The 72,089-nt window shown below is 37.9% G+C and overlaps 3 protein-coding genes and 1 pseudogene across 6 annotated transcripts; 3 read left to right on the top strand and 1 right to left on the bottom strand.

The window, feature by feature from the left end:
• The first annotated feature begins 23,296 nt into the window (after window positions 1-23,296).
• LOC138882629 (uncharacterized) lies at window positions 23,297-23,686 on the top strand. The gene has a single exon (XM_070163233.1). The coding sequence runs from the start codon at window positions 23,297-23,299 to the stop codon at window positions 23,684-23,686; it is 390 nt and encodes a 129-aa protein (XP_070019334.1).
• Window positions 23,687-34,239: 10,553 nt separating this feature from the next.
• On the top strand, window positions 34,240-39,591 carry LOC104211185 (uncharacterized). The gene is made up of 10 exons (XM_009760193.2): window positions 34,240-34,584; window positions 35,591-35,650; window positions 35,744-35,783; window positions 36,646-36,824; window positions 37,124-37,162; window positions 37,308-37,394; window positions 37,508-37,568; window positions 37,844-37,968; window positions 39,028-39,119; window positions 39,238-39,591. The coding sequence occupies exons 1-10, from the start codon at window positions 34,537-34,539 to the stop codon at window positions 39,350-39,352; spliced, it is 846 nt and encodes a 281-aa protein (XP_009758495.1). The 5' UTR covers window positions 34,240-34,536; the 3' UTR covers window positions 39,353-39,591.
• Window positions 39,592-40,535: 944 nt separating this feature from the next.
• LOC104238786 (DNA mismatch repair protein MSH4) lies at window positions 40,536-59,598 on the bottom strand. 4 transcript variants are annotated; one of them, XM_070165551.1, is made up of 24 exons: window positions 59,479-59,598; window positions 56,413-56,616; window positions 56,280-56,315; window positions 56,081-56,193; window positions 55,268-55,313; window positions 54,366-54,412; window positions 54,053-54,160; window positions 53,460-53,535; window positions 52,858-52,930; window positions 52,624-52,769; window positions 52,463-52,548; window positions 51,982-52,121; window positions 51,766-51,905; window positions 51,636-51,686; window positions 45,175-45,238; window positions 43,674-43,817; window positions 43,524-43,591; window positions 43,336-43,394; window positions 43,057-43,213; window positions 42,754-42,806; window positions 42,574-42,672; window positions 41,494-41,608; window positions 41,294-41,416; window positions 40,536-40,879 (listed from the first exon to the last, which is right to left on the bottom strand). In XM_070165551.1, the coding sequence occupies exons 1-24, from the start codon at window positions 59,542-59,544 to the stop codon at window positions 40,706-40,708; spliced, it is 2,388 nt and encodes a 795-aa protein (XP_070021652.1). In that variant the 5' UTR covers window positions 59,545-59,598; the 3' UTR covers window positions 40,536-40,705. The 4 variants fall into 4 exon arrangements, with proteins under 4 accessions (XP_070021652.1, XP_070021653.1, XP_070021655.1 ...); XM_070165552.1 differs by having other exon boundaries at window positions 55,286-55,313; XM_070165554.1 differs by having other exon boundaries at window positions 59,436-59,510.
• A 1,738-nt stretch (window positions 59,599-61,336) lies between these two features.
• Window positions 61,337-66,350, top strand: LOC104238785 (WAT1-related protein At5g47470-like; annotated as a pseudogene).
• Window positions 66,351-72,089: the final 5,739 nt, after the last annotated feature.

Below are 72,089 nucleotides of genomic sequence, written 5' to 3'. Positions count from 1 at the left end.
CATCAACCGATTTCTGTTGATCATAACCACACTCTCCTGAACATGGATCTACTATCCATTTGCCTCGAATCACTCTCGTTCGTCTCGAATCTTCATTTGAAGATTTGAGTCGAACCCGGAACTATGCCAAACCACCCCATCTTCATACCAGACACTCCCCTGACCTTCCTCGTGACCAAACCAAGCTTGGTTTGGTCCGAATCTACCCACAACTCCTAAAAATCCAGATCTGAAAATCCAGAACTTGAAACACATGCACCTGGGAAATCCGGCCTTGTCAAGACCGGCCAAGGAAACGGATGGGGTGCCGTTTGACATTACTTGGTTTAAATTTAGGGCCCAGAATTTTGTTAGATGTTCTTTAATTCAATTTCCAGAAGAATGGAGGAGAAAACATGTTGCGCCCTATACCGATCAAAGGTCCTCGAATCTTTGGGACCGGTGACCCCTTGGCACTTGCTTTGACAAAAGACCTTGAGAGGCGTGGCACTGGTTTAGGCAGAAACCAGACCCTCTTCTTCATTGTTCGCGCTTGCTTCCTATCTGCTGCAGTTGGTTTGAACCCCCAATCCGAAAGTTTCCAGATTTTTAGGAAGGGAGACAGGTTGGACTATCCCCTGAAGCTCGACTCCCAGGCCTTTTCCTGGCACAAATCCATTACCCAGCATTTCCGAGACCATCATGACTGTAGCGGCAGCTATCTTCAGGTGTGGGATGATTTCTCCTTCAGAAATTTTGTTGGCCGACCCTGTATTGAAAATCTGGTAGACCCAAGGACCTTTGTCATCGGCGGTCTCTATGAATGGCACAATGGTTCCGCCCATGGTGCATGTTGTATCCTCGCCGTGCAACACGACCTCTTGTCTTTCCCACTCGAACTTCACTGTCTGATGTAGGGTGGAAGGTACCGCTTTGGCTGCGTGAATCCAGGGTCGTCCTAACAGCAGGTTATAAGAAACTGTGGCATCTAACACTTGGAATTCCATGGTAAACAGGACTGGCCCAATGGTCAGTTCAAGTACAACATCCCCCACAGTGGCTGTTCCGTTTCCGTCAAACCCCCGGACACAGATGCTATTCTTCCGGATTCTCCCGCGGTCGATCTTTAACTGGTCCAGAGTGGATAATGGACAAATATTGGCGCTTGAGCCGTTATCCACCAATACTCGAGTTACCACCGAGTCTTCACATTTGACAGCTAGGTATAGAGCTTTGTTATGCTCCGTACCTTCCACTGGCAGGTCATCATCTGAGAATGTTACCCTGTTCACCTCGAAAATCTTGCTGGCAATGGTTTCCAGGTGGTTTACAGAAATCTCACTGGGTACATGAGCCTCGTTCAATATCTTCAACAGGACCCGACGATGTTCCTCAGAATGGAGGAGTAATGACAATAGTGAGATCTGGGCCGGACTAACAACACATGTCACGAAAACTCGAACAATTGTATAGCGAAACCATTTGTCACTATTTTTATTTTCTTTTGGAGCGATGGCTCGTAAAGCAAAAATCACGTGCTTACAGTTGCCCCTCTTTGCCCCATCCTGAGGTATTCCTTGATATCATGAAACCAGGGTTCGCCATCTGCTTCTTCTTCTATGGCATTGCAGTAGGCGTGCTGATCACGGACCTGGATGTGTAGAGGATCAACATACATTTTGTCAGGGTGGTGCAGCATTGATGCTAAGGTGGCTAAGGCATCCGCAACCTCATTGTGAACTCTCGGGATGTGTTTGAACTTTACCGATCGAAATTGCTTGCTCAGATCATGCAAGCATTGTCGGTATGGTACGAGTTTTAGATCTCGTGTTTCCCATTCTCCCTGAATTTGATGTACCAAGAGGTCCGAGTCTCCCAAGACCAAAACGTCTTGGACATCCATGTCAGCAGCCAGGCGCAGACCCAGAATGCAAGCCTCATACTCGGCCATATTGTTGGTGCAATAGAAGCGTAGTTGAGCCTGTTACGGATCAAAGTTTATTACGCCATGGGGAACCTACTGCTATCGGGTAATGCCGTTCGGTTTAAAGAACGCTGGGGCAACGTACATGCGAGCAATGACTGCTGTGTTTCATGACATGATACACAAAGAAATAGAGGTGTACGTCGATGATGTGATCATCAAATCTTGGCGTCAGGAGGACCATGTGGCAGACCTAAGGAGATTTTTCCAAAGACTCCGGAGGTATGATATCAAGCTTAACCCGGCCAAATGCGCATTCGGGGTTCCATCAGGAAAGTTGCTAGGATTCATCGTCAGTCGACGGGGGATTGAGTTAGACCCATCCAAAATTGAATCCATCCGAGATTTGCCACCGCCAAGGAACAAAACAGAGGTAATGAGTTTGCTGGGTAGACTCAATTACATCAGCAGGTTCATCGCTCAACTCACAGCAACTTGTGAGCCCATATTTCGGCTGCTGAGAAAGGATGCTGCAGTAGGTTGGACGGCAGAGTGTCAGGAGGCTTTCGACCAAATCAAAGGGTATCTGTCTAATCCACCCGTATTGGTCCCGGCCAACATCTCCAAGATTTCAGGGCACAGATCCACGACCTGGCGGTCTACACCTCTCAAAGTTATGTAAACTGCCAAGGAATGGATTATGAAAGGTTTACCGAGCATGCACCCACCTTTGCCCGTCATCTAGCAGTGGAGTTGGAAAGGATGTATCGAACATTGGGAGGACATCCGGGTCAAGCCCCGCCTTGAGCAAATGATCTAATAATTTACAACACAAGTGGAAATTGGGGCACGTTATGAGATGTTAAGAATTGTATTTCAATTTGAATGTGTGTGTTTCAAGACATTGTTTTTACAAAGTTTTCAAATGTAATGTTGTTCATTTTCTTTGGTGTGTATTTCAAGACATTGTTTTTACAAAGTTTTCAAATGTAATGTTTGTTCATTTTCTTTTTTTAAATGTTAGCCTCATGGCAGAACTACGCCTGGTCTGATCCACGCGGGGACGTGATACGTAGGCAATCCCCATAAGATTCGACCGCTTTTAATAATAAAGAAAAGAAAATGTAAATATGGGTTCAAGATGCCCAAGTTTGATTTATATGAAGGGCACGGTGATCCCATGGCACATTTGCGGGGATTCTGTAGCAAAATGAGAGGGGCAGGAGGCAAGGACGAGCTTTTGTTATTTTTCATTCGGATTTCTTCCATCTCTGTTAAAGGCCTTTTTATTTGGTCAATTGTCTTCTGTTTGTGTTCTGAATATACCCTGTGATATACATGCTCATCAATTTTTGAGTCTGGAGAGATCTTGGGAGTAAGAAAACTGAAAAGGAAAAACAGAAATAAATTTCAGAACATTGTGAATGAGTATGGTCTAGAAGAAACTGTGCAAGAGTCCAGTTTGATCAAGTTTTCTGTGGGGTTTTGCTTTTCCTGTTGTTTGCCAAGCTTTCTTGTGGTCTTTGGATTTCTGTTGCTGTTAGCAAGGCTCAATGAGAAAGTTACCTAACATAAATGGAAATTTGAGGTTAGGTTACCTGCCTGGGGTCGAATTAAAAGAGGACCTTTGAGGTAGCCAATATGAAAGTTACCTAACATAAAATTAACCAAGGCACTTCTTCTTCTGTTTCTGAAACAGGACGACATTATCTTGTTACGGCTCAACTACGCTTCTATTGCACCAACAATATGGCCGAGTATGAGGCTTGCATTCTGGGTCTGCACCTGGCTGCTGACATGGATGTCCAAGACGTTTTGGTCTTGGGAGACTCGGACCTCTTGGTACATCAAATTCAGGGAGAATGGGAAACACGAGATCTAAAACTCGTACCATACCGACAATGCTTGCATGATCTGAGCAAGCAATTTCGATCGGTAAAGTTCAAACACATCCCGAGAGTTCACAATGAGGTTGCGGATGCCTTAGCCACCTTAGCATCAATGCTGCACCACCCTGACAAAATGTATGTTGATCCTCTGCACATCCAAATCTGCCATTATAACCTTTCCCCTAGATGTTCTTTAATTCAATTTGAACAAAATCAATAGGCAATACAATTCAGTTCCTAATGGGACTCAAATACGATCACAGCAGAAATAAGCAATACGAATCAAGTTGTTACCATTAACGATTGAAACTAATTGACGACATATATCGACTCGACTATATTAATCGTAACACATAACAATCAATCGTTCATATGAACAACACGTATAGAGTCCCGAATGACTTCAGACCAATTTGTTCAAACACTGGGAACTTATGTGAATTAAACTCGTTTGACGACTAATCTATATCACAGGGTATATTCAGAACACAAACAGAAGACAATTGGCCAAATAAAAAGGCCTTTAACAGAGTTTTAATTTCGTTATTTTATTATTTGTTATTTTTATTTTTGTTTTAAAAGAAAAATGAAATTAGAAATGAAAATTATCATACAATACATGATATCTAATATAACAATATATGTATGAAAAACAACTTCAAGTCTTTTCCTTTTTTGCATTCATGCTCAATGTTCCAATTACATTTGATAGTGCCTTGGTTGTGTACCTGATGTAGAGGAACAGAAGAAGAAGGAAAAGATCAGCTGAGTAGCACACAGCAAACAACAGCAACAGCAGATTCACAGCAACAACACAGCAACAAACAACCAGCCAATAATGGTGAAGCTCAGCAAGGAGTCGAGCAACAAATGAACAATCCCAGAAAAAGAACAAAGTAGGAAACAACAGCCCAGAATGTTGAATGTAACAGCAACAGAAATCCAAAGACCACAAGAAAGCTTGGCAAACAACAGGAAAAGCAAAACCCCACAGAAAACTTGATCAAACTGGACTCTTGCACAGTTTCTTCTGACACTCTGCCGTCCAACCTACTGCAGCATCCTTTCTCAGTAGCCGAAATATGGGCTCACAAGTTGCTGTGAGTTGAGCGATGAACCTGCTGATGTAATTGAGTCTACCCAGCAAACTCATTACCTCTGTTTTGTTCCTTGGCGGTGGCAAATCTCGGATGGATTCAATTTTGGATGGGTCTAACTCAATCCCCCGTCGACTGACGATGAATCCTAGCAACTTTCCTGATGGAACCCCGAATGCGCATTTGGCCGGGTTAAGCTTGATATCATACCTCCGGAGTCTTTGGAAAAATCTCCTTAGGTCTGCCACATGGTTGATCTGGGGAGAAAAAGAGAAGGGGTACAAAGCAACTATCCACGCCCTAAAGGAAAATCTAAGGAACCTCAGTCTGGAGAAGGATTTGCAAGCACAAGAAGCTGAAGGCGAGAAGAAGAGTCTAGCCTGTGAGAATGAAAGTCTTCATGCTCGATTTCTGAAAATGAAAAAGGCTTCTGAAACGCCAATGAGGAATTGGAAGGATCAAAAAACCATCGCCAATCTTTTTGAAAGAATGCAGGATTATGATTCCATTCTTGCTGCAAAAGAAAGGGCGTTGAGCAAAGCAAAAGAAAGGATCCAACAATTAAACGAAGAAGCCAGATCTGATAAGGAACGCCAAAATAGGCAATCCGAGAAAGACAGGGCACAATTCAAGAAGGAAAAAGACCATTGGATACGATCAGAAGACCAACTTCGTGCACAACTAGAAGAGGCAAGAAGGTACAGAGAGCATCAACAAGCGGACACTGATAGAGAAAGAGCGCAGATGAGATTAGAGCAGGCCAGACTCCGAGCTCTATTAGAGTCAGCCCTAGATCGTGAAGGCCGTATCCGAGATATAGCCACCACTCGCCAGCAGCAGTTGCAGAATCAAGGCCAACATCTCCAAGATTTCAGGGCACAGATCCACGACCTGGCGGTCTACACCTCTCAAAGTTATGTAAACTGCCAAGGAATGGATTATGAAAGGTTTACCGAGCATGCACCCACCTTTGCCCGTCATCTAGCAGTGGAGTTGGAAAGGATGTATCGAACATTGGGAGGACATCCGGGTCAAGCCCCGCCTTGAGCAAATGATCTAATAATTTACAACACAAGTGGAAATTGGGGCACGTTATGAGATGTTAAGAATTGTATTTCAATTTGAATGTGTGTGTTTCAAGACATTGTTTTTACAAAGTTTTCAAATGTAATGTTGTTCATTTTCTTTGGTGTGTATTTCAAGACATTGTTTTTACAAAGTTTTCAAATGTAATGTTTGTTCATTTTCTTTTTTTAAATGTTAGCCTCATGGCAGAACTACGCCTGGTCTGATTCACGCGGGGACGTGATACGTAGGCAATCCCCATAAGATTCGACCGCTTTTAATAAATAAAGAAAAGAAAATGTAAATAAAATAAAACGCAGGGTTTCGCAAAATACTTTAAAGAGACGAATGAGCAAACCGGGATGACGCATGTTGTTTGAAGCAAAGCATGTAGAAACGGTTAACTGCCTAGGTGCATTGCATCCTCTATGTGTTATGATCAAATCTGTTAAGCTCTAACGCTAACAAAGTTTGTTGTTGTCTGATATCAGACAGTTAGTGGTTAAAGAATTCTGGCAACACATTCATACCAAACCAGATCCAAAGGACCGGTAGCAACAAGCATGACTACTTCGGAGAATAGCAACGAGGAAGAAAGGCCGATGAGCCAGTTGTTAAAAGAAGCAATGGAAAAGATTGAAAGGATGGGACTAGAAATGAATGCAATGCAACTAGCCCTAGCCAAAACCCAAAAAACCCCGTTTAACTACCAAACGACCCCGTCTCATCTCTCACCCTCAGATCCAAGCCGTTGAGATCATCTGATCTAACGGCTCAGATCCAATCCCATAGACCATATATAAACCTTCCCTTACACCCCACGCCCCCTATACCAGCACCCCATCCCTTCGTCCCCAAGATCAAACCTAAAACTATTTTTTGGGAATTTTTTCAGACTATTTTCAAGATTAAATACCTTTCGAGATTAAATACCCTTATTTCAAGATTTGAAAACTATATTTTTTTTATTTTATGTATATTTTTTAATTATAAAAAACCCATTTTACTCCTCGGCTCCTACCATGATTTCATTTAAGCCGATCAGCAAGCATGTTCGAGGCAAATGAATGCACATATAGCAAGTAGGATGCATCAGGATGGCCGAGAATAACACACCAATCCCCAGCAAAGAAGCGAATCGTAAGACTGGGAAGGGATTGATGGTCAAAGGAATCTCCAGAAGAGAGGGTCGTATCTACAACACCCCGATTCCTCGAAAGAAATAAAATGAGAGAGTCTTATTGGTGAAAACCTTCACAGGCACCATAAAAGTATTCCCGCATTATACTGGTGGGCGACCTAGAACTTAAAAGTATTCCCGCATTATACTGGTGGGCGACCTGGGCGACCTAGAACTTAAAAATATTCCCGCATTATACTGGTGGGCGACCTAGAACTTAAAAATATTCCCGCATTATACTGGTGGGTGACCTAGAACTTAAAAGTATTCCCGCATTATACTGGTGGGCGACCTAGAACTTAAAAGTATTCCCGCATTATACTGGTGGGCGACCTTCTCTTTTTACTGGTTCTAATGACATGGCATGCATAGAGGATCTTCGACCTAGTCTAATAAATCAATCTGAAACCGACTCAATGATGCGACCATACTCATTCACAATGTTCTGAAATTTATTTCTGTTTTTCCTTTTCTAGCTGTTATTTCTCTTCCTAAAATTTGTCTTGAAAAGAATTTTTCAAAGCTTACTACCAGAAACCGGAGGGGAATTCATCCAATGCAGGATAATACAAACAGTCTTAGAAGCCGATCCCAGGCAGTGATCCAATGTCTGCAAAAAATAGTCCACCATCTCTCCCTCTCTCATGGGAGGATCGACTCTAGCTGCTTGTTCTCTCTTCCATTGCTTCTTTTAACAACTGGCTCATCGGCCTTTCTTCCTCGTTGCTATTCTCCGAAGCAGTCATGCTTGTTGTTACCGGTCCTTTGGATCTGGTTTGGTATGAATGTGTTGCCAGAATTCTTTAACCACTAACTGTCTGATATCAGACAACAACAAACTTTGTTAGCGTTAGAGCTTAACAGATTTGATCATAACACATAGAGGATGCAATGCACCTAGGCAGTTAACCGTTTCTACATGCTTTGCTTCAAACAACATGCGTCATCCCGGTTTGCTCATTCGTCTCTTTAAAGTATTTTGCGAAACCCTGCGTTTTATTTTATTTACATTTTCTTTTCTTTATTTATTAAAAGCGGTCGAATCTTATGGGGATTGCCTACGTATCACGTCCCCGCGTGAATCAGACCAGGCGTAGTTCTGCCTTAAAGTAAAGACACATAGAAATTGAGATTGCAAGTTTGGTGTTCTTTGTCTTAACAGGTGGTTTACTAGTTATATGAGACCATCAATCTAAAAGGGAAGAACTTAATCCATGATGTACAGTTTGCATACATTACCACATATACTGCAAAGTGAACTAAAATCTGAGATGCAACCTATCTTATTGAGCATATTATCACCTATCAGCATACATATGTAAACTACCATTTAGCTAACTTATATTGATATACACTAGGCATACAAGCTGCTTCGATTGTCAACACAAGAATGAAAATTATCATACAATACATGATATCTAATATAACAATATATGTATGAAAAACAACTTCAAGTCTTTTCCTTTTTTGCATTCATGCTCAATGTTCCAATTACATTTGATAGTGCCTTGGTTGTGTACCTGATGTAGAGGAACAGAAGAAGAAGGAAAAAGATCAGCTGAGTAGAACACAGCAAACAACAGCAACAGCAGATTCACAGCAACAACACAGCAACAAACAACCAGCCAATAATGGTGAAGCTCAGCAAGGAGTCGAGCAACAAATGAACAATCCCAGAAAAAGAACAGAGTAGGAAACAACAGCCCAGAATGTTGAATGTAACAGCAACAGAAATCCAAAGACCACAAGAAAGCTTGGCAAACAACAGGAAAAGCAAAACCCCACAGAAAACTTGATCAAACTGGACTCTTGCACAGTTTCTTCTAGACCATACTCATTCACAATGTTTTGAAATTTATTTCTGCTCTTCCTTTTCAGTTTTCTTACTCCCAAGATCTCTCCAGACTCAAAAAAATCCACCCCCCTTCTAATGGAAGGTTTACCTCTTTTATAGCCTAACCTTAACACTTTACAGTCTGTTTTTCAACTCAAAATTGCCCCCCCTCTTTGTTTTTCCACTCACTTCTTTTAAATAAACAAAACTCCCATCAAATCCCTAACAGCCCTCTCTCTTTTGTTGTTAAAATGTACTAATCACTTGTTTATTTAACCAAAGTATGGGCAGTAGGAACATAATCTGACAGCACATGCTATCCAATTATTTTAATTCCTTAAAGCTAACCATACACATGCTGCCCACGGTCTAAACCAAATGGCATCGTGTTTTAAAATCAAAGTCTGAATCTGCCATTATAACCTTTCCCCTAGATGTTCTTTAATTCAATTTGAACAAAATCAATAGGCAATACAATTCAGTTCCTAATGGGACTCAAATACGATCACAGCAGAAATAAGCAATACGAATCAAGTTGTTACCATTAACGATTGAAACTAATTGACGACATATATCGACTCGACTATATTAATCGTAACACATAACAATCAATCGTTCATACAAACAACACGTATAGAGTCCCGAATGACTTCAGACAAATTTGTTCAAACACTGGGAACTTATATGAATTAAACTCGTTTGACGACTAATCTAATTGATGAGCATGTATATCACAGGGTATATTCAGAACACAAACAGAAGACAATTGACCAAATAAAAAGGCCTTTAACAGAGATGGAAGAAATCCGAATGAAAAATAACAAAATAACAAACAAACACAACGAAACATGCTGACAACTTAATTAGAACTAAAACAAAAGAAAGGAAAACTTACCAAAAGAGTTTGAAATCAAAATGACCCAAATCTGACTCAACTTCGAACTCTTGAGGCCGAACAAACTTTAATCAGGGTGTTCTCACATGAGAACACCTTGATTAAGGTCTATTAGACCTCAAACCCTTGTCAAGACCGGCCGGATTCCCCAGGTGCATGTGTTCTAAAGTTCTGGATTTTTAGATCTGGATTTTTAGGAGTTGTGGGTAGATTCGGACCAAACCAAGCTTGGTTTGGTCACGAGGAAGGTCAGGGGAGTGTCTGGTATGAAGATGGGGTGGTTTGGCATAGTTCCGGGTTCGACTCAAATCTTCAAATGAAGATTCGAGACGAACGAGAGTGATTCGAGGCAAATGGATAGTAGATCCATGTTCAGGAGAGTGCGGTGGTCCTAGGGTGTTCAGGAGGTGGCCACCGGCGTTCGTGCCGCCGGCTTTAATGGCGAGGGAGACTAGGGCGGCTTGCTAGGGTTTGGGGTTTCAGGTTTGATCTTGGGGACGAAGGGATGGGGTGCTGGTATAGGGGGCGTGGGGTGTAAGGGAAGGTTTATATATGGTCTATGGGATTGGATCTGAGCCGTTAGATCAGATGATCTCAACGGCTTGGATCTGAGGGTGAGAAATGAGACGGGGTCGTTTGGTAGTTAAACGGGGTCGTTTGGTTTAAGTGAGGGGTTGGGTCGGATTGGTTCCTGGGTCGGGTTTGAACACGGGTTGCTGAAAGGGGTCCTGAGCCGTTGGATTGGCCTGGACGAATGGCTCAGATCGAACGCCTTTATACGGCGTCGTTTGAACTGGTGCTTGGGCAGCCGGATTTGGACTGGGTCTGAGTGCTGGTTGGGCCTGTTTTTGTTTCATTTCTTTTGGGCCCAAACCGATTTCCTTCACTCTTTGTTTTCTAATTTCATTTTTCTTTTAAAACAAAAATAAAAATAACAAATAATAAAATAACGAAATTAAAACTAAACAACAATGCAACATTTTAACACAATTATCACAAAATATTTAAGTAAGTTAACTAAAAGCCTAGAACGAACGATGCACATATATATATTTTTTGAATTTTCTTTTACTGACCGAATTATGGTTTAATCATCCTAACATACATATTTTTGTATTTTGTTTGTTAATGATTAAATGCATAAATGGACAGATCCACAAATGACTAACAACACATGTCACGAAAACTCGAACAATTGTACAGCGAAATCATTTGTCACTATTTTTATTTTCTTTTGGAGCGATGGCTCGTAAAGCAAAAATCACGTGCTTACAATACCGATTTGAGGTCAAGGGCCTGAGATATGTACACCACGAGGTGGCTTGATTGATATGAGGCAGAGGGCCTAGTTTTGATGCCACGAGATGACTTGTTATTGTGTTTGGGCCGTAAGGGGCCCCTCCCGGAGTCTATACACCCCCAGTGAGTGCGGGTACCCATTGTAATGTGAGATTGAGTCCGAGAGGCTGGTATTGTTCTGAGCTATTGCTCGAGGGGCGAATTTGTTGATATTTTGCCCGAGGGCCGAACTTCTATTTATTTACTTTACCTTAACTACCTGGCAATTACTTGTTTACTTGTTGAAAGAGGATTTTACTTGACTTTCACTGTTTTACTGTTTTCAAATGATTTTATTGCTTCATTATAGAATGCCTTGTGCCTTACGTGTTTTCTTACTTTCAGTCATTATTTACATTTGTTACTCACTGAGTTGGAGTACTCATTTTACTCCCTGCACCCTTTGTGCAGATTCAGGCATAGCTGATACCGCTCCCAAGTGTTGATCCCTCCAGTATCAGGCGAGCTTTCGGAGATTACGAGGTAGTTGTTGACGTCCGCAGCCCCGTGTCTCTACTCCTCTATCATTTCTATATCTGTTCAAACATTTGTACTAGTTTATGGTTTAGCAGACTTGTATTATGGCCTATAGACGCTCATGACTTGTGACACCCCAGTTAGGGCTGTGTCGGGTGGCATTTCCGCATTGTTATCGATATTTTCCGCTGTTTAGTATTATTAAATCATGTTTAGACTATTTTTATGTTGATTAACTTTTTTTTTGAAAAGTGAACTGGGTATAATTGGTTGGCTTTGTCTTCACGAGAGGGGCCATCACGATCGGGTTCGGGGTTAGGGTTGTGACACTCGCAAAGTGAAGGATAAACAAGAAATAAAGAAAGGAGGAAAGTTTGTGCTTAAGTATGAGAGCAAGTAATCAATGAATGCTAATATTTTTCCATTTAAGGTCACCACGAAAGTGAGTAAGAAGCAAAGTATGAAGACAGCGTCCTCACAGGATAAAGCTGGCCGAAAATTAACTCTAAAGGAAATACAAGCGAAAGAATATACATTCTTAGACTTTGACGTTCCAACAATTTTAGATGAACTCCTTGAGTTAAAAATCATTGAGTTTCCTGAAAAGAAGTGGCTATACGAAGCTGGAAGGACTAATGATCCATTTCAAGTACTATCGGTTGATTGTCCACCCTATATAAAAGTGCTTTATCTTCAAGGAGAAAGTCATGGACTTGGCCGTTGAAGGAAAAATCTTGCTTGAGAATGAAAAGGAAAGTTCGAATCAAGTCTATGTCACTTTTGCTTCACTTGATCCCATTGTACTTTGCAATTTTGTTGAAGTACATGAATATGACGACATTTAAACTACATCACCACCAAATATGATTAAATTTGGTGACTTTGAACCCATCGATATGAGCAAACCATTGCTTCTCCCTATAGTGAATAATGTAATAGTGGGGGAAAGATCTCAAGAGGAAAGTGAATCATATGATGGTCAAATTGAGGATGGAGGTTTGATTCTTGTGACTCGGCGGAGACGTTGCAAGACAAATTTACAAAGGGAGTCAAGTAAGCAATTGACTAGGGAAAAAATGGTAAAAAGACCCAAGAAGAAAATGATAAATAAGAATTGGAAGAAAACAAAAATGGAGAAGAATCACTATCAAGGGTTACGTCATTCAGTGACATTGGATAAATTCCTGCTAACCTGGTTACGCTTGCAAACTTCATGTGAAGATATCAAGGACTCATGTTGTAAGGTAGATGAAGAAGAGATAGAGAAGGAAGATATGTCATTGCTGCAACTTCTCTTTCCTGAAAAACTCATTGAGCATCTCTCTGAAGAAATGGACACTTGTGATACAAAAATCACATTCACTAATGATGATCTTTTGCTAGGTGAAGCACATCATAATCGTCGCCTATTATGGTTGGCTTTGTGAGGCAACATGGAATAAGTAAAATTTGATTGATGATGGATATGGTGTCAATATTCTCCCAATTCGTACAGTCAAAGAGCTTGGCATACCGATGGATGAACTTTGTGAAAGTCATTTGATGATTCAAAGATTCAATCAATGGGGGCAAAGAGCTATAAGAGCTATATGTATCCTACAGGGATTTCAAGCATCATCCCTGTAAGAAAGAAGAATGGCCAAATCCAAGTTTGTGTTGACTTTAGGGATCTAAATAAAGCTAGTCATATGGATGAATTTCCCCTTCACATCCTAGAGCTCATGATTGCTGCCACAACTAGATATGAGGTGATGTCTTTCATGGAAGGTTCATCTCGATATAATCAAATTCGTATGGCAACAAAGGATGAAGAACTTACCGTCTTTCGAACCCCTAAAGGTATATACGGCTATAAGGTAATGCCTTTTGGTTTGAAAAATGATGGTGCCACATATCAACGTGCCATGCAAAATATTTTTAACGACATGCTTCACAAAAATGTGGAGTGTTATGTTGACGACTTGGTGGCAAAGTCAAGGAAAAGAGATAATCACTTACAAGATTTGAGGGTGGTATTCGAATGGCTTCAGAGATGCCAACTCAAAATGAATCCATTGAAATGGGCCTCTAGGGTTACTTCTGAAAAGTTTCTCAATTTTATTGTTCGGCATCGAGTATCGAAATTTATCAAGCTAAGGTGGTTTCTATCTTGAAAATTCCCGAGCCTAAATATATTCATAGGGGTGGTCATAATACCGGCCGAACCGAAAAAACCATCTAAACCAAAAAATATGGTTTATTCGGTTTTGCTTTTTGGTTTATTCGGTCGGTTTGTAGTTTATAGTTTTAAAAATTTTGGTGGTCGGTTCAGCGTTATATAGGTCCCTAAAGTCAACACAAACTTGGATTTGGCCATTCTTCTTTCTTACAGGGATAATGCTTGAAATTCGTGTAGGATACTTATCTTTTCAAACGAAACCAGCCTCAATAAGTTTGTTAACTTTGGTTTCAATCAAAGGAACCAATTCAGGTCTAAAGCGACGTTGTGCTTGCTTCGCGGGACGAGCACCTCGTTTGACAGCAAGATGATGAACAACCACCTTGAGATCTAAACCTAGCATCTCTTTGTAGTTGTTATTGTTTTCTTTCTTGCACATATATTGTTATCTGTACAGGTTTATTGTATGGGTGTCTTGTCTTAGCCTCGTCACTACTTTGTCGAGGTTAGGCTCGACACTTACGAGTACATGGGTTCGGTTGTATTCATACTACACTCGGCACTTCTTGTGCAAATTTTGGTACCGGCCCTAGCTGATCGTGAGGTTAGCAACTAGACTTGCTTGTTCGGAGACCCAAGGTAGATATGTTGGTATCCGCAGACCCTGGAGTCTCTTCCTAGTCTATTATTTTACTGTTTATTTTCTTTAGAATAGTGCATTTCCTTTTCAGACTCTATTTGTAGTAAATCATAGTAGCTCGTGAATTGTGACTCCATATCCTAAATATATCAGATATTATGGATTTTATGTTATTACGCAAATCCGTTTTAGTTTCTTTTAAGCCTAATTGATCTTGTTATTGAAATTGGCTAAATTTGGCATTAAAATCCTCTAACATTGGCTTGCCTAGCAAATAAAATGTTAGGCGCCATCACGGGTCGTGACAAAAAAGAATCCCAAAGAAATAGTAAATGTTGTGACCTTGAGAAGAAGAGAATTATTGAAGGATACCACTCCAATACAAAAAGAAGTTGTGCCTGAAAAAGAAAGTGGGAAGGAGTTGGAAATTGAACATGATAAAAAGAGTGAGAAGAAGAAAGGCAAGAACGGAGCTGAAAAAAATGAGGAGGAAATTTCAAGAAAGGAGGAATCTGAAGATATGAGCAAGCACATGCCTGCTCTACCTTTTCTCCAAAAGCTCTATAGAGAAAAGCAGGACAAGCAGTTTGAGAGGTTCCTAGATACGTTGAGATAGGTTAATGTAAATCTGTCATTCACGGAAGTTCTCTCACAAACGCCAGCTTATGCTAAGTTCTTGAAGGAGATCCTGACAAAGAAGAGAAAGATAGAAGAGACATCGGTAGTGAAGCTCATAGAGCATTGCAGTGCAATATTGCGAAATAAACTCCCACAAAACTGTGGAGATCCAAGGAGTTTTACTATACCTTGCTCTTTAGGCTCTATTAATTTTGATAAATCCTCATGTGATTCTGGGGCCTCAATTAATTTAATGCCATTGTCCATTTACATGAAACTGGATAAGGATATTGGAGAAATAACGTCGGTGCCAATATCTTTGCAACTGGTAGACCAAACGACTATAACACCTGAGGGGATAGTACAAGATGTTTTGGTATGGGTGGATAAGTTCATATTTCCTACGGCTTTTATAGTTGTGAATATGGAGGAGAACAAGAAGAACCCCCTCATCCTAGGAAGACCATTTTTAGCAATGTGTAGAGCTATACTGAATGTACATGATAGGAAATTCATGCTTAGAGTGTGTGAGAAGACCGTAACTTTTGAGATGAATGTGGAGACAGGGGTGAAAAGGAAAAGCCAGCTGTGAGTGTGGAGTGGAAGGTGAAGGGTGTGAAAGAGAAGGTTGATATTAGCGAAAAAGATAAGTGTGGGGTGTACCCCAAGAAGGCTGAGAAAAAGATTTCTGCGTGGATGTGTGCACTAAGTCGGGCGGGTGGAAAGGAGACCAACTTTGATTCAGACCCCAACTAGAGATTCAGGGAAGTTTCTCTACCTTATACTATTTAATTGTGTGTCATGGGGACATGCCACAACTTAAGGTTTGGGGTGGGGGATAATTGTATGTTGTATATATATTAGTCTTAGTTTTTGCTTTAGTTAGCTTGATTGTTTTTTTGCTTTTGTTAGTTTGAGTAGTAGAAAAAAATTGAAAAAAATCATAAAAATTTTAAAATTTTCGATTTTTTCCAACAACGAATATGATTCGACAGGCTTCTTGAGGTAATTAAGTCAAAAGAAAAAGACAAAAAAAGATTTTCTTTTGCAGTTACTGTATTAATTCCCTTTTAGTTTTTCTTTGTGTCGTGGTTCTTTTCCAAAGATTTTGTTTGAACCGAGTGTAGTTAGTTTTTATTTTTGTTAGGAGTATGGAACCTTGTGCTATGATTTGAATTAAAAGCAATATCTCTTGCCTTTGTTATGCTTTGAGAATAGTAAGTGCATTAGTTGTGACGCGTAGGCTCAGTTTTTGACTCTTGTATAAGTGTCTTAAATTGTATGTTCTTAACTTTGCTTAACTACTTTGACTAAAGTGTCTTGAGAGTCCAATCCTAAGTGAGTTATGTGCCATGTGTGTGAGAGATTCTTTTTGTTATTCTGTGCATTGCATTTGATGACTAGAACTTGTCCCGTGTGTTTGCAAAGCGAAATAGTAGTTTTATTCACTCTTGGAAGTGATATAGGCATTTCTTTGTTGAGCCAGTTATATGTTATTACCCACCTAATTGTTATGTATCTTAGTTAACTCTTTTGAGCATGTAATCCTGTTTTATTTGGCAACCACATTAAAAGCCTTACATATTTGTTTGAATTGACTATCTATTTTAGCCTTGTACCTTCCAAAAGCACTTGAAATCGTTATGAACTTTGTAAAAGTTGAAGTGTGGGGTGGTTGGGTTGTCTTTTGAGTGCTAATGAAATAAGAAGAAAAAGGTACATTGTTTAGAAAAAGTAAGAGCCATTTGAGGTGAATAAGAAAAGAAAAAAATATAGTTGTATTGTTGTGCAAAATATTCTTTGATAGTGGTGACTCTTGATGTAATTATGCTTAAAGAAAAAGGGAGTTAATGCATATTGATGTGAAGGTGGAGTTATGGTTTAACATAAGTGTGGGGTTTCAACTATTAAAGTGTATGTATTAAAGTGCTTAGGGAGGTGCAGTCACTCTTATATATAAATGTACCCACCCATCCCGTAGCCTACATTACAACCAGTTTACAGTCCTAATTGATCCTTGACTGAATGAACTCAATTAGTAGAGTAGTACACTACGAGCAAGCCTATAGTTCACCTTTTATGGAACATGAATGTCGTTTCGAGGGTGAGTGAATTCTTTCTATCTTGAGTTCCTAATTATTCTGGAATTTTGTGTGTGTGGAACTACTCTCTTTTGTTGTGTGAGGGCACTTGATTCATGAAGAAAAGGAAATGTCGATGACCTCTATGTTAGGGTAAGTGAGTAAGTTGTGAATGATGTGTGGTACTTGCGAGTCAAATCTTGAGGCAAGGATGTTACACTATTGTGCTTAGTCTATTTTAAATATTCTTAGTGTGTTGAGTCTTCAGTGTTGTTTATAAGGTTGTGTTTATATAAAGTGTGGTTTGATTGCTTGAGGACAAGCAATGTTTTAAGTGTGAGGTGTTGATGGTAGGCGATAATCTCATGTTTTAGTCGATTATCACATTCCAGTTTACTGCACTTCAGTTGAGTTTGAGCTTTAATCGCTAGTGTTTTATACTAGTTGTGTATTTTACACCTTGTAGGAGTGATTCCGAGCTATGTAGATGTTATGGAATGAGTTCAAGTGATTTGCAGCTTTGAAGTTTGAGTAAAAGACCAAGTAATTAAGCCGGGATCGTGTTCGGGGATCAACGGATGATTGTTTAGAATGAAGGAAGAATTGAGCAGGCATATTGTGCATTTTCTAGTAAAATATACATAACTCTTTGCTCGGAATTCCATTTGGGCTCCACAATATTGTGTTGGAAATATAATTCAAAGGGCTACAACTTTCATGCTTTACAGTTTTTCAAATTCCCAACAGAACAGGTTGAAAAGTGTGCAGCTGCGCACTTACTGCAGATATAGGGCAGAATAATGTGTCAAGTGCACGGGCACACTTCCGGGTGCGCGGCCGCACACGTCCTGGGAAAAGTGTCCTTTTTGCGTAGGAGAAAGTGTATGTGTTATATATATATATATATATATATATATATATGAAACAATGGTAATTTTGGGACTTTTGACATAATTTAGACCTAAGGAGGCTAAGGAGAAGTTGGAGAAGGAAGAGCACAAGGAATCCATCATTCAATCCCAATTCAAGACAAGGGTTTGGATTGTTTTATAATTTTCTGTACTTTACACTTAATTGTAATAAATTACTCCATATTTATGGAGTAGTTCTCTTTAGGGTTTGATGGATTTGGTGTATTGATCTTTGTTTGTGGATAATTAACTCTAGTTTTATGTATTGAATCATTTTGGATGTTTCAATTGTTGCCTCTTGATTCACTTGTTAATGTAATCGAGAGAGGCATAACTTATGATATTGTTGTTTTATATTTAGTTGGTTGAAGTCATTAATTCTTCTTAGTAATCGAAAGAGGCTAGTTGAATTTTTGACTAAACTATGTTAGGAGGATAATCGAAAGAGGTTCACTTAAAGATCAATCCACTACGAATTCTTGCATATCTTCTCGCACTTAAAATTGGTTCATATTGTGAGGTTGAGACTTAATCGAGATAGGAGTTTCTACTAAATAATTGAACTAATAACCAAGTGAATTCGAGAGACTCACTTGAACATTAGAAGTGAATTACCCAGAATTAAATCCCAAACATTTATCTTGCACCTGTTCTATCAACTCTATCTTTTCCCAATTGATAACTTCCTTTGCTTAATACTTGCGTTGATTATCATTAGTCAATAGTTTAGACTCTTAGTTAATTTTAGTTTTAATTGCATAAACCTCACTTGTTTATCATCTTGGATAGCAATCTAGCTACAAGCTACGAAAATACTGTTTAACTCCAATCCTTATGGATACGATAATTTTCTATACTATCTTTGACTAGCGAGCATATTTAGGTGTGTGTTTTGAGCTCGTCAGCCCCATCATAGGAAAATTCATGAAGAGATGCTATCCTTGAAGGAAAAAAATATTCTCCTCGATACACGAGCATAAATTGCATGTTACTCCTAGCCCGCAAGAGTATAAACTGTGCATGGCCCAAAAGAAAAGTCCGCTAGGTTGAAAACCTCGAAAAAGGCGGTCTAGACAAAAGTTAGGACATCAAAATAAAAAATAAAAACTCTCACCCATTTCGAACTATGGTATAACTTGATCCTCTTTACCGAAGTACATAGGCAGCTTAGAATTTCATTCTAAGTTCAATCATATGAGTTCAAAAATACATATTTTCCAAGTCATTATTCAAACGGAATACAAGTCACTTGATTGACATTTAAAAATTAGGTGTACGTGTATTCATTCGATGAACTCTCCATCTTATAAGATATTGATGGCTCAATGAGGGAAAACCCTCTATGTCAAATTGACGTCTCTGATAGGATAATTATAATCTTTTAGCAGGAGGCCAAATCTTCAAGTTTATTTCGTCAAGTCCGCTAGATCGTCAATTTGAAATATTCAAGCCCGCTTAAGTCTTCAATTATCCAAGTCCGCCACGTCTTCAAGTTGAATTCTTAAAGGTGACTATATCTTCAAGTTTAACCTTCAAGTTGAATTATCAAACTCAAATCTTCGAGTTGAAGTCTTCAAGTACACCAAGTCTTCAAGTTGAATTCTCCAAATCTGCTAAGTGACATTTAGACCTTCGAATTTGCCAAATATTCAAGTTGAAATCTTCAATTCTGAGAAAAAGTTTTCAAATTCGCTAATTCAAGTTAAGGCCTTCAAATTTGCCAAAAGTCATAGTCTTCAATTCTGCAAAATATTTAAGTTGAATCATCAAGTTAAAGTCTTCAAATCGAAGTCTTTACATAGAAGCCTTCAACTCTGCAATGTCTTCAAGTTAAAATCTGCAAGTTAAATTCTTCCAAGCACCAGTCTTCAATTGAAAGCCAATCAGAAGCCATCATAATAGTCTTGAAGTCAGCCTTCAATTCTTTAGTTGGAAGTTTCATCATTTCTCTAAGTGTATGGTAGAAGCATTTGATATAGTGTGCACCATCTTTAAATATTTTATCTTGAATTATCTGAAGGCAGGTTTTAATATATCTTCAAATCAACTGGAAGTATTTAAAATGTTCGCATGCATGACTTGATTTATATTGCAGAAAGAGAAATCTTCGACTATGAGATTTTCTTTACTAATGTGGTATCTTTGGAATTGATTTCTTCTTCTACCTGAAAAAAAAAGGAGAAACATATATATAAAGGAGATCATAAAATTACATGTGAAGATTGAAACTGAAGAAATATTCTGGTCGGCTTTTTGAAAAAAAAAACACGCTTCATACAATCTCTGATTCGTGCATCTCGAAATGATGGGGACGAGTTTTCGTTCCTTTGCACCAAAAGGTCAAATCTTTTGGCGGTAAAGTAAAATCTGCAAGTTAGACTATATAATAGTCTTTACTGGTCTTCCTTCGTCTTGGACAAAATATAATCTTCAGCTTAGACGGTGTAATGGCCTGAGCCTCGGACAAAGTAAAGTTTTTAGCTTAGATAGTTGTCTTCGCCTTGGACAAAATATAGTCATCAGCTTAGACGGTGTAGTAATCTTTGCCTCAGACAAAATAAAGTCTTTAGCTTAGAAGGTGCAATGGCCTTCGCATTAGACAAAATAAAATCTTTGGCTCAGACGTAGTAATGGTCCTCGTTTCTAACAAGGTAAAATCTTTGGCTCAGATGGTCTTCGCTTTAGATAAAGTAAAGTCAAATTTTTAAATAAACTAAAATCTTTGGCTTAGACGTTGTATTGGTATTTGACTTAGACAAAGTAAACTCTTTTGTTTGACGGTGTAGTGGTATTCACCTCAGACAAAGTAAATTTTTTAGCTCAGACAGTGTAGTGATCTTCACCTCAGACAAAGTAAAATCTTTGGCTCAGATGGTCTTCGCCTTAGATAAAGCAAAGTCAATTCTTTAAATAAACTAAAATATTTGGCTTAGACGATGTAGTGGTCTTCACTTCAGACAAAATAAATTTTTTGGCTTAGGCGATAGTAAAGTCAAATCTTCATAAATAAAAAAGGATCTTTGCCTTAGACGATATTATGATATTGTGGGCGTAGACGGTGTAATCGTCTTTCGCCTAAAAGGGGGGGGCGGGATAAGCTTAAAGCAAGTCTGAAGGCAACAAATTCAAGAACACATTCTTTTCTTTTGCCTAGAAAAAAGGACAACAAATAAAATACAGGCAAATAGAAGGAGTCCGGAACCTAAATAATGTGTGTTAGGACTCAAAACACACAAATAAGTGTATTAAAAAAATGACATTTCTATATATAGCGCGCAACAACAACACACTATATATTAACGGTAATGTCGGCCGTTAAGTATAGCGTGTTGTTGTTACACGCTATATGTATAGCACACAAACAAAAAATAATATCCTCTGATTTTGGCCCCACCAATAAGTGAACTGACAATCACAATTATTTCAATGTATAGCGTGTGTTTAGAAAACGCTATATATCCAAAATTTTCTACCTCCCGGACTAGCCATTTCCTATATAAAGTGGTCAGAGTATTTGGAAAAATCGTTCACATACAATTCTAATTCTCTTCAATATTTTATTATTGTTAAACTCTGAAGCATTTTTTTGCAATGTCTGAAGAGCGTAGAATAAGAGTTTCATTATATTGGGGGTTTGAGGTTATGACGGAGAATAACTCTGTGAGGTATAGTTTATCTCCACAGGGTCGTGTTAAATTACCACTTACACTAAAGTACGATAAATTGATATCGTTGTTATGCAAAAAAATGGGAAAGAAGAAACGTTCAGTGATACTTAAAGTAACTGGAAGATATCCGTATTCCGTCACTCCGCAAGGAGCTGCTTTTTACTCGGAGTTAAACATCTACGATGATGAAACTTTGAGGGATTTTCTGGGGACTCCGGATGAATACCGGGAATATCTTGTAATAAATTTGTTGGATATGTACGTCAAGGTCGAAGATGTTCCAAACAATGAGGCGGTCGGACATGTTCCGGATAACCCCTAGTTATCGGCTGGCTATTCTGGAGGAGTTTTTGCCGGACATATTCCTGATGAAAGAGTTTTCCTTGATTTAAACTTATCCCCGCCTACATTACATAATTCACAAGACGAGTGGTAAGCTTCAATTTTCCTTTGTGGTACGATGTACAATTTTGTTGTATTCAATTTGTATTAACGCTCATATATTTAACAAAGGGTACAGGCCGGATATGAGTTTTATAAATAATGAACCCGAGTATAGTTTTGGTGTGTTGGATCAAAGTGGTCCATCTGGGAGCTATCACCTACATGAAAATGTCCATCATGGAATTTCATCACATTACGACTTGTAAGTGAAGTGATACGGCTATATGAAAAGTATTTTGTAAATTTAGCATCTTATTAATTTGTTGATTGTGCAGTGAAAACGAGCAAGTTGAAGCAAATGTACTCACTCAATTGCCCGAAGACAGAGTATTAAATTGGGATCTGGTAGATGCACAGAGTGAGGAAGAGAACAATGATTACGACAACAATGCTGATGAATCTGGAGACGATACACCCTTTCATCGTGAGGATGGTGATGAGGAGGATGGGAAGGAAGACATGATTTGATGAGAGAGTATGCTCCACCCCCCTAGACGAAGAGTGAATGAGTCCCAAGTGCCGTTTCATACAAGGGAGGTTCCTTACCTTGATAACTTGCCAAACATGCCGGATGTGGAAGCTCTAACAAGGGATTTTGATGAAATTCGGACAACAATGTGGGATGAGTCTAGGTCAACGGTGCTGGCAAAGGGCATGCTTTTTCCTGATAAAGCACGCCTAAGTAGGGCTTGTAAAATGCATAACGTAAAAGAGTGTCGTGAGATGACGGTATGGGAGTCAAGTCCGATTGTATACAAGGTTGTTTGTCGCAGGTGGTTTTGGCCATGTCATTGGATGTTTCATGCGATGAAGAAGAAGACAGGTCTGTGGAAAGTGGGTAAATACATTCCCACCCACACATGCGAAATGGACACATTCAACGGGAATCATTTCAACTTGGATATTGACTTGATTTCTCTTATTCTTATTCCACACATCGAAGAAACCATAAGGTATAAAATCAAAGAATGTATTACAGCAGTCCACCAGGAACATGGCCATACAATTACTAAAAGAAAGGCATATCTCGGGCGGAAAAGAGCGTTTGAAATAGTCTATGGTAACTAGGATAAGTCATTTGCAGATCTACCTAGGTACATGGCTGCACTGCAGCCGTTTAACCCCGGGACGGTTGTTGAATGGAAGCTTGAGCATATTCCAAGTAAACCAGAATATATGCTCAATTATGTTTTCTGGGCGTTTAAACCAGCAGTTGATGGTTTTTCGCATTGTCGGCCCTTAATATCCATAGACGGCACTCATGTCTATGGAAAGTACGATAGCAAACTGTTGATAGCCATGGCAGCAGATGCTAATGGACAGATATTTCCTCTAGCTTTTGCTATTTGTGCCAATGAAAGCCAAGAGACGTGGACGCTGTTTTTGAACCACTTGAAAGAGCACGTTGTGAAACAGCGTTCCGGTATTTGTCTAATATCCGATCGGCACAGTGGTATCTTAAGTTCTGTGGAGAACTTGCCTGCATAGCAAGAACCTTATGCCTTTCATCGTTACTGTGTTAGGCACTTTAAAGCTAATTTTCAGAAGGCATATCCCAACAAGGATCTCCATGATTTGATGTGGATGGCAGCAACAGACCACCAACAGCATAAATTCTGGATGCACATGGAATATATCAGGCAAGAAGACGAGGCAACCTATCGTTGGTTAATGCGACATGAACCTGAAAAGTAGATTGCCTGTCACAGCCATGGTGCGGTTGTCGTTCAAGCAGATGGCGGAGAGGTTTGTTGAAAGGTCTGCAGCTGCAACATCATTGATAGAAAAGGGTGTTGAATTTAAGCCAGTGCCTATGAAAAGATTTGAGAAATATAGACGGCGAGCGCATTGGCATTCATTTTTGCAGTATGATAACGAAAGAAATGTTTTTGAAGTTCGCACCACTATCCATCAAAATCGAGGTAATAATGTACATACCGTAAATGAATCTAGAAGGTTATGCTCTTGTGGAAAATGGTTCATCTACCACATGCCTTGCTCACATGCCATCAAGTGCTTTCAACAAGTTGGTTTGGGTGTAACCAACTATGTTGATCAACAATATAGTGTTGCGAAGTACCTAAACACATATAGTGGGCAGTTACAGCCAGTGGGTGCCGAGCATTATTGGCCGCCTGAACCATTTAAAATGGTGTGTAACAAGTCCTATTTGCGTCGAATACAGGTGAAGAAGAGAATGCATATACGAAACCAAATGGATGTTAGTGAAACCGTGTATGCGCGCAGATGTGGTATATGCTCGCAAATAGGACACGACCATAGAAAATGTTCTTTGGGTGGCAACAATAATCAAGTCGGGGTAGGTGTTCTTCTAGTGTACCTAACTATCCATGAGTTGATGTTGTAATATTTAGTTATTATGCCTATGTTGCAAGATTTATGAAATAAAATTATGCTTGTTAATTATGATTTGTATTTTTCCATTTTACCTATTTAAATAATAATTTAATTTAAAATTGTCTTGTCAACATCATAACATAAAGTTGACAAGACATAAAGTTGTCTGAAATAAAGTTGACGAGACATAAAGTTGTCTGAAATAAAGTTGACGAGACATAAAGTTGTCTGAAATAAAGTTGACAAGACATAAAGTTGTCTTGTCAATATTATGATATTTAACACGCAAAATATAGCGCTATTACATTGTATGTTATGTATTTAGTGCGGTTGAACACTACGTTATGTGTGTATTGTCTCACCTATAAATAACGGGTTCATTGTAGTTATTTTGTGTGCTCAAAATTTACTAAAAGCAAAAACTTCATTAAAAGTAAGGTTTTTTTTTACTAAAAGCAAATATTTCCCAAATGGCTCAACCTCTTCGTCCACCAAAGTGCAATTGTGGAAAAGCATGCTTGATGCAAAACTGTTGGGACGGTGGTGAGGTTGGACGCCGTTGCTAGCATTGTATGAATTAGTTTTACAAGGTCCCCGGCGAACCTATTTGTGATTTTGAGGAATGGGTTGATGAACCATGTTATCAGGATTGTTACAGAGAACAACTGCAATTTCTTTATAATATGTGTTTAAGACAACATGAAGTACAAAAAGAAAGAGATAGAATTATTGCAGACTTGAGGGCGAAACTGAAGGAGGTGGGAGAAGAAAAATGGAAAACACAATGGAATTGTGATGCACAAAAAGAGCGTAAAGAAAAATATAAACGAGAATTTGCGGAGGTGAAGGCGAAACTAAAAGAGGTAGAAGAAGAAAAAGAACAACTGGAAGAACGATTTAAGTGGTTGGAGCGGAGAATAAATGGCAACCAGGGCTAAACATTGGCATGTATGTGTTTAGTGTAATTTTTATATTTCATGTATTTTTATTATGTTGGCCTGCTATGTTTGTGTTTGTGCTAGTATTTGTGCTATGTGTTTAGAAATGAACTTTTCTTTCAGTCATTGTATTGGAATTTTACTTCTTTACGACTTGTGTTTTTATTGCAGTACGAAACTAGCTACTTAACGGAGAAATCAAAAATCAATTCACATATTATATAAAAGTTGTTTTAAATGTACATATAATGCCAAATAAAAATGAATAAAATCAGTGTGTCCCGCATCCAGTATGCCTCAACGCAGCCGCTGGCCTGAGGCGCATCGCATCCCGCCTGGGGATGCTATCAGGATCGTCATCATCAAATCACTGCCTTATAGCCGGATGCGCCGCTGCATGATCATCAGTGGTGCTGACAGAATCAGTAGAAGAGGCCGTCAGTCCAGTAGAAACCTACATAAGAGTCAAAATCTCAGAATAGCAAAGTATATAATTCGTCAGAACAATTTGAATTGTCGTACCACTCTTTCCTCGGGCTCCTGAATGTAATCATCAGTGGCAACCATGTCAACATCGCGTTCAGCCTTAAAAAGGAAATTAACAAAGTTATGAAAAAAAAGACAAATTATAATTCAATACGCTATGAAAACCATACCTGCGAACGTGATGATGAACCATAACTCAGCCGACGCCCACCACTTAAATCTCAGGTCGGTCGGTTCTCAGCAATGGTAGACGGGCCTGGAAAGTATGTATCCCAATCCACTCCAGAAAGTTGCATGCCCGTGATCAATAATTGACCTGACGGGGTCACCTGCGAAGTCCCTAGAGTGAGATCTGTCCCAAGGGCACCCGGCATATCGGCAGGAACATAATGTAGGGGCCTCAACTCCCCCTTGCTGGGGACCACCTCCTCTCCGCCCACCACCACGTCGTCCGGCACTCCCGCCTCGTCGGGAACCACCACCTCGTCGGGCACCCAAACCTCATCGGGCACCACCACCTCATGCCACACCAGGACCTCGCTCGTACTGATCTGGCTCCACATAATCAGGTATGTGAGCCAAACGCTGATCCTCATGGGCTCGCTGCAGTGTTCGGGCAGCCAACTCTACAAATCGATGGCTATAATCCTGCAAGGCATCCGCAGGATCTCCGATATAATCCTGCATCTGCAGTCCCATCTGGTAGACTGTGTGTAGTCCAATAGCATGCACAACGTATAAAATATAAACTACGTATATTGCACTAAAATACTGTTATATGATGAATAATAATAGAAAACATACCAGGGCCTCGTGTCGCCCGGCGTATGGAACGTACCGACCGCCAGCCTGATGAATAGGGTTCCCGATAAAAAGTCGGGTGACGTGCCGGTACCAGGACATATACCTCTGAATATCCACCTCCTGGTCCCAAGTATGTGGGGGCGGAATCATCTCCTCTCGATGGTCCCAAATCTGGATCTACCCGGCTAACCATGCCATAAATGCGTCGTCCGCCCGGCTACGATCATCCCTCTGATAATGCATAGGCTCCCATATAGGCCCCCTCAATATATACTGTGGGCGACCAAACTGCCGAAGTACCCGCTCCGAGGCATGATGCTCCACAATATCAAGGCATATGAGTGGGGCAGAAGTGCTCCAAATATGTCGACAAGCCGAGCAATAAGGTGGCAGAGAAGCTATCAAATCCTCGTTGTATGGCGTCCAGATGAACTATCAAATAAGAACATGAAACGTGAGTATGCGCAACACTAAGTTAATCCACACAAGGTAAGTTTAGGTACATATTTACCTGTGCGCCCTCCAGCAGATCCAACACATTCCTCCAGAGGGGGAGATTATGATGAGCATCATACTCTCGTAATAGTCTACGGCGGAGAACCCACCTCCTGGCTAGAGGGAGAAACGGAGGTGCTACAGTATGAGGTAATTATGGTCGCGGTGTCTGAAACTGTAAGAACCGCTCACAGGCCCAAACCTAACATACAAAGCTGACATAATGGTTAAGATAAAGTCTAAAAGGTAGAGTTGGAAATGATGAACACTTTATTGGAATATGTTGTCACCTGTAGAAGTGGCATAAAATCACAAACATCTCTTTGAGTGGCCATACTCGCCCAGCACATCTGCCTATACATGTAGCCGAGAACAGCAGCACCCCAGCTGTAATAGGGTAACTCATCCAGCAGCTGAAGATGATGCAAAAATCTAAGGCTGACGAGGTTTCCCGAAGTATTAGGGAACAAGACCCCTCCAAATAGAAGAAGCAACAACAACCTCGTATAATGGGTGATATGCTCCTCCTCTATATCGTTAGTGATATCGGGGTGGAGTAGCTCTAAGTGTTGTCTAATAGGGGTCAAAGCCAACCGACTAGCACCAGACGATGCAGCCTCGTCCTGAGGCCTGAAACCAGTGAGCTGATGCAGCATGTCCAAATAATGATCACGCGACATATATCTCATAGCAATAGGCAGTGAAACGGCCATGCCATATAAAACCTCAACGTCCTGTAGCGTGACGGTAGCCTCGCCAATGGGCAAATGAAAAGTATGCGTCTCCGGTCGCCACCTCTCAATCAACGCCGTGATCAACCTGTATCCGGCCGATCTCAATAATCCTATAGAATCTCGTGGCATGGAGGCGATGGACTACACGCTCGTGGAGAACTCTGTCATGAAGAAAATCCCACAGGTCGTTCACTCTCCTAGCGCGGAGAGTCTGGGAAAGTAACTCTCCATCCCATATATGAGCGGACCTATGATCGCCCTGAAGCACTAATAGCTCACGAGAGTAAGGGTCGGGATGTATAGGCACGTCCATGTCGTCAACTGTAAATTAAACAATATTAATTGTATGTTAATTATTAAATTGTACAAAGTATATGTAACAATTTGGGTCCAAGCTCGATATTTTAGGCCTAGTAGCACCAAATTTTCATGAATATTTATGTGTGTCAATTTCAATTTTTTTTATAATTTTGTATGTGTTTGTTTTATAATTTAAATTATATATTTTTTAGAGATTTAATTGTACAAAGTATATGTAACAATTTGGGTCCAGGCTCGATATTTTAGGCCCAGTGGCACCAAATTTACATGAATATTTATGTGTGTCAAATTCAATTTTTTGATAATTTTGTGTGTGTTCGTTTTATAATTTAAATTCTAAATTTTAAATTGTACAAAGTATATGTAACAATTTGGGTCCAGACTCGATATTTTAGGCCCAGTAGGACCAAATCTTCATGAATATTTATGTGTGTCAATTTTAATTTTTTAATAATTTTGTGTGTGTTTATTTTATAATTTAAATTCTAATTTTTTTTAGAGATTTAATTGTACAAAGCATATGTAACAATTGGGTTCCAGGCTCGATATCTAAGGCCCAGTAGCACCAAACTATCGTGAATATTTATGTATGTCAAATTTAATTTTTCGATTATTTTGTTTGTGTTTGCTTTATAATTTAAATTCTAAATTTGTACAAAATATATATTTTCATCTACCATTCTAAAGTTACTTAAACTACAAGGATTCTACGCTAAAATACTATACAGTTTACTATGCTAAAAGTTTCTACATTTTACTACGATAATAAATAAACTAAATATAAACAACATATATATTTTAATCACATAACATTAAAAAAATAGCTACAACAATACTAGTTTCGCAAATAAAAAACACATAATGACATAGAAATATTAATATCTAAATACTTGTATTAACATAAAAAATTAAATCTAAATTTTACACTAATATCTAAGTCCGGATAAATATAGCATACTAGTTTTGCAAATACAACACAAAAGGACATGGAAACACATTCAATAGGCAGTGATATACATTATTATACAAGTTTGGATATAAAATAAATCGAAATACCTCGATGTTGTGTGTGTATTGCGTGAAAATTTGAAGGCGAAGGAGATAAACCACGAGTCCAAAACGCTCTACTACGATGGAGGACCTACGTTCCTGACCTTTTGTGTGACGGGAGGGGCCCACAATTTTATTTTTTTTAGATTGTCGAGCAGATTGGGGGTGGGGGGACCAGAAGGAGAAGGGAGGGTTTGTAAAAAAATGGGGGAGGGTTCTGTGGAGGAAGAAGATGAGTTCAAATTAAACGCTATATATAGCGTATGATTTGAAAACGCTATATATAACGTTTAATTTGAACACGCTATATGAGAAGTCAAATCGTCTGACACATATAGCATCTAACAACAACACGCTATACTTAACGGCAGACGTTACCGTTAATATATAGCGTGTTGTTGTTGCACGCTATATATAGAAATGTCATTTTTTTTAATACACTTATTTGTGTGTTTTGAATCCAAACACACATTATTTAGGTTCCGGACTCCAAATAGAAGTTACCTGTCAAAAAAAAGGAGCTTCTACGATACTTTCGTTACTAATGCAAAAAAAAATGGAGTAAAAAAAAGAGTTGATTCGTAAAAGGTTATTTCATGTACGAACAAAGCAAAGATATGTACTCTTTAGAATATCTAATCCTCCAGGTGCACCAAATTCTCAATAGAGTTTAAAGAAAGCCGACTAAGGTGACATTTGATTATGTCGCATGAAGTCCAAAGTTAAAGCAACCAAACTAATTTAGTACTTCCTTTATTCGCTAACGTCCTACAATTTTCTATATGTCAGTAGAACAGGGTTATTATCGCAAAGCTAGATGTACAATGTTTACCCTAGGATAACAATTGAATTTATACGTAGTTTTAAGAATATGTGATATAATTTGACACAAACTGAGAAAATATATAAATTGATATTGAAATTGACTGTAATTAAAAAAATAAATGCAAACTAAACGAATCGTATAGCTTTTGCCCTCGAGTTAGGTCACCCTCGAACTAAGTGAAGATTCTACTAATATATGAACAGAGTAACAGAACACTGAAAGCTAAAAGAAGGTAGTGTATTGCTCTGTGTTGCGTAAATATAGAGGGTGTTTGGCTAAGCTTATAAGCTGGTCAAACTGGCTTATAAGCACTTTTTGGCTTATCTACGCGTTTGGTAAAATGAAAAGTGCTTATAAGCCAAAAATAAGCCAAAAGTCATAAGTTGGTCTCCCCCAACTTATCAAATTTCAGCTTATAAGCACTTTAAATTTGACCAAAATATTTTCTATTCTATCCCTAAAATACATCTTTTTAAAACAAAACTCTTCGTATACCTAGTTCTTAAGCAGCATATTATTAATTTCAGCACTTTTATCCAAACACGTAACTGCTTATTTTTTAAATCAATTTCAGCACTTAAAAGTGCTTTTCAGCACCTAATACTTATCAGCTACTCTAAATCAGTTAAGCCAAACGGGCTCATAATGTGTTTTATAAATGATCAGACTCCCTTTATATAGTAGGGGAGTCCTACTCTTGATACAACTCTAAATACAGTAAGAAATCTCATGATTGGCTAATTAACCAGCCTCATCTTGATACGTGCCGAGATTTTCGCCGTGATCCTTGCTCGATAAGGGATATTTCAGCTTTCTGTTACTTGACTAGGTAAACTTCCATCGGTCTTGCTCGATCTCTATTTTGCTTGGTCTCGATCTTGACAGATCTCGATCTTGATCGATCTCTGGGTCACGAGCTCAACATCCTAAGGTCGCATCATGGCTCGATATAACACGAGGTTGAACCTTGGCCTATCATGTTCCAGTCTCGATCATTCATACGAAGGACAAGCTCGGTTTTGACCCTATACATAACGGAGGTAAAATCGATCAAAAAATCTTTAACATAAGGTTAACAAGGACCGTTCCTGGGAGTATTACATGCAATTATTAGTATTGCAGCAAATCTATAGAAGCTAAAAGAATACCATGCATAAAGTGAATACAAAAGGAGGAGAATAATACTTGAAGGGATCTCTGCCGGAAACCCTCAATACACAAGGTATATAGCTAATGGTGTCACGTGACACCATTTGGTCCGAAAATGTTATTAAATATATATAAATAATTAAAAAACAGAAACAAAATACGCTTAAAAATCTTCAAATAAATGTGTAGCTAAGTTGGTCAAGCGCCTTATTTTCTACATTCTTGTGACACTAAATTATTTGTTCATGGTTAGTTGGTGTACTAATTTTTTTTTATCCTTCCATCTCCTTTATAGCCAATAAAATTGGTTAAGAACAGTATATGAACTTTTAGTGTATATTAGATACTTTATATAAAATACTAGTATTTAGTATTATTTCTAATGAGGCTATTTGAATACTTTTCAAAAAACAAAATTCATTGAAAAGAATTGTCGTAATATATTTGAATTTTGTTTTATTAAATATGATTCGAATTGTGTTCTCTTTTTATATGTTGTTTTAGTAGTGCTTTGTTTACTTGTACATTTTTAAGTGTGACACTACTTACGAAAAATCATGCGTACGAGACTGCATGAATGAGCTCTCCTGGTCTCTTTAGATGTGCAATAGCTATGGTTTTCTAAAAGAGATTGGATTTGATCATATTTCTAAAATATAGGAGGTGATAACATGAGTTATCTGTTCTCAACAGAAAGAGAAACAAAAATGCACAGGAACACCAAAATTAAATCTGATCCCACTGAATTCACAGTGTGTCCTTAAGGAATTTAATCCCCTTACTATTGCCCAAGGTTATGGATTAATTCCTTCCAGGATAGAACAGAATAATTATCGTGTGATAGCCGCACTACAAATCACAGAACTTCAATGAACTCAACGAACGGAGCAAATCACACTTGATACTAAATTTTATTTGGAAAATAATGCAACAATACAGAAAAGATGGGAGAAATTTTCAGATTTTCTATATACAAAAAATGAAGCAAGCTCTTCTATTTTCTATTCACACCCCTTAAGAAAAACGCAGCAAATATCAATTCTCTTTATTAAGCCACGTACTCAACGAACCATAAACAATTCGCAGACTGTAAAATCCTTGTAAATGTAAAGCGTGCAGTGACTTTACATGGGGATAAAATAATGACATATTTGCTTATTGACTCCAATATGTGAATTCAAACAATAAGCATTATTATTTTAACGCTAAAGTATGAACTGACAAGCTACTAGCAAATGACAAGGGAAACATCAATAGGTGGACTTAGCAGCAAAATTGACAAATTCCCTTTAGAATTTAGATTAGTATTTTATTTTATTTTTAATAAAAAAAATTATGGGCATCACTTATACTTCAAGCCTAACCTTTAGAGCTTTCACAAGTGTAAACTCTGACGGGCTTGAAGTAGAGGGCATTGTAAGCATTTAAATTTTATCGAATTTAATTCATAAACTAGTTTGGACTATATTAAATTTAATCCAAACAAATATTGTGGCTAGTAAATTGGGCTAGTTATTTAAATCCAATATATATGTGTTGGGCTGATCTATTTAATTGGACTATAAATTAAATGATAAGCTCACTTCATTAGCCCAAGATCCAAATGACTATTAGCCCATCTTAAACCTCAAGCTCATGCCACGTGTCAAGTGATGTGGCAATCCAAGTCAAAAGAATGAACTAATAAAAGCATGATACGTGTCAAGTGACGTGGCAATCCAAGCCAAATAAATAAGCCAATAAAATCATGCCATGTGTCAAAAAAGTGTGGCATACCAAGTCAAATCAACAACCAATAGAGTTGTGCCAATTGTCTAGATGATATTGGCCAGTTCAAACAGACCAATCAAATCGCAGAGTCACACCGCTCCCTACAACTATAAATAGAAGTCTTCATGAAGCTAGAAGATACAGGAAGTGATAACAAGAAGCAAGCAGAGAGCTCGTGGATCAAACATCGCAAATTTTTTTACAAGCTACAAACTCAAGCACTTAATTAAGCTACAAGTTCAAGTTCAAGATCAATAACGAAGACAAATCAAATACCAAGGCGTTTAAGATCAAATTACTTGTTCGTAATCAAATCCAAATCCAAGTTCAAGAAGCAGATTCAAGACCAAGCTTTACAAGCCCTTGAATCAAAATCAAGTTCATCAAGATAGTTTATATTCTTGAAGAATGAGAGGAATACCATATTGATTGTAACACTTTCATTTATTGAAATCAAATACTCCCTACGTTTCAAATTAGATGAGGTACTTTCTTTTTTAGTCTGTTCCAAAATAAATGGCACATTACTAAATTTGGAAATAATTCAATTTTAAACTCTTCATTTTATCCATTTTACCCTTAATTAAAAACTTTTATAACCACACAAATGTCACCTCATAAAGTTTTTACCCCTTAAACTTTTAAAACTACAAATTTTAAAAGTCTTTTTTTTTTCCTTAAACTCTATGCCGAGTCAAACTACCTCATCGAAATTGAAACAGAGAGAGTACTACATTTGTTACGTAATTTTCAATCTTGATTATTTATTTTTCTCGATGCGAAAATTTATTATTACAAGGTTAAAGTAGTTAAAATTTTATCCTAATTAAATATTTTTAAGAGACGTGCACGAGAGAATCACGAGACTGATACGATGAGGAGGGGGTATAGCACAAAACTTTGGGTGTAAAACTCCATCTAGTGCTTTCTAGTTTCGATTAGCCAGTCAGCAGCAGTCAACTATTGACAGGGTGGACAAGAGAGACCAGTCAACGTGGATACGTGAACCAATAAAACATTGCCATGTCATCGGGCTATGACGTGCAATCCTTACAACTAACCGAACAGCAAACATAACATAATTAATACAACTACAAAAATAATTCATATATCAAACTTTATAGTCCTAAATTGACTAAACTACCACTACTGTTTATGCAGCGAGCCAGTAAGATGTATACTAAATCAAATGAAAATCAAGAGTAATTATGGAATTAAATGTTTTAATATGTAACCTCATTAATATACATATCCTAGTTTGATCAAAACCAAAAAAAACCCTGGTAAATAATACCAAAAAAGAAAAAAAGAATTGGAAAATTGATCTTCCGGCGATCTGAAAACCCCCAAGCTTGAATTTTTCTAAGTAATTCGTGCTTTTCGAAATCTGTATTATTCTATATATCAATGGCTGCCCCGTTCTTCTCGACGCCGTTTCAACCATTTGTTTATCAGGTAATTTTACGTTTTTATTATTCGAATTTCTCCTTAAATTAGATATTGCTCGGAGTCGGATCCAGAATTTCATTAACGGGTGCTGGTTTAGCTGCAACGGAGTATATGTGATAGTAGTATGAATTGATACAGCTTTATTTTGAAAGTTAAAGACATAGTGGTTGCAGGTATTGAGTTTTGTTTTTACAGATCAAATTTTTTTTTTTTGGGGTGGTGGGGGGGGGGGGTGCTGGTGCTGGTGAAAGAATCAATAATTGACAATAACAATATTTGCTTTTTAGTTGGGAAAAGGGTTAAAAGAACTGAATTTTACAGTTTGGTAAATCACATTATGGAAGAAGTTATGAATTTGGTGTTCTGAGGATTTTTAAAGGGAATACTATTATTTATTGAAGTGCTCTTTTCTTTATTTGATGCAATTAATTTTGTATATATAGTAATTTAGTTCGGAAAAGTGTAAAAAGAAGGAAACTTTACTGCTTCGCGAATCACATTACGAGGAGAAGTTATGAATTTGATGATTTTTAGGGGAGTATAATTATTTGTTGAAGTGCTTTTTTCTTTATATGGTGCAATTAATTTTGCATCTATAGTAATTTAGTTTGATGAGTGTTTGGGAGTTTGTGGCACAACTGTTCTTTTTCACGGTATGTTTAAAGGTATAGAGTTAGAGTGAAATAAGTCCGAATAGAACAGATATAGAGGATTTGCTATTGTCGCTTAATGATTGATTCGTTGATATTATCAAGGGTGTCTTTTATTTGCAACGGTAGTTGTGTTCTGGACTTTACCAACTGTCCTTAGTTAATGTTGTGAGATCCTTTTGACAATCGTTACATTCATAATTGGGTTCTGATCATCTTTAGGGAGTGAAGTTATTAACTCTTCAGCTTGGACGACAATGTAGTAACTTCGTTCGAATTAAATAAAACAATGTAGCATCTCGCCATTCCACTGTGTTGGCAAATCTATTATCCTGACCATTGTATTATATTTTGCTGTATAGAGTCCGCAAGATGCAGTAACACCTTTTCAAATTCTGGGCGGTGAAGCTCAGATTGTTCAGGTAATGTCAGCATGTAGTTTGTCTTCTCTATAAGAGGAAAATCATATGGTTGATCTAATTATATTTGTTTCCCTTTCTCTATTTACATTTCAGATTATGTTGAAGCCACAAGAAAGGATTATTGCAAAACCTGGTATGTCACTAATCATATTCTTTATAAAGGAAGCCTCTTGCTTATCTATTTGTTTATGTATATGATTTGCTCATAAGAAGTCTCACTTATTTGTTTGAGTTAGCTGTATGCCAAACACAATGTAAAATCTCTTCATTTGATAGACATTAAAGAATGGAATCAGTTCGGTTAGCTATTTGTAAAATCTACAACTTGACCAACTAGTTGAGTGGATATTTCCTCGAGGGTGAATAAGTATGCGTGGAGTACTTAAAACGTTCCCTTGCATGTTTCCACACCTTATGCAAGTAAGACGAGCCCCGGAAGCCTAACACAAAAATATTTGGTCAAGTCTGTGTGACATTAGAAATAGGCTTGCCTTCTAGAAGATTGTCGTTTTGAATCACCCACCCTAGAAGAATGATAAACTGTCTGTATATTTGAGTCAATAATCTTGATTGCATCGACTCATGATAGTAATCAGGGCATCCCCACTAATGCTTGTTGTATTTACTGTTTCCTCTTCAATGCTTAACGATACGCCAGGTGTATCGGGCATATATAAAAGTAAACAGATAAATGGTCCTTTTTCTTCCTTTATTTTGTTCTTTTTGGCTTTTCATTTTCTTTCCTCTGCCTTGGATTGGAGGGGGTTGGGGGGGAAGGGAGGGTCCTGATGAACAAGGGATTCTTATTTTGTCAGCTGTATGTTAAGTGCCCTGTGTATACGGATAGCATTGTATCTTATCAGGTCATAGATTCACGCTCAAAGGATATTTTGTATGCTTTAATCAAATATTCAAGAATGCCAAATTATATTTTGACATTTGCTATTTACTACTCACTCTTAACTGACTTACGGGGACTTTGGAATGCTTTGCAGGGTCCATGTGCTATATGTCTGGTTCCATCCAGATGGAAAATATTTATGCCACTGAAAATGAAGCAGGCGTTTGGCAATGGCTTTTTGGAAAGACTATTACAAGCATAGTTCTTTACAATACAGGTACAACTGATGGATTTGTCGGAATAGCTGCTCCTTCTCTGGCAAGAATCCTTCCGGTTCGTTCACGTTCGAACTATATTTTCATCTTGTTTGGTTATACAATCTTCTTTAGTGAGTAGACCCTTGTGCATGTGCACAATCTGGAAATTGGGGATACAAGTGCAGGATAATTAACCACCAATAAGTATGATGTCTTATTTCTTCTTGCACCGGGGTATCTAGTAAGGTATTAGGTGGAGAAAATTGTGAGAGACTCCACAGTTTAGTTACACATTGTTAGTACGGATGATTCTGTTTACATATACTTTTACTAAATAAATTGGTGTTTGTTGCTTCTGTTATTGTTCCCACACAGATTGATTTAGCGAAGTTTGGAGGTGAAATCTTATGCCAGGTAAAGATAATTCTTTATCTTGATATCCTTTTTAGTTCTTGCAAATAGGTCTCGTCCTTGTAAGCCCCCTCTTGTTTGCTTTAAGTGTTTACCAGTTAAGTATGCTTCTACCTTGACATATGACTTCAAGAATATTATTTTGTAGCCAGATGCATTTCTCTGCTCCATTAATGATGTCAAAGTCAGTAATTCCATCGACCAAAGGCCACGTAACCTAGTTGCTAATGCAGAGGTGAGATGATAAAATTGTCTTGACTTTATATATGGGCATGATTTTCAGCCTTGCTGACGGTAATTGCTACAAACAGGTTGAATCTTTGACTAATATGCTTGTAACATTTCCAGGGATTCTTAAGGCAGAAGATATCAGGCCAAGGGCTTGCATTTGTAGTCGGAGGTGGTTCTGGTATGATTTTGAATCTCAGTTAACTAATAAACTTAGACTTCTGTGGAGAATATTAAAGATGACATGCCTAGAACAGATGGTGGCTATTCATTTAAGTTTTTTTCCGTCTTACATGCGTTTGTCTGAACTCTGAACCAGCACCCTATCATTTAAACCCAAACAAAATTGCTGGACCATTTTAATTTGAGTTGTAAGATTAAGAGGTCTTAATTTTCACATCACAAGTTCTATTTTCTGATTCATTTCTTCGGGCAATATTTGCTTTTCTTCCTCAGTTGTACAGAAAAATCTCGAGGTGGGTGAAGTACTTGCTGTTGATGTGCCAAGCATTGTTGCAGTATCATCAACTGTCAATGTTCAAATAAAATACAATGGAGCCATGAGAAGGGTGGTATTTGGGGTATGTTTTCACATGTCTGCTTCGTTTGATTTCTCCTTTCATTCATCCTAACTGTTTATTGCTGAATAATATTCATCAATTAATGTATTTAAGAAATACCTCTGCTGGCAGGAATCATTTGGGTTTTCTTGTTTCATTCTTTGTCCTCCTCGTAACATCTTGTTGTTCAATGATTAAAAAAAACGTATTTGTTGTTAATAAGAGTAGTGTCGAAAATCAGGGTTAAGTCCCTGCAAAGGTAAAAAAAAATAATTAGGTGATCTCTTCCTATATGTCTAGGAGTTGGTGGACGTAGCTACTTGGCACCTATGCTGGTGAGAGGTAGCAAGTATCTCGTAGACTAGTTAAGATGCGTGCAACCTGTCCCAGACATCACTGTTATCACCCTTAAAAGGAATTTGAAAAGGCTAGTTATCATCCACCAAAAGCAACATTTGAACCCATAAACTCTACTTGGTATTAATTTTAGCTGAGCTTTCTTTACTGCAGGACTGATCTCTCCTCGTTGCTCTCTTCTAGGAGGGGCTTTTACTTTCATTTCTTTAAAAGTTAACTAAGAAAGAAAAGAATAAACAAAAAAGTGTAGTTTCTTCTGAAAATGTTTATTTTTGTGTTTCAGTTAGTATGTAAAGTATGAAACTCATCGATTCCCATTTGATATTATCTCTTTCTAGTACATGTATTGATACAATGAAATGATTATACCAACAAGACCAAGTGAGACCAAAGAAAAAATAGAGTAGATTTTTTTCCAAATTAAGATATTCTGGTCATAATCTGTTCGAACTTGAGGGTTTCAGGGCTTTTCTTAAGCCAGTTTCTGGTACTTCCTTCCATTAGCATGTCTGATATTGCAACCTTTAATTAAGCTGGTTACTTCAATATTACCTGAGCTCCTCGCTAATGATTGAAGTAATCTGACTTGTGACTCTTGATTTTCTATGAAAATGTATGTTTAGCCTTCTGCTTTGCGGAACTAATCTGACTCGAGTCTGCTGTTGTCATCTCATGATTTGGTTCCTGAGGCAGATATTCCTAACTATATTTGTACAATTGCAGAATGATAATATCGTAACAGCTGTTCTAACGGGGCCTGGTATTGTATTTATTCAAAGCATGCCTTTTCATCGGCTTTCACAACGCATTGCTAGGTATTTCTCCTAGACGATGAAACCATTTGAACTTGTTAAATTACTGTGCTACTTTCTATCAACCAAATTGCTGCACTTCTGGTTGAAAATTGACAATGTTTCTGTTTCACTGTTGCAGGGCGGTAACATCTCCAAACATGAGGGACAATCCCAAATTCTTCATTCAGATAGCAATTTTCTTCTTTCTAGCTTATGTTGTTGTTGTGTCATCATTGATCTTGACAGATATTTGAACTTTTCACTTTCCATTTTCACAAAATTCTGTAGATTGTTCATTGCGACTCTAGTCTTTTTTGGGGGATTGACAGGCATGTGAATGTTAATTACAGATATAGAGTAACAGTAAACAGGGCTATGACTTTCTCTCAATTGTGGCATAGTTTGGTATAGAAAACTGTAAAAGCAATGGAAAGTGCTCGCTTGTATAATGTATTTGAAACTTCCAATCATAGCTGGACGGTTTTTCTGATAATCTGTCTGTTGATTATACCATGGATTACTGGAGAAGGTTCATTACTTTTATATATATTTGTTAAAACTGAGAATAGATTGTTGCTAATGATTTATTACTTACAAAGTCACCTTTTTCTTTTTCATCGTATGAATTTAGAATTGGATAATATAGTTTAACTAGCTTATTTATACTTTACAGAGTGCAATATGTGTTAACCATTTGTGTGCCTATTATGGTGGGGGCAGATGCAAAATTGCTTATAATTTCAGGTCGAAGTCCATATTAACTTGTGTGGCTGATAAGTATTTTCCCCCCAAGTTGTGGTAACAATTGACAAAGCTCCCTTGAGGGAATTTAACGTTAACAGATAGCACCCAAGGGATTCGGCATGGTGGTGAATGATGTTGGTGTAAACCATGACATCCCATGTTGAAATCCCAATAGGAATTTAAAAAAAATACTAGGTGATGTTCTTCCATTTGTCTAAACTTAGGTGAGTAGAGTTAATCAATACTTGTGCTGGTAGAAGGTAGTATATATCTAGTCTAGTTGAATAATTAAGGTGCACACATAGTCCAAACTCCGCCGTTATAAAAAGAAAGCATTCACCAATCAATATTACCAGGCGCAGTGGCGGAGCCACATTGAAGCAAGGGGTGTCAAGTGACACGTCTTCGTCGGAAAATTACACTATTTTTCTAGATAAATTTTTTAATTTTATGTATATTTACTATAGGTTGACTCCCCTTGACTTTTCGATATATCTAATTATTTATATTTTGACACCCCTTGATGAAAATTCTAGATCCGCCACTGACCAGGCTTTACTTCATATTCTTAAGTTGCTTGTAACAGTACCCTTAGTAAAAAGTCCATCGGAACTATAACCCATCTTCACCCAAAAAACAATTAGCTTTATTCTCAAATTGATGTGTCGAATTAACTCTACTTGCAAGACGATCTAGACCAACTCTGTGTTAACTCAAATTCATCACTAGAAATCAACAAAAAATCAGAATTCCGCTTTCTCTTAAGTAGTTATCTCAATGAACGTATTTTCTTAGTCCAGGATATCCGGATGCATATACAGATCAGAGTCTTGATGTTAGAAGAAAGATATGAGGAGTAAATTCTAGTTATCTTTATGCCTACCACTTAAGTAGCTTTCTTTGAGGTCCTGCAGAGCATCCCTCAAAGAATCTTCATCCTGATCAGAAAATTTCAAGCACATCAGCCGTTGAGCCACTTGGTAAGTCAATTGTATGTCCTGATACTGTCTGTAATTCACCTCCATTCTCTTCATTTCCTATACGAAGGCGAAAAAAGGCAATCCGATCAACTCAAAATGGATGTGCAATTCTACATTTCTCAAAGCTTAGCAATTGGAAGCACAAACTGTAGTAAAGAAGCGTAAATGCATTGTGGATCACAGTCACTTTGTATGTGAGTTTTACAAAGCATAGTCGGTCCCAAAATTGGATAAAGAAAGTAAGATTGTGATACAAGTAGGGGTAAAGTCTGCGTACACAAGGCAAGGGGTAAGGTTTGAGTACACACTACTCTCCCCAGACCCCCCACTAGTGGGATTATATTGTTGTTGTAAGCTTCAAGATAGTTACTATGCTTTCTACTTTCCTGTTTGAAGAACCATAAAAAATTTTGAACACCTAATGGCAATTTCTCAGACAAGACATTGCTTGTTGAAGTTAAAACAAATTACCTTCTCTTTAATCCTAGATGTGATTCTTTTGGCAGTTTCTACTACTGAACTTGGTAGTCCAGCTACCCCTGCTAACATAAGGCCGTAATGTGGCACATGACGCAGTCCATCCTTCAATAGAAACTAAGAAGGGAACACAAGAAGAAATAAGTAGTCAGGTATAAATTGGCTATAAACCATTGAATGATTCAGAGATATACCTTGAAGTCCATGCGGTTATTCCTCACATCAACATCAAAATGAAGAATTTTCACATTCGGATACATGGTGGCTAGCTCTGAAAGATTTTCCATATGAGTAGCAAATATTGAGTACCTGAAAACAGCTTAAAAAGAATCACAGTCTGGACAAGAAATCCACCCCTTCACTTCTCTTACCAGGGAAAAACAGAAAAATCTAAGTGCGCGCTACAACCACTACTACACCGCAGTCTCAAACAAGTTGGGTTCACTATATGAAAAGGTCTTATACGACCAAAGAGACGAAAATGGAGGTATATACATGGGTTGGAATATGAAACTTGGCTGTATGTATTACATGGCAACTATAAAATACATTCAAACACCTCCAGCAGTTCTCTGCCAATTTGCTAGAACTATGAAGTCTAAAATTTAACTCTGAGAAATAATGACATCTAGGAAGTGACAAGATGAAGAATTTTATTAACAGTCTCCACAAAACAAATGAAGAAATCGTTTAGGATAATATCTTCTCTATAAGGAACTTTAAACTAGTGACTCCGTAAGAGGCTCAGTGAACAATCTTATGTGTGTCCTCAGATGAATGCTGAAGGCATTTACTTCTTACAAGAAAATGCAGTGACAACACGACGTCCACTCCTGTTTCACGGTCCAGTGCAGTATTTATTATTTAACTCCCACACTCAAATAACTAATGAAGAAAAATTTCAAGTATGATGTTCCCTTGGTATACTACAGAAGTCTTTTGTAGGTTTACAACAATCTTGATTGGTTTCTAAATTTTTTGTTCCTTATTTGAATCCTGCTTCTTAGAAGAGCTCCAGAATTGGTAGTCTTCCTACCATTTATTGTATCCAGGTAAGAGCAGGAGTTTTAGCAGTTATAAGTACCAACATATTCCTTCAACTTATAAAGTGCAAAATTGAAGCCTAAATTTCAAACTTTGCTGCAGTTCATACAATGAAAGATTAAGCTACCTAGCTAATCTTCTAGTTATAGGTTTTGTTATGAAATACATGCTTGGGCTACTTAACCATATTGCCTTTTAACATTGAAATACAAAGAGAGCTTTGAGATTACGCTTTAAGTGCCAATAGCTGCTCACAACAGCTCCATGCGACTGCAAATCCATCAGAGGACGAAGTCGCCCTCCCCAATTCATCCATTACGATCAGACTTCTGTATCCAGCAAAGGAGGTTCAAATCACACAGACAAACCTTCATGCCAATTTTGTGGAAACAGTTTGTGAAACGATCTACCTAGGAGAGACATTTTGCATTATAAAAGCCGTCTCCTTCATCTCTGTCATGAACTGCACAAACCACAGTTACACGAAATACTGGTGATTTCTATATCGGCTATCTCCAGGAGATGATGATTCAAATATAAAGAGCAAACTTTGCAATTTGAAGAGGTCAAACTTCACCAGAAACTTATCAAAACTAATGCTAAGCTTTTTCAGAAGTTCAACTAACTATTGCATAAATATATGCACAAAATTGGTCTTCCAAAATATAGAACTTCCAGACAACAATATACCATTCAAAAGTAGAGGATCATACCGTGCTAGAGTTTGATTCGAGACTGTCCATTGTTCCCATCCTTGTAAAAATACGATCGACCACTCTCAAAGTGGCAAACCGAGCAGGAATATAGCAACCAATTTGAGCAAGGATGACAGTTAAACAAACTTGCTGAAGATAAGTACTTTTTCCACTCCTACAAAAAACAATATATGGAAGTTATCAGGTAGAAAAATGGCAAAACCAAAAGTTAATGTAAAAACTGTCTCAAAGTACTTATTAAGAAATTTGATGCTATTATGGAATAAGGTTCCTTACATGTTTGGGCCCATTACAATAGCCATATTTGATGCTTCAGAAAGAAAGATACCATTTGGCTGAAAAATTGAATTCAACACCACGTCCATATTCAGAAATTTCCAGTATCAAAGTAGATAAGTCATTAACTTGCTATGTGGAGAGAAATCTCGAACTTTTACTAAGATTTTTAGAAGAAACTAACGTACAATCAAATCATTGTTTATGCTTTCCAGAATGGGGTGCCGTCCAGAATCAATTGCCAATGGGCCATCACCTATGAGGGAAAAAAATTAAGCAATCAATTTATTCAAATCTTGTCATCTAGTAAGTACTGAGAGTTGTGACAAAACACTCACATGTAAAATTAGGTCTAGTATATCTACCAACTGGTTTCGTTGATATCGTGTGAGCAAATGAATTCACCATCATGTCTAAAAGGCACAGCACTTCTGAAAGAATGGTCAGCACAGAGACATCCTCTCGTATTGCATCCATTAGTGCTGCATATTAGTATGAAATGGCAAGACTTTTAAGTAGGGTGAGTTCTCAAATAACAACAGGGTAAACAGAAAGAAGAGTATGGCACTTCGCTGAATACATGTCAATACGAGTTAAAGATGCATTTTTATGTGTTGAGCAGAATTGTCAGAGACGTAAGAAAACTCATATTAGTATGGAAGCACTAAGCATGAGAAGGGGAGTAATCTTCCAAGTACAGAAAAAAAGGAAGAGAACATTAACAAGAGCTACATCCAATCTCATTCAGAGAAATCCCATATGATTCTAATCAACATGTCATTACTAGTGGATTTAGTGGTAAACCCAGTGTATGACTATCCAAGTCATATTTTTCTAGCCACAAGGAGTGCCAAAATTGATAGTGGGTTAAGTGGCAAATGTATACTATGTGCAAGCGCGGACATACTTAAGTACAGGTACTCTGTTGCTAAGCATCCGGCTACCCATATAATAAAGGGAAGAAGCCCTTGTCTGGAGCTATGCCACTGAGAATCATTAAGATGCCCGGAAACTACTACTCAGATCTCTACCAGAGCCCAGGGCAGGCAATGAGAATTAAAAAAATTATCGGAAAGCTTTTATCAAAGATTTTGACCTCTGCTAACATATATAAAAGCTCTCTTTAAAAAAGAAAGTGGACTTGCAGAGTTGAATCCAAAAGCACTCCCCTGCCCCCACGCATAAGCTACATGTACACTGTGATCAAGCCTGATAGACCATCCAAGCTTTGCATATCTCTTATGGGGTTTTGATGCAGAATGCAAGAGGAAAAAAATAAGATGTAAGATGTCACAATGATTTTTTATCTAAATTTATGTGTTAACGTTAAGCTGATCTGCTGACGAATCTTTGTTTATATTATCATATTTTTGAGTCAAGGGCATTATAGTAACACAGAATTTTGTACTTAATTCACAGGAAATATTACCTATTATTCTCTGCATCTTTTCAGCAATTAAACAACTAACGAACAGGCCCAGATTTTCCACTCTTATTTCAGGTTCCTGATCCACTAGATTGTGCTACATTAACTTTGTCCTCTAACAGACGAGTAAACCCACAAAACTTAAGGATCAAAAGTAGTCCCGATAGTTGCCTTGGTTCAAAGTTCAAACACCAAAACAGTTTGCTGACATAAGATGAAAAAACCCATAATATGTACAAATCATTTCTTCTTGCCCCATGGAAGCACCCAAAAAATCAAAACTTTATGAAGCAAATGCCTTAAGTTATGAAGTCGCCGCTAATATTGTCATGCTGAAAAGACAAGCATTTGATTATGTAGACAGGAGATCCAAAGGCAATAGCAGAAAAGTTTGTGCATTTCAACCAACTTACCTTCCAGGCAGAGTGCAGTCCTCAACCAGCATTCTTTAGCTGCAGACTTGTTCCTCGCATTCAACTGTGAATACAAGCAGTGAATGAAGAATAACCACCTCATCTATGAGTAAAAATAAGGATTGAAAGAATACATTCTTTCACAAAAGGACTAAATTGGTTGATACTGCAAGTGTATGCAAATAAAATAGTCCTAGATGATTGATGGCTATTCTAATATCAAAATTGATGGTTACACGTGAACAGAAGGAAACAAGTAATATGTGGATCATTCACAGAATCTTAAAAGTTTTAGTCATAGTCAGCACATACAGACACGAAGCTCTGTATAGATTAAGATAGAATGTACCTCTTTCATATATTTTGAGGTTAATTAATTCGTGAACAATCTACCTCTTTCATGTTTACATAGATCAATGTGTAACTCAAAACTGTCATCCCTATTCTCAACTAACTTGTTTATTATTTTCTGGGAAGCGTCACTACTCGTGCAGTACTCAGGTTACAACAGATTCAGAAGTCCAACAGATTCAGAAGACCATCCAAAGGAAAGAACGACCGCATAGCGACCTCTATAAAGTTAAACACTATAGCTATGTTTAAGACATTTGTCTTTCTCCTGGAATATTTGATCTTACTTTCTAGTTACTTTGGTTGTGTTAAACTCTTAAAAAGTATTTTACACCACATGAAAGAAAACAACTTAGGGGCACCGGTTCGGACAAGATGCGGAAAGCGCGACTTAGATGGTTCGGACATGTGCGGAGGAGAAGCCTAGATGCACCGGTTAGGAGGTGTGAGCGGTTGTCTTTGGCAGGTACGAGAAGAGGCAGAGGGCGGCCTAAGAAGTATTGGGGCGAGGTGATCAGGCAGGATATGGCGCGGCTTCAGATTTCCGAAGACATGGCTCTTGATAGGAACATGTGGAGGTCGAGCATTAGGGTGGTAGGCTAGGGGGGAGTCGAGAGTTCTTCCCTCTTTGTACCGGGTAGTCTGATAGAGTTTTGTTTAGGTTTGTTAGCAGTCTATGTTATGTTCACATTGTTGTTTTGTATAGTTTGGTGTTGAAAATGTTGGTTTATGTTTAGTTAACAATGGCATGCTGAAAATGTTGGTTTATGTTTAGTCAACAATGGCATGCCAATTGGAAGAGTTGGTGGAAAGAGTTGGTGTGGATGCTAGGAGGAAGCTTCCTCCTTTGATGTCACCCATGACATCAAGAGGAGGTAGTTTGATGTCACCAATGACATCAAGAGGAGGTCTTTACCTCTATAAATAGATGCACTCCTTCACTTGTAGAAATCATCCCAAAATAATACAATACATTGTAGTGAGTAGAGAGTTAAGAGAGAAATTCTCTTAAGTGTAATTGGGAAATCTCCCCTTCCTTTGTTAATATTAAAAGGGCAATTGTTCTCTGGTGGACGTAGGATTATTTTGATCCGAACCACGTTAAATCTTGTGTTCTTTCTTTTACGTTTCCGCTAACAATTGGTATCAGAGCGACAGGATTCTTTAACGATCCAAGGAGAAAGAACAAGCAAATATGAGTTCCATGAAGTTTGAAATTGATAGATTCAATGGACGCAACAACTTCAATATCTGGAAGATCCAGATGATGGCGTTACTGCGGAGGGAAGGTTCAATCCATGCTATTGACGGAAAGTATCCTACGGATATATCAGCTCCCGACAAGGAGAAGATTGAAGGGGATGCATTGAGTGCAATCCAACTATCCCTTGCACCTAACGTGCTTTGTGAAGTGAGTACGGGTACCGAAGAGACGGCCAAACAGTTATGGGAAAAGCTAGAAGGGCTATACCAAGACCGATCAGTGACAACAAGGATGTTGTTACAACGGCGTCTTCACACATTTAAGATGGGGTCAGGTACTTCGTTACAAGATCATTTAGATGCGTTTAATAAACTTGTCATGGACTTACAGATTGCAGGAATTAAAAGGGAGGAGGAGACGCTTGCATGTGCTTTGCTATTTTCATTGACTTCAGGATATCGTGATATTGAGAATTCAATGATGTATAGCAAGGAGCCTATCAAGCTTGAGCAAGTGCGGCAGGCACTTAACTCTAGTGATGTGCGGAGGCACATTGAAGGAGATAGAGATGACCAGGCAAGTGGCCTCTTTGTAAGAGGCCGGACTAGCCAACAGGGAAAGACCAAATCAAAGCACAGATCAAAGTCTCGTGTGAACAAGAAGAATACAGAGTGTTGGGGTTGTGGCAAGAAGGGGCACTTTGAACGAGATTGCCCAATGTCAAAGTCCAAGGAAAAGGCGAGTGCATCTACAGTTGAACAGGTACATAATTTTGATAATGATTATGTACTAACAACATCGTGTAATAATAATAGTAGTTATGAAAACAAATGGGTGTTAGACTCTGCTTGTACTCTGCATATGACGTTCCGAAAAGACTGGTTTAGCAGCTACGAGAAAAGTGGAGGAACCGTAGTAATGGGCAATAATGCAACTTGTGCAATAGTTGGCATTGGCTCAGTTCGGGTTCGCTGCCATGATGGAATCGTGAGGACTATTACACAAGTCCGTCATGTTCCTGATCTGAAGAAGAATTTGATCTCCTTGGGTACTCTGGATGAACAAGGCTACAGGTACATGAGCGAAGCAGGAACTATGAAGGTGACTAAAGGTTCTTTAGTCATGCTGAAAGGCAAGCTGGAGAACGGCCTTTACACATTGGCCGGAAGCACCATTGTTGGCTCTGCAAATGCATCTACAGTGCAGTTATCTAATGATGACAAGGCAAGACTATGGCACATGAGACTGGGTCATATGAGCGCACGTGGACTGGAGATGTTGAGCAATCGTAAACTTTTGGAAGGTGAGAAGATCAGCACGCTTGACTTCTGTGAGCACTGCGTTCTAGGGAAGCAGAAGAAGGTCAGCTTCAGCACTGGCAAACACAAGACAAGAGGAGTGCTAGACTACATCCATTCAGATTTATGGGGTCCTTCTAAACTTCCATCGAAGGGAGGAAAGAGGTATCTTCTCATTTTTATTGATGATTTCTCACGAAAGGTTTGGGTGTATTTTTTGAAGGCAAAAAGTGATGTTTTTGAAGCATTTAAAGAGTGGAAGATTTTGGTTGAAAATCAAATGGAGCGGAAAATCAAGTATCTTCGCACAGACAATGGCTTGGAGTTTTGCAATGAAGAGTTTAATGAATTCTGCAAGGTTCATGGGATCTCAAGACATAGGACTGTCAGGCATACCCCACAGCAGAATGGAGTTGCCGAGAGAATGAACAGAACTCTTCTTGAAAAGGCTCGTTGTATGCTCCTACAAGCCAAAATGTCCAAAGTATTTTGGGCTGAAGCAGTTCACACTGCTGCTCATATTGTCAATCGATCTCCAGCATCGGCAATTGACTTTAAGACTCCGAATGAGGTATGGTCAGGTGAACCCTCTAACTATTCATACTTACGAGTATTTGGGTGTCCAGCTTATTATCACGTTAATGAAGGAAAGCTTGAACCAAGGGCTAAGAAGGCCATATTCGTAGGGTATGTGGATGGAGTAAAAGGGTACAAACTTTGGTGTTTGTCTTTACTCAAATTTATAGTTAGTAGAGATGTCACCTTCGATGAATCCTCTATACTTGATCCCCGTAAAGTTTCCGTGGAGTTTTCAGGAAACAAGAACAACGAGCAGGTGGAGCTTCCGGTGGAGCTTGCCAAGGAAAAGGATCAAGAGACTCAGGTTAAAGATGAGTCAGAAGATGTAGGCGTTGAAGAACTTGCTGTCAATGAACCATACACAATTGCGAAGGGGAGGGAGAAGAGGCAGACACGAGAACCGGAACGCCTTATAAATCAAGCAAACTTGATTGCATATGCGTTCGTAGCTGCACAAGAAGAGATTAAAGATCTGGAGCCCTCCTCGTATATTGAAGCAACTTCTTGCAAGGATGCCGCACAATGGCGGTTAGCCATGACTGAAGAGATGGAGTCTCTTCACAAGAATCAGACATGGGTCTTAGTGAAAAGACAAAAGGGGAAGAGGACAGTTGGATGCAAGTGGGTCTACCGAAAGAAAGAGGGAATTCCTGAAGTGGAAGATGCTAGGTTCAAGGCGAGATTGGTTGCAAAAGGTTTCAGCCAAAAGGAGGGAATTGACTACAATGAGATTTTCTCTCCGGTCGTGAAGCATAGCTCAATTCGCGTGCTACTAGCATTGGTTGCACAATTTGACTTGGAGCTTCAACAGCTTGATGTCAAAACTGCTTTCTTACACGGTGATCTAGAAGAGACAATCTATATGGATCAACCTGAAGGTTTCCTAGCTGAGGGAAAAGAAGATCACGTATGCCAACTAAAGAAGTCTTTGTATGGTTTGAAGCAATCCCCTAGACAGTGGTACAAGAGGTTTGATGCATTCATGACTACACATGAATTCTCAAGGAGTGCATTTGATAGTTGTGTGTATCACAAGAAGATGTCTGGTAACTCAATGATTTATTTACTGTTGTATGTTGATGATATGCTTATTGCTGCTAACAACATTACAGAGATAAATGCTTTGAAGAAACTATTGAGTAAGGAATTTGACATGAAGGATTTAGGAGCTGCAAAGAAAATCCTTGGTATGGAGATTTCAAGAGAAGACGATGTTGTACATCTTTCTCAGAAGAGGTATATTGAAAGGGTTCTCGAGAGATTCAATATGCAAACGTGCAAGCCTTGCAGTTGGTAGTATTATGTATGCTATGGTATGCACACGTCCAGATATTGCTCAATCTGTAAGTGTGGTAAGTAGATACATGTCCAACCCAGGAAAGAGGCATTGGGAAGCTGTCAAGTGGATATTGAGATATCTCAAAGGAGCTTCTGGTGTTGGTCTTACCTTTCGAAAAAGTGGTACAGGTATTTCAATTCTCGGTTATGTGGATTCTGACTATGCAGGAGATCTTGACAGAAGAAGGTCCACAACTGGATACATCTTTACCCTCGTTGGCAGTGCCGTCAGTTGGAAGTCGACTTTGCAGTCGATTGTCGCTTTGTCTACGACAGAAGCAGAATACATGGCAGCAGCGGAGGCGGTAAAGGAAGCTATCTGGTTGAAAAGTTTAGTAGCGGAATTGAGTTTGGTTCAGCTGGAATCAACTCTTAGATGTGATAGTCAGAGTGCTATTCATCTAATGAAAAATCAGAGATTTCATGAGCGCACTAAACACATTGATGTCAGATTTCATTTTATTCGAGATGTTATTGATGAGGGAACTATCAAGGTCGTGAAGGTTATCACAGACGATAATGCTGCAGACATGTTGACCAAGATAGTCCCGCTCGCTAAGTTTGCACACTGCAAGGACTTGGCGGGGGTGTGCATCAACTGATGCAACTCCGAAGAGAACAGTTGCTAGGTGGAGGTGGTATGTTCAACAATGGTTTGATTCTTCTTGTTTCTTACAACGGGGTTGCCCAGTAAGCTTAGAAGTTTTGGCCAGAGTTGTTCACACGCTCGAAACGCAAACCAAGGTGGAGATTGAAAATGTTGGTTTATGTTTAGTTAACAATGGCATGCTGAAAATGTTGGTTTATGTTTAGTCAACAATGGCATGCCAATTGGAAGAGTTGGTGGAAAGAGTTGGTGTGGATGCTAGGAGGAAGCTTCCTCCTTTGATGTCACCCATGACATCAAGAGGAGGTAGTTTGATGTCACCAATGACATCAAGAGGAGGTCTTTACCTCTATAAATAGATGCACTCCTTCACTTGTAGAAATCATCCCAAAATAATACAATACATTGTAGTGAGTAGAGAGTTAAGAGAGAAATTCTCTTAAGTGTAATTGGGAAATCTCCCCTTCCTTTGTTAATATTAAAAGGGCAATTGTTCTCTGGTGGACGTAGGATTATTTTGATCCGAACCACGTTAAATCTTGTGTTCTTTCTTTTACGTTTCCGCTAACAATTGGTATCAGAGCGACAGGATTCTTTAACGATCCAAGGAGAAAGAACAAGCAAATATGAGTTCCATGAAGTTTGAAATTGATAGATTCAATGGACGCAACAACTTCAATATCTGGAAGATCCAGATGATGGCGTTACTGCGGAGGGAAGGTTCAATCCATGCTATTGACGGAAAGTATCCTACGGATATATCAGCTCCCGACAAGGAGAAGATTGAAGGGGATGCATTGAGTGCAATCCAACTATCCCTTGCACCTAACGTGCTTTGTGAAGTGAGTACGGGTACCGAAGAGACGGCCAAACAGTTGTGGGAAAAGCTAGAAGGGCTATACCAAGACCGATCAGTGACAACAAGAATGTTGTTACTCCCGCCCTTAAGAGTTATTGCTTCAAGTTGATTTGCCGGGTTTTCCTCATGAAAATTTGCAAGAGCAATATCTTCTGGAATATGTTTTGCACCAAACCAAATGGAGCCTACAGAGGAATGTAGCAATGGATGCCAGGTAATACTCACTGAAGCAAGTTCAAGACTGGAGCAATGGACATTGTTTCCATGTTTCATGACCTGATTAGCGTGAAAGTTGTTAGAGGAAAAGAAGCATAAATGCTTAATAAAAGTTTAATTTTTAATATAGCATGACAACCTGGATGAACTTGCTGGGTAGTTTTCCCTGTATGTCCTTTTGCGGAATGCTAAAGTAAAACCCTTTCCTGTTATTGAATGGGATCTTCAAGTTTGGCAGTCTGAAATCTTCACGATACTTATTTGCTAGGTCGTATATAGCTACAAATTCAGTGTTTGTTAGAAACTAAGACAATGAACTTAGAAGGGAAAAGAACATGTAATATGGCAGAAAAACCTTCGCTGGTGTCACAAAATGATCTACGGGCCATATCAAGAAGCCCATCAACTCCAGCCTTAAGAGCAAAACACTGCTGTGTCCGTGCAACAAAAGGAACTCGTGTATGAAGGACATCTTCATCAATCACTTCTCCAATTCTGAGAGAACAAATATCACATGGATAAAATAAACATATGAATTGCAGTATTCATCGAATATCCTAAATCATATTAGAACTGCAAATCAGTTACAAGGATTGATAGATGCAGAGGAATAATTAGCTCATGGACGTAAACAAAATTAAGGAGGAACAGGAATCCTCTCTTTCAGAAAAACAAGAACGGAAAAAGAAGAAAGTCCTAGAAGGGATTGAGGTGGAGAATATTGAAGATACATTAACAATGAAAAAATGGAACTGTCTGAATTCTGAAGAGGGGCTCACCAACATGGAGAGGGATTGGAGGGAAGAGTCAGGTATCTAAGCAAATATGAACGTTACCTGTTCCTGATTGAAGTATATTTTTCATTCTCACATATGGACTTGTAAACATTTCCCAGCAGACAACTCTTGGCTTCTTTAAGCACCTGAATCACAAGCTAATCATTGTACCATACAAGATACAGAAAAGTGAATGCCTGACCCCAACAATGATGCTGCACCTGGGAGAGTAACGGTAAAGCATCAAGAGCGGTTTTGAGAAGAATAATGCTGGATATCATAATTTGGTTCCTCCTTCCATTATCTGAAGCCAAGACTTCATTAGTAACTCTCTTTGGCTTGAAGCAGAAGTGACAAAGGACCCTATCTGGATGGAGAAACATAGGTCAACTTTCTGAAATGGGACAAGCCATATAGAATACAAGAGAGAATCAACCTCCTTTCTATGACGTTACCTGTTTCTTTCGGAAACTTACGAAGGGCCTGAGACAAGCCAAAGAATAGCTGCTCATTGCTCATCAACTCATCCTGGATATAAAATGATAAAAGTGTCACAGGTTTTGACTGGATCACATTACATCCTGAAAGGCACGGCATAAACTACAGGATAATAACACTCAGAAAGCAGCTGCAGGCTGGTTAAATTTTATTGGCACCAAAACTCCATCAAGTAATGACCAGTGTGATTGCATAATCTGGTAGCTGTAGTCAAACAGCATATTCCCCTCAGTCTTAAAAACTTTAATTTTCCTGTGGAACACCTCAGTTCAGCTAGTAGTTCAGAGAACCCTCAATCTCCTCCTTCCTGTTTCGATCACCCAAAGCAACACTAACATTTAAAAAATAAAGCCTTTTCCTGAGAAGGCTTACTCTCAATAAAATAGATCTTCTAGAGGAGATACAACCGCAATAGAGAAATTCTTAACGCAGAAGATTGCTAAACGAATGTAAAAAAATAACATGAAAATTTACTGGAGGGATGGCAGCAAAATCTGATTCTATAGTAGCAGAGCATGTCATATATTCTTCTGTCTCATGCAATACATTGAAAACCTACCAGGCAATTGAGTCGAGTGTTAATGGTCTCTATGTCTTTCAGAGGCTGCAAAAGATTTGCCCTCAGAAGTCTAGTCCTGCGGTGGAGTATGATCAAGCAAACACAGATTTATGTTGTAGGTGCACAGCATACTGAAATAGACAGATTACAGAATTTTCCATCCTGTGCAGAACTTTAACATAAGAACTATGAAGTTGCCTCAAGTGTGGGCTTAGTATTTACGTTTATCATTCTTGTATTCACAAAGTGGCAAAAGGCATTAAGCACAAAACTGACTGTCTTTTCATATACAATGATGTGCTCCATATAGCAGGTTAACATTGTTGACAGTCATCTGAATAATATTTATAAATTGGTATATGATTCCCAGTAATTTAGGGTTTTTGTATTACAGAAACCAAGCTAAATCCTACACCATTCACAGTTCTGTATATTAGGTATAACACAATCTAGGTGTAGAAATTGAAAAGTAATGTCTATCACACAACCTTATCATGTGAAACAAGAGGCACACTGAATAGAATTGCACAAAGACATTTATAACCATGAACTGACAGATTATTACCAGCTTATCAATGCAATTATTTCCATACCCGCCAATAGTTCGAGTTGTTTTAAGCATGTGGAATAAACTTCTCTTTTTGCTGTTTGTGCCCAAAAGAGAAGAGTGCATAGGCTCAATTATCTCCAAGTTCTGAACACTGCCATCAACGACAAAGTATAAAATTTAGATCATCTACAAAGTCTTACAATAAATTCTAACTTTTCTAAACACAATCCTTTAGGATAATTGAAAGCGTAATGCTGATGTTATCAGCTGAAATGGAACTCAGTAGCCAGTATGACTAGTAAGTGATAGATCCAAGCTGATATGCAACAGCCACTAATTTGGTATGAGGAAGTTACCTGGTGGCATCAATGTTCATGTGGTCAAAAGATCCATTGAAGGTAACCTGTGGAAAGAGAAGACAACTTTGAATCTCGAATACTCCTTTTGACTACTCAAAGTTCCATGAAATTCTTAGATATGCTACATCCACCATAATGGCACATTTATATCTATATATTAACATTTCTGTTTCTTGATCACAAAATGAGAAATCTCTCTTCCAAAGGAGCTTCAAAGAAATAGCGCATATGGCCCTTTAAAGGACACCAGTGGACAAAATACTCAATATCCTAACCTTCAAAAAGTTGAAAATCATGCCACTTCAATTTTCGCTAAGAAATAGGAAAAGCTTAGCTAACTCACTAACCCCTCACCCGCCAAAAATTCAAATGAATAAAGAAAGAAAGTTTTCATCATTGCAATGTTCTAGTTCTATATACCAAAGCTGGACATAGTAAGTATCAATTAACACAAAATATGTTACTTTAAGACCTACTAGGACAGATTGTTCTTGCCAATAGTATGCAAAAACATGATCTGAGACATTCTTCTTTCTTGGTAAAATTTATTGGCGTTGCTGCAACTACAATAATCACAAACAAATCACTGAATATTGGTGAACAGGGACTAGTTCATACTTCTTTCACTTTAAATTACACTTTAATGTGGCGCAATGTGATGGACATAATAATAAAAATAATAGTTGCACTATGTGAAACCATTTTGCATGGCAAAATCATGCTTGCAGTAGATAGGTTAAATAAGTTGAAGTGTTTTTCACTCCTATTTAATAAAATAATAGTTGCACTATGTGAAACCACTTTGCATGGCAAAATCATGCTTGCAGTAGATAGGTTCAATAAGGTGAAGTGTTTTTCACTCCTATTTGGCTCTTTTATGCATGAGAAGTCGCACATACCAGCAAAGAGTGATTTACCACAATAACACCTTTCTCTGCTTCAATCCTGCACATGATGTACTTGCATATCATATCTGAAAATAATCAAGTGAAACAAGAGGCAGTTTTCCTCTAAATTACTAGCATCTTTAATATGCTTAAAACAAATCCTTTTTGGATTCACATATTGGTAATATGTGAATGAATTCTTGGTTATAATCCTGCCAAGCATCAAAAGTGTTTTAGTTTTTCATAAAAGCTAATGAATGACAGACTTCACATACTCAAGGTTGTCAGTATCAACAAAGTAACATATTAATTTGACGAAATTCGGATGTTTAAAGGTGGCTTATCATTTGAGGACCACAGTTTAATGAAATGCAGGAACAAGTATTTCCATTGGGCTAAGGATGAGATCTCAAAGTCTCATGTCGATGGTGCAACACCACAATGTTACTCATCGGCGGAGAGTATTTTTAGCTCTCTCTAGAGTGATTTGAGGGCATATCTGTTGACTTGGGCTAGCTCTTTTACACTCTAGAAAAGTAACACATAACTTAGACCTATACTAACTGTGACATTCATGAGCTCACTAGATCAAATTGCAAACTGTGTGTCAGAAAAGAGCATTGATGACACTCTTAGAGCAAATAAGCCTATTTGAGTGTTGCCTAGCAGATATGGATATTAATGCTGTTGCTAACTGTTCTACGGAGTGCATCACGACTCTCAAGAATTTACCAAAGAACTCGAAGTTTTCATTCTATGCAAGAAGTGCAGATGAAATATTTCAATACCATGTCCATTAAATTGAAAGTCACCATAGCATCATACCACTTGATAGTTGCCGCTGCTGCAGCCAGACACAAATAATATTGCTTGTAGTATGAGTCCAAACCAAGAGCAGACGGTTCCTTAGCAGCTAATCCTTTAACCAGTACAGCTCCCTTCATAACATATTAAAGTATGAAGTAGTGTCAGTGCTATTTAATGGAGAAGCAGCAGAGTCGAAAATGCATAGTTTCAGAACTACCCTGGTATCATCAAAGCAACCACGATTCATTATAACCTGTTTACATCAACATAAGCATAAGTCCTAAGCTTTTAAGAATTAGAAATTACGCATTTTATCGAAATAGAGCCACCAATATGTTTAGAGGCAACACCTTTCTTGTGGAGGAACAAAATCCATCAGCTAGCTGTGAGACTCCGACCATTCCATCTGCTGCCAGTTTATTTGGAGGAACAATGATCGCCATAGGTTCATAGAACTGTAGTAAAGTCTTTGTATTTTGATAGGAGCTGCTAGTCTCTATATACTGAGAAAGATGCAGTGAAGCTGATCGCAAGTCAAATGCAGCTACTCCAACCTGCCGACAAAATTGCTATTGCCAGTTAGGGTGTGAAGCTTCAGCAAAGCACGGATTTTTCCTTTTTATTTCTGATTTAATACTTAAAAAGTCATTATCACGTGTACACGTAATACTCAATCCTGAGAAGTTATATTAAAGAAACAAACTTCACCAGAATTTATGAGTTACTTGGAAATTCAACTGTTAACTCATCCACTTTTACATAATACTGAAGATATCTCAAAGATGCTTGCATCCAGGGAACCGTAGGCGCAGATTCTTTCTTTAAATGCAATCGACCGGAGTAATTAATGGATTCTTTTTTAAAAAAGAGAAAAGAAAATGCTAACTCCATTTAAGTCATCAAGAAGAAAAGTAAAATGCAGCATCGGTCGGAGAAGCACCATAGGCTTCTTTAGCTGGTTCCTTTCTAGATCACTTAAGCCGTAAAGTTCTCAGGAACTACATTAAGTGGTCCATATTTTCAACCTGATAAAATGGACCGTGGGACTAACTCAATCCCAAAAGCTAGCTTATGAGGTGAGAATTGTCCAAGACCATATAAGGAGACCAAGACACCCATTACCCACCGATGTGAGACAGAACTCAACACCCCCTCACGCCCAGGCTTGCATATGGGTGTCTAACGGGCCGGGTCAGCCCGTTTCCGGACCGGGCCGGACCGGTACAAGGGGGCCGGGTGGGGCTGGGTTAAAGGGGTAGGGGGGTTTGGTCCGTTCACCTATTTTCAACCGATTAACCAGACTGGTCAAACCCGATCAACAGAAATACTGTAGAACCGGTTAAACCGGCCTGGCCCAGACCGGTTAACGGCTAGCTTTTTTTTTTTTTTTAATTGTTGATTGGGCAGCCCATGTTAACTGTTGGCAACGGTCGCCTGCCAAGGAGCCGTTGCCCAACGGCTGATTTGCGCAATTACCCCTTTTTGGACCTTTTTTTTTAAAAAATTAACACTTGTGTAATTACAAATTTAACCTTTTGAAAAACTATAAATACACCCCCCCCCTCTTCTTCATTTCTTCACTCATCTCTCATTTCTCAAACTCAAATTCTCAATTCAAGTTAAATCATGTCTCGTACTTCTAGAGTGCGCTCATATGTTTGGGAACACTTTGAGGTGGTAGAAGAAAATGAAGAAATTCAGAAAGTAAAGTGCAAGAACTGTGGTTGAGTCTTAAATCTTCGTCCAAAGTGTGGCACAGGCAGTTTAAGGAGGCATATGAAGAGTTGTCTTGAGCGGCCTCCGGAAATTTGTATTTAAGTTGATTTGAGACAATTTGTGTTATTTTAAAATTATTAGACGTATTTATGCTTAATGTTTTAGTTTGTTAGAGTAATTTGAAGTATTATTATGCATGAAAATTTAGTTTTACTCTTTTTTTTGTTAATTTACTTGTTAAATGCAAACTTCAATTTTGTAATTTTGAAATAAATATAGTACTTGCAATTTATAAGTACAATTTTTTCTCATCTTCATTGTATTCTTTATATTTTTACTTTATATAAATATAATTTACAATAGTTATACAAAATACAAAAAAAAATTAAAAACTACACTAACCCAACCCAGCCCGGTCCGGCCCGGCCCCTTGTACCCGTAACCTTTACGGTTCATTTTTTACTCGGATGAATCCGAACCCGTTAAACTCGGTAAGCCCCAATCCATAACTGGCCCGGACTCCAACCCATACGGTTCCTAAATTATCCTACCCAGCCCGGCCCACCCGTTAGACACCCATAAGCCTGCAAACTGGAGCGTGAACAACATAAATGGGGCCCAACATCGGTAACAATAAATTGGGATGGGTTTGGGTCTGGCTATGATAACACGATAAAATGGACCTTGGGCCTAACTCAACCCAAAAGTTAGCTTATGAGATGAGGATTGTCCAAGATCATATAACGAGAAGTCACCCATTATCCACCAATGTGAGACACAACCCAACACAACCAAAGTTAGAAAATATACGGTGAATTCAAATTATATATCCACATTCTCATACATACATTTGAAATTAAGCATAATACAATATCTTCTATGAATTTGACAAGCTCGAAGCTATCCTAAAACTTGTAAGTTTTAATTACCTGCTTAGCTTTGTCATAAATCTGGATTACCTCAACACATCAATAAATTTCAGATATAAAACATCAACATATTCTCTGACAATACGTGTAAAATTAAGCATAATACAATCTCTTCATTTAACTTAGCTAAACTCGAAGCTACCGTCAAACTGCATCATATTTATCCATTTCTCAAATTTCTCAAACTAGTAAGCTATCACATATTTATAACATGACATAAGCACTTATAAAGTCAAATTGCACCTATTAATTCAAAAACAGAGTTCGAATTTCCTCGTCATAAATCAGAAAATATCATCAATTTATTCGGTAGAAGTTTAAACTTTTGCTCAAAATACACCTATTATTCATAACAAAAAAATCAAATTCGCTCGTCAGGTTCAAAAATCGCACCTATTCATTCAAAAAAAATCAATTCCGCTCGTTACGCAGGGAAATTGCACCTATTATCCAAAAAAAATTCAATTTGCTCGTTACGTCGCGAAAATGCACCCTTTGCTCGAAAAAGAAGATGTTTACATTCATTCGTTATACATCGCGGAACTTGTGTCTATTTATCCAAAATGAAGTTTAAAATTCAAATATGCTTGTTATACATCGCCGTAATTGTATCTATTTGTTCAAATGTAGTTCAAATTTTGCTTGTTATACATATCGAAATTGTATCTATAAGGCGAAGTCGCATCTATTTATTCAAATGAAAGTTCAAATTTGCACATTCGATGTACCTAGAAATATACTCTGTTTAAAATACGAATGGAGAGAGAGAACCTCCTTGGCGCGATTCTCGATGAGGCCGATGACGAAGCTTGATCGTTCTCCGGTGTCGTCTTCCATTTGAACTCTAAGCTCTCAGCTGAGAAGTGTGAGCAGTGATTAGAAAATATTTGGGTTTTCAATTCGCGCCAAAGGTATATATAGGGGTGAATCCCCAGTGATTGTGGGTGGCTCACACAGAATTGACATTAGTTGTGTGATGCCTATTTTTATTCCACACAATCCATACGTTGTGGTCAACAAAATTATGGAACTATAAAATTGTGAGATAAAAAAAAACTCACACAAGTAGCGTCAGTTGTGAATTTTTCGTGAATCTTTTTGACTCCGACTAGTATTTAAATGGGTATTTGGACATAAGAATTGTAATTTTCAAAAAAAGCAAATTCTTTTTTTCAAGTAAAAATGGTATTTGAAAATTAGTGTTGTGTTTGTACATAAATATAATTTTGGGTTGTTTTTGAAGTTTTGTGAGTAACCTGAGTGAAATTTTTGAAATCAGCTTTTTAGAGTTTTTGAAATTTTCGAAAAATTTCAAAATTCATTTTCAAGTGAAAATTAGAAATTTTATAGTCAAACACTTATTTCGAAAAATAAAAAAATTCTTATGTCCAAACGGGCTCTAAGTCACGTTTGAAGTGTAAAGATAACTTTGCATTATCAGTATTTTAATCACTATTTTCAGGCTAGTTATCAATTTTATAAAATAACTGATTAATTATAATAAAAATTTATATTTAATTACCTAATAAGTTACTTGTATATAAAAAAAATCTTATCCCATTAGTAATTACTCCAAGTAACATGCTATAAGAGGTTATTATGGTGTAAATGATACTATCTAACTTGTGATACTATAATTTGAATTATGTCTTTTTCACCACTAAAATATTCTTTAGCATGCCTTTTGGCCTACCACTTGGCAATCAAAACATTGATTTAATCATTTAGTATCATACCTAATCCATAATTATTTTTTACAAGCTTAATAGGATAAATTTTTACAATGTTATTTTGTAAATTTTAAATTATACATACATAAAAAAAGAAATTGCGCATACAATGCCATGCTCTCTTTGCCCATCTGAGACGAGGTGCGTCAAGCCATTTTAAAATGATACGTTATTGACCCAATTATACCAATTATAATTTTTTTTTTGGTCAAAAGGGATATTATATTAGCTAAACAGGTTACTACGAAGGCAGTCACACGATATTAATCAACTAATCACGTTTTCTTATTTTCTTCAACAAAATTAAAAAAAAAAAAAAGTATAAATCTTGCTTATGTACTAATTGAAATTGCTCAATTTTATTATACGGTATATTTTAGGTTCATTTTATGTCCTTATTGTTAACCTTGGCCCCTTGTTATTAATAGAGTTCCAGCATAAAATGAATGGACACGAGTTCGAATTCTTCGAGAAAAAAATAATCAAATTTACCAATCAACTTTTGGTTATGATTTAAAGTTAACCCAGGTTGGAGATCTGTTATGGATCAAGGGAAAGGGTAATATAAAATCAAAAGATTAACGAAAGACAAAATTGGTCAATTTTAGATAGTACAGGGGCAAAATCTATTAGGTCGAATATTGATACTACTTCTATTAAATATTGATACTATTTTCGGCATTTAATTTTTTTCATTTTTCTGGCATTTAACTAAATTTAATTTCAATTTAATCCATTTGGCAGATTGAATGGCAAACCAGTAAACCAATTGAATAAGTGATCATTGATAATTCCATTTGTCCTACAAAAGAATCTTGGCCACATAATTTTCCAAACTCCTCTTCCTCAAACAGATAATTAGGAGGAAACCAAATGGATATTTTTTCAAGAACAAATTATCCATATATATACTAGTTCTTTGCTAACCAATAATACCTAGAATAAATACCAGAAAAGATCAACGAGCCAACGTAATATTGCAGGTGAAGGGAAGGTGAATTATGAGAAAAAAATATGAAAATATCTGGTAATACTAAGGCAATATATTGCAGGTGAATGAAGGTAAATTATGAGGAAAAAAATGAAAATATACGATGAAGAGTGATCATTGATCAATAGCACTTTGTTCCCTATAAAGAATTTAATTTATATATGTCACGTTTATCAATCCGTACATGACAAGTAATCTTGTCTGGGATTGAGACTGGTCATATCTTGTGCTATATGACAAGTAATCTTGTTTCAGATTGAGACATAGTCGTATCTTATGATATATGACAAGTAATCTTGTTTCAGATTAAGACATGGTCGTTTCTTGTACTATATGGCAAGTAATTTTGTTTGAGATTGAGACATGGTCGTATCTTGTGCTATATGACAAGTAATCTCGTTTAAGATTGAGACATAGTCGTTTCTTGTGCTATATGACAAGTAATTTTATTTTGGATTGAGGCACAGTTATATCTGGCTGGTAGATATTGAGGGAGAAAGGCAATATTGAAGGTTAATTTCAGCTATTTATTGAAGAGAAAATGAAAGGAATTCAAAAGAAGGAAGTTTTTGAAGATTTTGCAATGATAGGAGGTTTAATAGGAATGCAATTTATATATGCAGGAAATTCAGTATTAGCAAGTTATCTTATGTCATTAGGTTTCAAACCTTCATCCCTTGTAATTTTATCATCATTTGCCACATTTTTAATCCTTTCTCCATTATCCTATTTTTTTGAAAGGTAACTATTTTTCTCTCTTGTTAGTGATGATATGTATTTATTTTTTTCCAAATAAATGATCCTAAAAGAAGCTAATGTATGAATGTTATTAATGTTGCAGGAATCAATGGCCAAAGCAAATGAATTTGAAGTTATTGATTCAATTATTATTAATTTCTTTTGGAGGGTAAGCCATGTATTTTTATTTTCTTTATTCTTTTAAAAAAAAATCCGGAGCATTCTGAAAACTTAGAGATCCGACTACAAAAAGACATGCAACCTAATATAGGCAGGATTAACCGAGGCTGTCCAGACATGCATAGACCAACTAAACAACATTCCCGTAACAATTGGGGTTACGACTGGTCTAATTGCAAGCGCATTAGAGGGAAAAAAAATCTTTCGTACGTGAGAAAATAGAGATTATACAAGGAGCTACTGCAGAGGCGAATTCAACGTTTAGAGTCAACTGGTTGAGAATGGATGTGAAGTATTACACATTTATGATTTTTTTTCTTCATAATGTAATAATAAGTAATTCGAGCCAAAAGTAGTGAATTCAATTGAACGAGCACGCTCTAGATCTGCCTCTAGGAGCTAGCTAGTTTAGTTTGAAGTTTTGGCATGCTTAATTAGTATATCAACATTTTGCTTTTTTTTTTTTTTTGCAGGGTGACACTATTCCAATCTTTATACATAAAGGGAATCAATTTGACTTCACCTGCAATGGCAACAGCTATGCCAAATCTTGCACCAGGACTTATCTTTCTCATAGCTTGGGCCTTTGGGTATATTCAACTTACCAATTATTTGTCCTAGCTCCCCCCTCTTGCACCAGGACTTATCTTTCTCATAGCTTGGGCCTTTGGGTATATTCAACTTACCAATTATTTGTCCTAGCTCCCCCCCCCCCCCAAAATTCCTGTTAGAGAAACTATAAAACGGACATCTCGATACACTAAGCTCCCGCTATACACGAGGTCCTATAAAGAGTCGGACTACATTGGATTTATTGATCAGATACTAGTACTTAAAAAGAAAAATGAAAGGGGCAAGTTACACATTTGGCCACTCGGCCAAAAATATTTGTACATATCCTAGCCGGTATACACATATTATACATTAATCATAGACGGCTATATATATATATATATATACTGACTATTTTTTTGGGTGGGCAGCTATACAGTGTAAAAATCCTATTTATTTAATAATTAATAGAGGGGGAAGAAAGGGAAATGGTTTCTTCTAATTATTTACTTGCTTTAGTTGCAATTCTAATTTCTATGACCTTACATGCAGATGAGAGAAGGTGGAGTTAAAGTGCAAATACAGCAAAGTCAAAATTTTAGGAACACTATTGTGCATAACAGGGGCAATTCTAATGAGCCTAATGCAAAGTAGTTCAAATGCTCACATACCAGAAAAAGAGGCTCAGTTTTCTTTACCATCTCCACCACATGATGATGATGATGCTGACATATTTAATGAAGATAAGATCAAGGGTTCAATCTATCTCATGGCAGCAATCTTGGTGTTATCAAGTAGTGTTGTTTTGCAGGTATATAGACAGTATTAACTAATACTTACTCCCAATTAGCGAGTAACAAGAGCCTCGCCAAAATTTGAGCGAGGATGTTCTAATAAGTACCTCGCTAATTTGAGCGTGGACGTTCATATAAGTTCCTTGCTTATTATGAGCGAGGACGTTCTAATAAGGGCCTCGCTAATTATAAGCGAGGATGTTCTAGTAAGAAAGGGCCTCGCTAATTATGAGCGAGGATGTTCTAATAAGGGCCTCGCTAATTATGAGCGAGGACGTTCTAATAAGGGCCTCCCTAATTATGAGTGAGGACGTTCTAATAAGGGCCTCGCTAATTATGAGCGAGGACGGTCTAATAAGGGTCTTGCTAATTATGAGCGAGGACGTTCTATAAGGACCTCGCTAATTATGAGTGAGGATGTTCTAATAAGGAAGGGTCTCGCTAATTATGACTGAGGACGTTCTAAAAGGGCCTCAGAACGTCCTCGCTCATAATTAGCGAGGGCATTCTAATAAGGGCCTCGCTAATTATGATCGAGGATGTTCTAATAAGGGCATTGCTAATAAGCTAGGATGTTCTAATCAGAGGCGGATCCAGGATTTAAACCCTATGGATTTAGCCTTTAAGATTTTTAGCATTAAACTCAATATATTTTTAAAGTTACGGGTTCAAATCTACTATTTGTTGCAATTTTAGTATAGATTTTACACAAATTTATGCTACGCATCGAAAGTTATGGGCTCAATTGAACCCATCATATATACGCTACATACGCGCCTGGTTCTAGTGAGGTCCTGCTAATTTCTTTTGACGTGGCATTTGTGTTCCCTAAATTTAGCAAGGTTATAATCTTTCGCGCTAAAAGGAACCTTTTCCTCGTTATTGTATACTAGTTGTATATTAGCCCGTCGCTATTGTTCCTTTTAGTCCCCATAGTGTGGGATAATACTGGGTATATTGTTATTGTTGTCGTTATTCTTATTGTTCCTTTTAGTGATGAACTGTATATTTCCTCGCTAAAATTCGAAATGACATTTTTCTTGTATAGTGTCACTTTGCTAGTGTAGTTCTTCCTAATATGTTGGTTAATTAACAACTTTTCAGGCAACAACCTTGGGATATTTTCCAGCACCAATCTCCTTATCTGCTATAACTTCCTTCATAGGCATGTCATTGACTGTAATAGTTGAGTTAGTTCAAGAACATTGCTTGGAGATTGGATTTCCCTTAAATATCCGCGACTTGATTGGCTTTTCCTTACTGGTAATTCACCAGTTACCTTAATTAATAATGTTATATGTGCAATTTGTTATGTGAACGGGAGCCTAGGCGTAACTGATAAAGTTGTTGTCTTGGGACCAGGAGGTTACGGGTTCGAGCCGTGGAAACAGCCTCTTGCAGAAATGTAAGGTAAGGCTGCGTACAATAGACCCTTGTGGTCCGATCCTTGACCTCGCGCATAGCGGGAGCTTAGTGCACCGGGCTGCCTTTTTTTTATGTGCAAATTGTTATGTAGACAAATTGTAGGGTAAAGAAAAATGATTCTGATATTTATACAAATTTTTTGGTTGTAATAGGCAGGTATAGTAAGTGGAATATGCATAAGCTTCAATAATTGGGCAATGAAGAAAAGAGGGCCAGTGTTGGTTTCTGTTTTTAGTCCCATTGGAACTGTGTTAGCAGTTGTTCTCTCTACAATCACCTTAAGGGACTCGATCACTCTTGGAAGGTACATGCATTATCAATCAACCTCCCAAAAAAATTCAAATAAATGCATACATGCGCGCATACACACATGCTCACATATCAAAAGGACGTCCTGGTGCACTAAGCTCCCGCTATGCATGAGGTCCATGGAAGGGCCGGACCACATGGGTCTATTGTACGTAACCTTACCCTCCATTTCTGCAAGAGGCTATTTCCACAGCTCGAACCCGTGACCTCCTGGTCACATGCAGTGGCAAAGCCACATGGTTATAAGAGTGGTCAATTGACCACCTTTCGTCGAAAAATTGTATTGTGTATATAGGTAAAATATTACGTTTTAGATATAACACATATTGAACACCGTTTGTCGGAAATTTTTATCACTTCTTTTAAATTTGAATACCCTTGGAAAAATTTCTAGTTTCGCCACTGGTCACATGGTAGCAACTTTACCAGTTACGTCATGCTCCCTTTCACACATACTCAATTACTCACACATCACTTTTTGAAAAATAAGACGAAGTATAGGTTTAGGATGGAAGTAAAGCTTTATTAAAACTCCATAGCTTGAAACCCAAACAAATGTACTAGTTCAACTGTGACAATTGGCCGACACTGCTTACATAAAATCCTGTGCACGCCACTGATTAATAATCGATAATTGGAGTGATGACTTTAGCTTCTTTCTGCAGCCTTGCTGGTATGTTTTTTATGTTCATCGGTCTGTATTTCGTGCTATGGGCTAAAGGGAAAGAAGAGTATTTGATCAGTTCTTCTTCCAGTTCCTCAGAAAGTGATGAATATGATGTGGAGAAGCCTCTTTTAAGTTAAATCTAATTCTTATTATTCTTTTCTCTTGTTCATTGTTTTGTATATACATATAGAAAAATATGAAGTAGACAGCTTATTTTTAGTTAGTTTACATATGATGTGTATGCATCTTCGTTCCGATTTATGTGATGGTATTTGATTGGGTACAGAGTTCGATATGTTAATATAACCTTTTGCAAATCAACAGATTATGAACTATCAGGTAAACAATGTTATGCCGAGGAAGAGGCAAACCTGAAAATAAAGAAGATAAAGAACACCAAATTTTAACGTGGAAAACCCTTCAAATCGAAGGTAAAAACCACGGGATCACAAAGATCCAAAAAACTCCACTATAACAATAAGAGGGTTACAAAAGTTCTCCAAATTGGCTACACAACAAGTGCCAAACACGGAGCAACAATAGCAACAAGAGCAACAACTAATCAATTGAAGAAAGAGTATAATCCACAAAAATGAAGCTGCTGTTAGAGGCTCGAAATAAGATACTACGAGCCTCCAAATTCGATCTTCATCGTTCAAATCCAAGACAAGATGTTACGAATACTCAGTCAAAATTTCAGCCCGATCCAACGGTTAACGAATCGGAAAATGTGATTTGAAGTTGGCTGGTCGGAATAAAAATCTGCAGCAAAACAAATATTTTTCTTCTCTCTTCTCTCTTGACGAAAGCTCTCTCAAAAACCACTTTTATGTGCTTAAGTCTTTCAAAGACTTGTATCAATGAGCATAGAATAATTCTCCAAGGTTGTCTTATTTATAGATCATGAGTGGTGCTTTCTCTTAAAGCCAAAACCCACTCAAAATAGGAATAAACCGAATCCAATTCCAAATAGAAATGGAAACCAAAAGAGAATAGAATTAGGCCATTGGGCCTTTGGCTGGACAACATAAGCATGTGCCCAACAAACTCCCCCTCCAGCCAAGGGGATAAATGTGTCTTCAAGTAGAGGAACTATTGACAGGCTTAATGCCTGCCAATTTTCTACAAAATTCATGTTTACCTGCAACCACCGCCTTTGTCAGTATATCCGAAGGATTTTCATCAGTGTTTATTTTCTCAACCTCAAATAATTTCTTTTGCACGACCATTCTTATCCAATGATACTTTCTATTTATATGTTTGGTCTTAGAATGAAAAGTGGAGTGCTTGGTGAGACAGATAGCACTCTGATTATCACAAAATAAGATGTACCTTGGCTGCTCAAAGCCAAGATCATTAATAAACTCCTTCATCCATAATAGTTCTTTGGCACCTTCTGTGATAGCAATATATTCGGCTTCCGTGGTGGATAGAGCTATGCACTTCTGTAGTCTAGATTGCCAAGAAACAACTCCCCCTGCAAAAGTGATCAAATGACCGGAAGTGGATCTTGAATTATCAAGATTGCCTCCTAAATCAGAGTCTGTGTAACAAACAAGTTCAAGCTTGCCATTGCCAAAGCACAGCTTTAAATCTGCAGTACCTTTCAAATACCTTAATATCCATTTTACTGCATCCCAATGTTCTTTTCCAAGATTAGAAAGGAATCTACTAACAGTACCAACGGCATGTGCAATATCTGGTCTAGTGCAAACCATAGCATACATCAAGCTACCAACGGCAGAAGAGTAAGGAATACGAGACATCTCCTTTTTCTCTTCATCAGTAGATGGACTCTCACTAATACTCAATTTGAAGTGTTTAGCAAGAGGAGTACTAACCACTTTTGCATCTGTCATATTGAACCTCTTGAGTACCTTCTCAATGTATTGCTTTTGGGACAGAAATAACTCATTTCTATCTCTGTGTCGGTGGATTTGAATGTCCAAGATTTTCTTTGCTGGCCCCAAGTCCTTCATCGCAAACGATTTACTCAACTGCTTCTTAAGGACTGCAATTCTGGATTTATTCTTGCCAACAATAAGCATGTCGTCCACATAAAGCAATAAAATAATAAAATCATCATCAGAGAACTTCTGGAAGAATACACAGTGGTCTGAAGAAGTTTTCTTGTACCCTTGTTAGGACCAAAAAAATCAGGTGTCATGCGGAAGCTAGCAAAGCAAACCTTGAACGACGATAAATCATACAACAAAAGGAAATATACCAAAAGAGACACAAACATTTAATGTGGTTCGGTCAACTGACCTACGTCCACAACGGAGATGAGCAATCCACTATATAAAAAGAGAGTACAAAATATCGAGAGAACAACCTCACGAAGAGGAAAATACAAGTGACTCACTAACACTTGTCCCGTAAAGTTCTCCCCCTAAACACGACTCTAAAGCCTCATATGGCTACATTATGGATGCTGCTGAATGAGAATGAAAGATCCTCAATTTATAAAAGTCCAAACCTTTTCCTACAAGAAAAAAGACTAGCCAAGTATAATTCTCCTATTCACATTCCGGTAAAAAATGCGATTTATAAGTCTGTATTCATCATAGCAATATAATGGTTTCCCATTCTGGGTTCCCTTTTTGAATTTCATTATTTATAATTACATACATAAATTTTCTTTTCAAAAATTTTACTCTTTTTTGAATTTTTGAAAAGAAATTTAGATATAGTTATAGATAAAATTCAATGATGCATATGTTGAATCAATAGGTATTTAATCAATTAAACATTTTTAGGCATTTAATAAATATATGTTATGCTATTGAGGAATAACTCATTATATGTATAGGAGAATTATAAATAAAGAGCTAAATTTAGAATAAAAAAATTATACGTAATAAATAAGGATCCAAACGAGAATTGAGAATAGAGAAAACTTAGGCATATCTATTAGCAAGTATAAATCGCATTAAATAAATATGACTTATAAATTACATTTGACAAATGCGATTTATAAACTTATAAATCGCATTGACCTTATGTGACTTATAAATCGCAGTCGTCATATGGGACTTATAGAGATTATTTTGGATTATTGAGAAAAACCCAACATTTTTATTTTTATTTTTATTTTTAATGAAGTAGTTATTAGTAGTATTAACTATTATTCCATTTAATTTACAACCCAATGGAGTTGTTTAAAATAATTTAGTTCAAACATTTTTAAGAAACAATATGATTTAAATTAGGCGAAATATATAAACGGCCCATTTAAGTTGTCCTCAACGATCATACGAATACTTCAATTGATCCATTTACCATTTAGACATTTCAAATGGCTATTAAATGTGTCAAGTAAACACTCGAGTGCAACAGATCATGAGCGTGAGTTACACTTGCCAATAACGTGTAAAATGAACTAATTAAAATATGCCACGTATTATTTGCAATAAAAAATTTGACACGTCTAATATATAAAAAACATTGAAAGAAAAATGGAAGGAAAATACATTCTTCCTTGCTTTGAGCTAGACCAACGCCACCCCCCCCCCCCCAAACAAAACCTATTCTTCTTCCTTTTGCCCCATCTCTCTATCACGACCCCGATTTTCTACTCTCAGGAGTTGTGATGGCGCCTACTGATGAGAGCTAGGCAAGCCAACCCTTAACTACCTTTTTCATTAACCGATTCACTTCGTTTAGCAATTATCAGTAATATCATGAAAATCAACGGATTTAAATAAATATGCGGAAGAATTAAATTAAAGAAACTGAACAATAATGCGGAAATCAACATATGCCTCTACCCAATAGCTGGTGTCAGTTTACTCACGAACTTCTAAGAATACTAAATACAACCGTTTGAAAGAAAATATAAATTGTTTGTCTCGAATACATGAGATAACAGACTGAAATAAAAGATATAGCAGACGCCGTGCCTGTGGACGCCTGCAAGGCTACCTCAATGTATCACTGGACTGAAGGCTGGCTCCCGCGCTACTGCTGTTGTCCAAGACCTGGATCTGTGTAAAAGAGCACAGCGTGTAGTATCAACACAACCGACCCCATGTGTTGGTAGGTGCCTAGCCTAACCTCGGTGAAGTAGTGACGAGGCTAGGACCAGACTACCAAATAACCTGTGCAGTTCAAATATATATACATGTACAACGGAGAAGAAATATAGGAAATAACCAGTTAGTGTGGGAAGGGGAAACATGTTGGGGGAGGTAACAATTCCAAATAGAGAACCTCAATAAAAGGAAGAAGCAACAAAGCCAGAATGTCAACAATAATCAAAATCAACAATGTGCACGGCATCACCCTTCGTGCTTTTACTCTCGTCCTCACCCAAACAATATCAATAATAAAAATATGCACGGCATCACCCTTCGTGCTTTTACTCTCGTTCTCACCAAATCAATCGTATCATAATAATGTGCATGTCATCACCCTTCGTGCTTTACTCTCTTTCCTCACCATATAGTCAATGAATATCGGTACGGAATGGTACATCGTACGACACGACATCACCCTTCGTGCTTTACACTCCTTCCTCACAATAGCAAACAATGCACAACATCACCCTTCGTGCTTTACACTCTTTCCTCAATAGCGAACAATGCACAACATCACCCTTTGTGTTTTAACACTCTTCCTCACCCAAACAACAATCACAAACAAAGGGGCAAGGGAGTAAACAAATAATTGTAGAAATCCCGGCAAGGGAATACAATTAAACAGCTAAATCCCGGCAAGGGAACAATATCAATAAATCTCAACTTCCCGTCAAGGGAGATAATCAACAAAGCAAAAAACATCCTGGCAAGGGAACAATTCAATAACTCTTTCTCTTTCTTTCACTTCTTACTTTATAACTCACTTTACCACTTGAGTCAATACTCCAAAGGGTTCAATTATCTCATATACTTTCACAATTCGTATTATAACTCGAGCCAATGCTCCTCGAAGTTCAAAGATCACAATTTCTTTTACATGCTTTTTACAACATATAGAAATCATCATTAAGGCATGAAAGATACAACAAAATCAGAATATCTGCAATATAAAGACTCACTGTCATGCTAGACACCAACGTATAGATACTCGTCACCATGCCTATATGTCGTACTCGACAATTAGCACGTAACAAATAAGACTCAACTCCTAATCCCTCAAGTTAAGGTTAGACCAAACACTTACCTCGAAACTTTCAACACCACTCAAGCCTCAATTATAGCTTTACTCCTTGATTCTACCACCAATCCGTTCGAATCTAGTCACAAGTTACTTAATTACATCAATATGTGCAAAATGAATCAACTCCAATGCATGAAAATGAGTTTTCCCAAATTTTTACCCAAAAAGTCAAAATCACCTCCAGGCCCGCGTGGTCGAAACTCGAGGTTCGGACCAAAACCCGATTACCCATTCCCCCGCGAATCCAAATGTATAATTTGTTTTGAAATCGGACCTCAAATTGAGGTCCAAATCCCCAATTTTTGGAAAACCTAAGTTCTACCCAAAACACCTAATTTCCCCCATGAAAATCTTTGATTTTAAGTTGAAATCATGTTAAAAGATGTTAATGATTGAAGAAAACTAGTTAAAAATGACTTACAATTGATTTGGAGAAGAAAGGTTGTTTGAAAAATCGCCTCTTATGTTTTTGGGGTTTTGAGAAGTAAAAAATAACTGAAATTCCCGTTTATTTATACCCCTCTCAGACCCTCACCGCGGACCACATAAAAAGGACTGTGGCCGCGAAGCTCCACCGCGGACCGCATTAAACGGGTTGCGGCCGCACATGCCTCCCTGAAGACCTGTAGTTCAGCACCCTGTGCGGACCGCACAAAGGCGACTGCAGCCGCACAGCCTCCACCACGCCCCGCACAAAGGCGACCGCGGCCGTTCTGGCCCCTCCGCGGTCGTACGCGATTCCTCGTGGACCGCACTAAAGGGTTCAGAGGCCTGCAACTTCCTGAACCTGCAACATCTCACTTTCTAAGCCTAAGGCATCCCAGAACCTACTCGAA

The sequence above is a fragment of the Nicotiana sylvestris genome, chromosome 12, assembly GCF_000393655.2.
Source record: "Nicotiana sylvestris chromosome 12, ASM39365v2, whole genome shotgun sequence".
NCBI lineage: Eukaryota > Viridiplantae > Streptophyta > Magnoliopsida > Solanales > Solanaceae > Nicotiana > Nicotiana sylvestris.
Note: the sequence above shows the minus strand (reverse complement) of the source record. Positions and strands in the feature narration are given on the sequence as shown.

Excerpts from the sequence above, each read along its gene's own strand:
- LOC104211185 (XM_009760193.2), top strand. The coding sequence starts at position 34,537 with ATGGCTGCCCCGTTCTTCTCGACGCCGTTTCAACCATTTGTTTATCAG. Across the intron at positions 37,395-37,507 it reads ACCTAGTTGCTAATGCAGAG|GGATTCTTAAGGCAGAAGAT; the intron begins GTGAGATGATAA and ends TAACATTTCCAG. Across the intron at positions 37,569-37,843 it reads TGTAGTCGGAGGTGGTTCTG|TTGTACAGAAAAATCTCGAG; the intron begins GTATGATTTTGA and ends TTTCTTCCTCAG.
- LOC104238786 (XM_070165551.1), bottom strand. The coding sequence starts at position 59,544 with ATGGAAGACGACACCGGAGAACGATCAAGCTTCGTCATCGGCCTCATC. Across the intron at positions 56,316-56,412 it reads TTTGTTCCTCCACAAGAAAG|GTTATAATGAATCGTGGTTG; the intron begins GTGTTGCCTCTA and ends TGATGTAAACAG. Across the intron at positions 42,807-43,056 it reads TCGAATCAAACTCTAGCACG|TTCATGACAGAGATGAAGGA; the intron begins GTATGATCCTCT and ends TGGTTTGTGCAG.
- LOC138882629 (XM_070163233.1), top strand. The coding sequence starts at position 23,297 with ATGGCTGCACTGCAGCCGTTTAACCCCGGGACGGTTGTTGAATGGAAG.